We start from the raw sequence: 72089 nt of genomic DNA, 5'->3' as shown, positions 1-72089 counted from the left end.
AGTAACAGTATTTTAAAATCTATTCTATGACACACTGGCAACCAGAGTAAGGACCTATGAAGTGAATTGGAGTGATCATATTATGATCAGCTTTCTTAGTCTTTGTTAGAACTCTAGCAGCAGCATTCTGAATGAGCTGGAGTTGCCTAAGTTATTTTTTGGAGAGACCAGAGAAAAGGCTATTGCAGTAGTCTAACCTACTATAGATGAAGGCGTGAATTAGTTTTTCTAGATCCTGTCTGGACATGTAGCCCCTAATTCTTGCTATAATTTTAAGATGATAAAAAGCTGATTTTCTGATTGACTTAATGTGGGAGTTAAAGTTGAGTTCGGAATCAATAATAACGCCAAGATTTTTAACTTGATCCTTTGGCTTCAGGGATCGAGACTCAAGGCGTGCAGTGATTTTAAGCCTTTGTTCTTTGGGACCGAAGACGATCACCTCTGTTTTGTCTTTGTTTAGCTGTAGGAAATTCTGGCACATCCAGTTATTTATTTGGTCAATGCACTGGCACAGTGAGTCTATGGGGGCATAGTCACCTGAGGAAAGAGTTCGGTATATACAGCTGGGTGTCGTCTGCGTAGTTATGATAAGCTATTTTGTTTTTATGCATAATTAGGCCTAAAGGGAGCATATAAAGGTTGAATAGAACGGGCCCCATAATGGATCCTTGAGGCACCCCACATCATACTAGTTAGGTCAGATGTATAATTGCCAATGGAAACGAATTACTTCCTGTCTTGGAGATAGGACCTGAACCACTGGAGGACCGTACCCGATAGCCCAACCCAGTTTTCCAGCCTGTCCAATAATATTGAGTGGTCAACAGTGGCAAATGCAGCGCTAAGATCCAATAGCACTAGAATCTAATTTTGAGTGAGTTTGAATGAGTTCATTCTAATGTCGTTTATGACTTTAGTAAGCGCGGTTTCGGTGCTGTGATGGGGGCGGAAACCTGATTGGAGTTTATCTAGGAGATCATTTGAGGTTAGGAATCTATTGAGTTGTAGGTAAACAACCTTTTCAATTATTTTGCCTATAAAGGAGAGATTAGATATTGGTCTGTAGTTACTGATTACCGATGCATCAAGGCTACGCCTTTTTAGTAAGGGTTTAATAACTGCAGTTTTCAAGGACTCAGGAAAAGTGCCGGTCAGAAGGGAGCTATTAACTATTTGCAATAAGTCAGACGACAAGCAGTTATAAACACTTAAAAAAACTTGTTGGAAGGGTGTCGAGACAGCACGAAGATGGTTTAAGGCCTTGCACAGTTTCCTCTAAAATGTCGTGGTCAATAGTGCTGAACTGGGACAAATTTATCGAGTTAGGGTTCTGTGGGTAGGGTGATGTCATATAATTTCTTAGTTTGGTTTAGTTTAGCTTGCCTGATATTAATAATTTTGTCTGTAAAAAAAGGCAGCAAATTCATTACATTTGACAGTGGAGAGAAACTCAGGTGCTACCCGAAGTGGCGGGTTAGTCAGTCTATCAACTGTGGCAAATGGAATGCGTGCATTGTTCACATTTTTGTTAATGATATTGGAAAAGAACGATTGTCTCAACCTTTTCAGTTCGAGATTGTAGGAGTGAAGGCTTTCTTTGTATATATCATAGTGAATATGAAGATTAGTTTTCCGCCATTTACACTCAGCTTTCCTGCAATCTTTCTTTTTACGCCTAACGGACGAAGCATTCCTCCAGGGTGCTTTAATCTTGCCAGACAGCATTTTTAACCTAATAGGCACCACACTATCAATAACAGGATTGTTGAATTGAAGTTTTCGAGAATGTCATTGACAGAGGCTGATGTGGGAGGAGATAAGGAAAATGTCTCCATAAACAGCGCGCTGGTGCTTGCATTAATGTGTCGTCTTTTAACGGTTTGTGACCTAGTAATGATCTCAGGGGAGATTTCCATTTCAAAAAAGATGCAAAGATGGTCAGACAACGCAATATCAATAGTCATAACAAATGAGAACTTAAAGCCCCTGGTAATAACTAAATCCAGGGTATGGCCTTGGTTGTGGGTGGGCCCTGAGACATGCTGAGACAGGTCAAAAGTGTCAAATAAGATATTCAGTTCTTTGGCAGAATTATCATTGGGGTTATCAATATGGATATTGAAATCCCCAGCAATAGATTGCTGGGGATTGCAATTTAACAATCCCTGGACCTTTAATGAAGCTGTATGTCTTAGAAGATCCTGCTTTATGTAAACCGAGCAAATTTCATGCATTTAATTAAAGTGATGAAAAAAAGTTAACCCGTGTAACATGTATCCAAATGCATCATCCTTTTTATATTGCAATATTCAGCAAAACAGTTGCAGTGTGTTTTTTGTCAGTATGGAGCAGCAGCTCAGTGTCAGACTCACAGGTAGACGAGCAGCATAGCGCCGATCACCATGATGAAGCGGCTGAAGGAGGAGTAGAAGTAGATGATGCTGAGCAGGACGCCGGCGCGCGACACCGTGTACAGCCAGTCCAGCCAATCACGGTTCAGCTCGTCATCGTTCAGCACTGCCCCGCCCTGTGCATTCATCTGGATGTTGGGGTTGGCCGGCTGGTTCTCCGGTAAGGGGTTTGGGGCGGGGTTAGGACCCAGCGGCGGCGGCTGCACTGCTTCGTTGGGCTGGGCGGGCTGACGTGGCGAGGGGGAGGAGCTTGGAGGGGAGGGAGGGGCAGAGCTGGGAGGCTGAGATGCGGCCACTGCTGCTTGACTGACAGAAGAGGAGAGGGACAAAAGGAGGGAACAGAAGATCAAGGGTTAGGAGGTTAAATAGGAGTACAGTATAGTATAATGTTGTATTGAGGATATAGGGTTTCCTTAACTGATAGTTGAACACGTTAAACAATCAATGTGTTCCAAAATATTTGACTGGTACTCTAAGGCCTACAAAATAACCCTCCAACTGGAGGCGGAACTCGCCATCTTTCGGCTGCCTTTCCGCCGTGCAGCAATCTCTGACACAGGGAATGACAGTTGCCAAGAAACTAATTTTGAAGGAATGGAAGTCCTCCTGTCCACCTTCTTTTCAGCTGTGGCTGACAGACATGATCTCAGTTATATGTATGGAGAGACTCAGATTCCAGAGGACAAATTCTTTAAGGAAATTTTTTGTTGTTTGGGACCCGTTCCTGACCTATTTCGATCAGGCTAAAAGCGGTAATTGAGTTTCTTTTGGATCCTTTGCACAGTATTTATTTATTTTTATCGTTTTGTAAGCACATTTTCTATGACTGGTAGCACCATTTTCTAGCATTGTAATGTTGAATGTATGTATATATGTTTTTTCTTTTCTTTTTTCCTGTTCTTGTTTTATTTTCTTTATGTTCTGAAAAAGTATATATATATATATAAAAAAAAACAAAAAAGAGACACTGCAAAGTGTCTTGCTCAAGCAAATTCAGAATATTCAAATATGTTCTAAAGTTTTGCATTTGGATGAGCAAGCCACTTTGTAAAAACTTTCCAGGTTTTACACGACTTGACAGCAAACAAAAAAACAAAAAAAACAATGTGTTAATCATTAACAAACAAACAAAAAAGATTCTCAACGTGGCTAGTAATTGTACCTCTTTGAGCCTGGTCCGCAATGTAGTTCAGTAGCTCACGAAAATTCCTCACTGTTCACTAGGGATGGTACCCTACCAAGCACCGGTATTTACCGTAAATTCCAGACTATAAGCCGCGGCTTTTTCCCCGTTTTTTGGCCTTTTTTGCCCCCTGCGGCTTATATAACGGTGCGTCTTATCTATGGATTTTTCCAGCAAACGGCCACTCGGGAACCTCCAAAATCTATGGATGTTGGTATGAGGCAGAACGAGAGCAAGACAGACATTATGAGAGCGAGACCCTGATTGGATGATGTTGCAAAAAATGTGCCTCGCGACCTGATTGGAGCACTGTGCCACTACTCTCTCTCAGCCACTACGGTAAAACACCCTCCCTCCTCCCTCGCTCCGGGGGGAAAAAGGCAGCGATTGAGCTTGAAAGACAGTCTGAATGAAATTGAATGTAACATTCCCAATTCTATGTATTACATTCTAAAAAACTAACAGCAACATTTTGGAAGGCTAAGCCACACAACTAGCTCGTTGTAATCTAACATCATGCTTCAAAAGATGGAGAACTGGCTGTGTTACGACGATGGCGGCGATTGAGCCTGAAAGCCATGTCTGAGACAGTAGCGAGACAGGAACAACAACAGCAGCAGCAGCAAAGGATCATGCACAAACCCGAGACGAAAGGGACTGTCCGTCAGGGCGCGGACGACTGTGTCAGCAACTCCCTCCCGACTACCAGGAGAAAATTACAAACTTCGGCGAATTCACACAAAGAAAGATCAAGGAATATTCCATCGGACCGGAGCAGATCATAAATATGGATGAAGTGCCTTTGACGTTCGACCTGCCTCTCACTAGGACTGTTAACAAGAAAGGTGAATCGTCCATCACGTTGAGAACCACAGGTCACGAGAGAACGAATTTCACTTGTGTTCTTGGCTGCACAGCAGCTCCCGCCGATGGTGATTTTTAAGCATCTCACAATGTGTGATTTTGTCTGGGGATTAGTGACCTGACTTTTGTTTTGTTGAAATGTTAATAAATGGGAGCTTCCCCAAACAGCCATCTCTTTCCCGACAATCCCCTCTGTGCACGAAGCCTTACATATGGTAATTAAACATCAAAACACCCGCGGCTTATAGACCGGTGCGGCTTATAGAAGAAAAAAATAGTCACCTTTGAAGGTGCGGCTTATAGACCGGTGCGCCTTATAGTCCGGAATTTACAATTGGTCCCGGTTCCGGATTGGTCGGTACCAGGAGTAATGATAAGGTCCTGGACGTTCGGTGCTGCTATCGGTATTATATTTTTTCTTTTACCGTTCCCTGAAAATGACAAAGCGGCACCATGCGTTCTACTTTCATGATACGAGGCACCGCACTGTTGAATCACACAACAGCGTCTGACAGATCAAGCGAGCGACTGCCCTGTGATGATTGCGAGACAGACAGGCAGAAAACTCTGCCTCGCGTTGCAACAACAATCGTCACGGTGCTTTGCTGAACCGGACTTGTGACTCATTTCACATGTGACGTTCTTTTTTACAGCCCCGTGATTGGTCAGTCTAGTAGGGGCTAGTAGGGGCTGCCAAGTAGCCGGGTACAACGACGCTGGGCTCCGCGGGTCACGGGGCTGTAAAAAAAAGAATGTTACATACATGTGAGTGAGTCACATGATTTCAGATGGGTCAAAGTAATATTTCTGGTGTATCTTGCCCATTCTATGGCCAGACGAGTTGTAATATATGGTCATGTCATGGTGTTTTGGGGTCATTAATAAACGAGATTGATTGTGTTAGATTCTGTTTTTTTTCTATCATTTATTTTGGCGGTGCTATTTTACAATGAAGTCAACGGGGAGAGGCTTGTGTTTTCCCACTAAAAGGGGGCGGTGACATGTGCCACCTACAAAATGACGTATTGCCGATCTGATGTAGAATGTAACTGAATCCATCACACTGGTTTGTTTCATAATCATTTGAAAACAGGTGATTTATCCAGACTCGTCACTCGATGAAGAAAATGTTTTGTTTCCCCCCCCCCCCCCCCCCCCGATTTTTTATCCCATTTTTATCCCCCGTTTAGTGCTCATTTGAATTACTCAATCCTGGTTGCTACTCCATCCTCTGCCGATCTGGGGAGAGCCGAGACTGATTCCATGCATCCTCCGAGACATGGGCAGTCAAGTCAGCCGCTTCTTTTCACCTGCCCGAGGAAGCTTCACCGGTAGGACATAGCACGTGGGAGGTTCACGCTATTCCAACCAGTTCCCCTCCCTCTGAACAGGCGCCCTTAACGATCAGAGGAGGAACCATATAAGCAACCAGGATGTTGCATGTTTTTGTGAAGGGGGTTCCTATATGAAGGAGACCCCCGGGAGGCACGGGGAGAACATGCAAACTCCACACAGAAAGGCCATTTTGCCGACCCCACCCGGGTGGTGGGCACTCGAGGACATGCGGACGGGCACGCATTCCTTCAGTGTTCACATCGGCCCAGGTGGGGCCCGCGAACCCACGACCTTCGAGCTGTGAGGCGATAGTGCTTACCACTGCACCAACGTACCTCCCTGAAGAAAATGTTTTGTTAATGAAAATAAATACGCCTCAGTATTGAGATTTAATGCAGCCAACTTTGTCTTCTTGTCGAGTTTCTACTCAGTCAGTGATGTGCGCAATGCATTATGGGTGTTGTGGTATGATTCCTACTTAAGAGTAATGAGTAATAACAAAATAACTGTTGAATCTTTTCACATCTTTTCAGGTCATGTCATTATTTTTTGCACCAAGTTATGGAGAGTAGTATCGATAAGAGTATCGGTATTGATAAGCAGTACCGGTATAAAATCCAAACAATACCCATCCCTACCGTTCACCACATTTATTGGCATCATGTCCTTTTCCACCATAAAGCAAATCCTCTCAGTTATTGTCTCTGCACAGACATCACTACAGCTTCTTCTAGCTAACACGTTCACTTTTGCCTTGCACGCAGCACTGCAAGTCACCGTCAGCCCGACGATGAAAATCTTTTTCAGGTGGTACAACATTGATGATGTACTGCAGCTGTATTTGAGAATGGTATTGCAATATTCACATTTTGCATTATTCTCTTTTACTGTGTAAAAACCGTACACCACATACATTAAAGCGCCTATGCTAGACTAACGTTACTCTTTGACCACTTCATCTTGGCTCACCATTTCTTCTGCTGCACCAATAGTTTGGGTGAAGTAACTTTACGCCCTCTGCTGGCAAAAAGTTAATACACAGTAATGTATTTGAGCTCCGGAGAAATGATACACACCAGTTAATCAACTAATACATTTTCAACCGGTTAAATTCTTAACAGCAATTAACTGAATAACAGTTATAATCATTAACGTCCCTATGGGAAGACAAGCCTTTCTCCCTGTTTGAATGGCAAATGGTAAATGGCCTGCATATAGCGCTTTTATCCAAAGCGCTTTACAATCAGTAGGTACATTCACCCATTCACACACCGATGGCGGCAGGCTACCACGCAGGGTGCTGGCACACACCATTGGGAGCAATTTGGGGTTCAGTGTCTTGCCCAAGGACACTTAGACATGCAGACTGGAGGAGGCGGGAATCGAACCACCGACCTCTTTTATCCAAAGCGATTAGTGGACGACCCGCTCTACCTCCTGAGCTACAGCCGCGCTGGGAATGGTAACATGAAGACGTGATGTAGATCAGAGCGCCACCTGTTGACACATGGCTCTTACTCACTATTGCATGTAGTATTGGCGAGCGTACATCTGCTGCCACCACAGCATCTGCATGGACATGGACATGGGGTTGGGGGGCACATTGGCAGCCAGACCGCCTTGTAAAGGGACCTGGGCTCCATCCGGCCTGCGGGAGGACAAATACATTTGCTATCACATGCATGAATTAACACATACTGTGCACTCCAAAGCCATACAACGATGAGCACCCAAACAAGTTTCTATTATACATACCAAATATATTCTAGGTTAGTTTATGGATTTTCTTTGGTTTTGAAGTGTGGGCGAACTACCTAAAATGTGAATGTAAATGAGTGTCATTTCCCAGTCGGCGCCCTCGGTGGCTTACCACTGTGGGACCCCAGTGGGGGCAGGGTTGTGAGGGTTGTACTGGGGGAAGCCACTGCGATGCCTCGGCCCATCGTAACTTCCTGGAACAGAGGAAGAGGAGGCCGCCGGCTGACTGTCTTGATTTGGCGTGGTGGCGGCGGAGGTGGAGTCAGCACCGTCCGAACTCTTGAGGGACAAGATGTGAACACCAATCACAAGATGCCTGAGCACACTGCTGCACCAATCACAAGACACCCAAGCGAGCACACTGCTGCATTTCAAAATCAAAATGGCAAGCTTTCACACTGAGTCAAACATTTATTTCAACATAATGCTATATGTTGTGTGTGTTTTTCTTTACCCAAAAGGCTTTACAGTGCCATCCAAGAGTAGAGAGATGTTTAGCATGAGTAGTCCTTGTAGGAATAAAACCCAGCTTCGCAGTGTTGATTTTTCACCTTTAACTCATTCTCCACCATTGCCGTCTACCGACGTCTTTTAACAGTCAACACTTCCCCGCCATTGGCAATAAGTGTTTTCAGCGTCATGTGATAGATGGCTCTCTTACGCACCTTGTGAAATAGTACAGCACGTCTAAAGGTGTACAGGAACGACCACGATTGTCTAACAAAACCAGGAAGCAGAGAAAAGCAACAATCTCCCATCAGAAAAGGTCCATAGCACAGCTCCATGGCACTGCTCAAAGCGTGATCCAGCAGCTTTTATCTATACGGGTTCGCACTCCATTACAGCGGCGGGAGGGGTGGGGGGGGGGGGGGAGACAGCTTGTCACTCAAATGTGAAGGATTTTCTTTTCACCACGCTGCAGGCACTGACAACATGTCCACAAATCACTTGTCCTCAGGAATTAGTAATCCAGTTCCTAAACTCTTGACACCGTGTGTACATTTCAGCCGGTAGATTGCTCCTGACATACAGTACACAAACAACCAGTCGCCCCCCTGCGCAAGACGAACGCGCGACCCGGGCTTCCCTCTTTCAATAGCGGGGTGAATCTCTTTCTCACACCGGTGTTACAGTGAAAGCTGTGCCCACGGGCGAGTTTGACCGGAAGGGGAAACCAAATCATTATGGGGTTCATAGTTGAGTGCAACACCGCCAGTATCCGCTATCAAAGGCATTTATTCGGGTCAGGAGCCGTGAAGATGACTTAATTTACACAAAATGCCCTTTCCTCCGCTTTCTGGTCAGACTGGTGTTTTTGGTGAAAACGACCTACATTCAGGTGTCGATAACTAAAGAACGGATGAAGGTAGAATCAAACTTTTTATTTTCCTATGAAAGTCGAGGCTCTCTTCTTTCTTTTGGGATATACAGTCTTTATGTACCGTAAATTCCGGACTATAAGCCGCACCTTTTTTCCCGTTTTTTGGGCTTTTTTGGCCCCTGCGGCTTATATAACGGTGCGGCTTATCTATGGATTTTTTCAAAAAAAAAAAAAAATCTCTCTTTTTTAGCACTCTTTCTAACTATAAATCCTATATAACTATAATAAGTTTTAATTTCCTCTCTTGCCCTCTTTTCACCACACTGTATGACACTGTATGACACTGTGTGCACTGTAAAAAACAACACAGGTGGTGTTGTGTTATGTTGTTTTGTTGAAATGTTAATAAATGGGAGCTTCCTCTACAATCCCCTCTGTGCATGAACCCTTACATATGGTAATTAAACATTAAAACACAAAAAAAAAAAAAAAAACATTAAAACACCCGCGGCTTATAGTCCGCTGCGGCTTATATAAGAAAAAAATAGTCAACTTTGAAGGTGCGGCTTATACACCGGTGCGGCTTATAGTCCGGAATTTACGGTAGTCATAGAAGAAAATATTCTGTAGGTCTTGGAAAATTAATGAAAATGATCAAAAGCCCTGGTGGTGGCTAGTGACTTATTCTCTAAACCTCTGGCGAGGAATGAGTTAAAAGAGTGTACAAAACACTTTTTTCATCATACATAAAAACTATAAGACCAGCAAATAAACACTCACTGTAATTATAAACTACAACCAAACACCATAGAAGATGCATGCAGAAACCAACATTACTAGCCTATGGATGGGAAAGATCTTCTGGAAGCTCCTGAAAAGCCCCAGAGAGGCTCCATCAAGGCCCCAGAGAAGCCTAGGAGAATAACCTCTAGAGAAGCCCCATTGAATGCTGGGAGAAGCCCAGGAGAAACCCTGTCAAAACCCCAATGTAGCCGAGAAGAAGCCCCACAGAGGAGCAGATCATGAGTGTGGTGTGGTGGTGTGTACTCACGCTGGAGCCAGAGGCAGCAGGGTTAGCCGTGGAGGAGCTACGAGGCACGGGCGAGCCTGGGGGGCTCCGGGAGGCACACACCAGGTGCATCATGTGATACTCATCCTGCTGTGGGTCCACCAGGAGACGGTCAGGACGGGACCACAGCAAGCGATATGGGAGGAGGGAGAGAAGGAGGAAGTGCAGCGACAGAGCAGAGGGTGACAAAGCAAGAAAGAGAGAGAGATAGTAACTTACTGTGGAAAAGGCCAGAATTCAGACACAAAGGCCACCCACTGTTGCTAAACGGCATCAAAAAAGCTATTGTTACCCAGTCTCTTTCAGTTACCCCACAGACACACACACACACACACACACACACACACACAGAGAGAGAGACACACACACACACACACACACACACACACACACACACACACACACACACCTTACCGTACCTTTCTAAGCACATCTCTGAGCTGCAGGTGGTCTTGGAGCAGCTTTCCTGAGTACACCAGCCGCTGGTCTTTGGATAACTTGAAAGGAAACAAGAGTTACTGGCTCAGATTAAGAAGGTCCAAATTCAAAATATCGATAAAAAAAAAAGAATACACAATTGTGGCATAGCAGTAGCTTTCCAAGTAAAAACAATTCCATTGCAAATTTGCGATGAAAAGTTTAGCTACCTAACCCTAAAAGCTGCATTTCAAATATATGAGCAAACTTTTTCTACTAGGCCACAATGTCTTTGTTTTACAGCTATGGAGGCTAAGAATTTGTAGCTGGGTGGGAAATTATAGCGTAAAATGTAAAATAATAATAATAATATTCAGATTAGATTAGATTCCAGACTTTACTGAGAGAATGTCGAGCAATGTACAAGCACCTTCTCTGTGCTTCACGAAGACTTCAACTTCCTTCAACAGAGGTCTGTCATGTGATTTTGATGAGGGACTCTCCACACCATGGAAACTAACTGGGACACTCCTCCATGTCAGAGGAATGACAACATAACTGAGATTGTAACAGTTTCTCTTCCTCCTTGACAAAACAAAGACAATGTCTTGTCTTGTGGTTGTAGGACATTCAGATTATGCTGAAAATGGGGAAACAAGATACTTTTCTCCAAGCACAGCAGCACAATTTAAATAAAGCATTTCCTGAGTTTTGTCAGGGAGGAAGAGGCGACCAGCTTACAATTTCTATAAGCTAACCTTGAACTCACAACCTCAAATGTTTCAATTCAACTCAGCATTGTTTCTCAATTCATTATTTTGCACATGAAGAGAACATTCAGGGAATTTAAAATTGCACCTAAAATGTGAAGATTTAAGGTCCTTACACATCGGGAGCGTTTTTTTCGTGCGATTAATTCGCACGTCAATAATATTTTCCGAACCTACATCAGTCAATGCAACCGTGCATACCAACGGTGAAGTTTCGCCGAGCGTTATTGCGGCGTTTATTTTTTTGGTCCAAGGTCGACCTGTGATTGACAGGTGGGTCAAAATTCGCATCGCAATTTCGTGCTCTATATTCGCATCGCTCTTGGTGTGTAACAGCCCTTATACTTCAAATAAATTCCTACAATAACACAACTTTTACCTTTTCTAAATTAGAGATTTCTCAATAAGAGCAGACTTACTTTTTAGAGAATATTTTTTACCAAACCGTGTGGAAGTTTGATAGTGTCCAGGTGACGTGACGCTGCACCTGACTGACCTGAATTTGCTTATTGAAGGTGGAACTGGAACTGCAGGAAGAACAAGAATGTCCACAGTCCACAGTCACACCAAGGCTTAAGAGGGGAATCTAATACACAGAGCGCTCAGACGACAATAAACTAATGACAGTGTAAACTATAAAAAAAAGTATTTGTTCAACTTCTCGCCCCTTTTTGGCATTGCTCTTTTATGTCAACTCAGCAATCGATGCATTACCTTATTGAGAATTGGATATCGTATAAGCTCTGGTGCTGACATTCTCCTATATCCAATTGTGTGCAGGTTCCTCTCATCAGTTTATGGCAAACAAACATTTCCAGTATCACTGCGCTGTTACAGCACCCCCCCTGCTTCATACTGTTACAGCACCCCCCCTGCTTCATACTGTTACAGCACCCCCCCTGCTTCATACTGTTACAGCACCCCCCCTGCTTCATACTGTTACAGCACCCCCCTGCTTCATACTGTTACAGCACCCCCCCTGCTTCATACTGTTACAGCACCCCCCCTGCTTCATACTGTTACAGCACCCCCCTGCTTCATACTGTTACAGCACCCCCCTGCTTCATACTGTTACAGCACCCCCCCTGCTTCATACTGTTACAGCACCCCCCTGCTTCATACTGTTACAGCACCCCCCCTGCTTCATACTGTTACAGCACCCCCCCTGCTTCATACTGTTACAGCACCCCCCCTGCTTCATACTGTTACAGCACCCCCCCTGCTTCATACTGTTACAGCACCCCCCCTGCTTCATACTGTTACAGCACCCCCCCCCTGCTTCATACTGTTACAGCACCCCCCCTGCTTCATACTGTTACAGCACCCCCCCTGCTTCATACTGTTACAGCACCCCCCCTGCTTCATACTGTTACAGCACCCCCCCCCTGCTTCATACTGTTACAGCACCCCCCCTGCTTCATACTGTTACAGCACCCCCCCTGCTTCATACTGTTACAGCACCCCCCCTGCTTCATACTGTTACAGCACCCCCCCTGCTTCATACTGTTACAGCACCCCCCCTGCTTCATACTGTTACAGCACCCCCCCTGCTTCATACTGTTACAGCACCCCCCTGCTTCATACTGTTGTGCATATTTGCATCTACCTGGCAAATACCCAGCATTACCACCGGTGCAGCAATGGTGTACAAAACAACTAGTGCAAAAAATAGGTAGGGACACGCACATCCAAAAATAGGCCACACTGGGCCTGGGTGCTGGATCAATAGAGTACTTACAGTGAAAAAAGAAACAATCCGCACACCGAGGAGCTCCCGTTTAGGTTATTTTTATTTGCAGTGAAAAAAGAAACAATCTATGTACAAAACAACTATCCTGATGGTGGTGGTAGTTGAGTGAGCGACACACACGTTTGCCCAGCCAGGCTACCATTTAAACCGTCTTCACCTCCATCCTAACATCAAGTAATCACAGACCAAAGGCAGCAGACAACCCGACAGTTAGAGCCGAGCTACTCACCGGCTTGCTGGGATACACACTAGAGATGTGGCTCTTCAACCTCTCCACAGTCCAGTTGAGGAAGCAGTTGATGGTCTGGTCGTCGTACTTCTGGTTGGGGGCCTTGATGACCAAGGTGACAGGACTGTCAACTGCCCCAGAGTCCATGGCTCATATTACTACAGGGGTGGGCTCTGAAGAACCTGAGCCCAGCAGGGCTTCGTGTCACAGCTCAGGGCTCACCTGAGGAGAAGACTCCCTCAGATCCTCTCCATTCAGACCTCACTCCACTGAAACCAGTCCCTGCAATGGATGGGGGAGTACCCCCACTACAATACCAGTCTCATCGGTGGGTGAAGTTGCTCAGTGTGTCCAACCACAATATATTGCTCCCGTTGGTCACGTTTCTTGTGTTGCTGGTGAAAAGAGAGGAAATGATTTATTACAGGGCTTTGCCTCATACAGCCTAGCTACAGGTTACAGTGGGCACATAGGAAACCATTCTGATTTTCACAATACAAAGGAAAGATCAGACGGAGGCTCGTGGTTATATAGCAATGTGCTGGTAATCTTAACTACACACAAAAAAATGACCAGTAGCTGGCTGGTAACTGGTGTTGTTACTAACATGTTTATATATCAGCATTGTCGAGCAAGACTGTGTGGTGAGAAGAGACTTTCAGATTACATTTATTTCTTCATGGTACAACACAAACACAAAACGTACTTTAACCAACACATTGTATGATGTATTGTGGTGATTAGCTGGGGAAACCGTACAAACATCTTAAATAAACGACCCAACATTAGGGTGGGTGTGAGTTTACACTTCCTGACACGACACCTGCCGTGTTGCGTCATCTTTACAGACAACTGTCACAACAACTATCAAGCTAACCCAGGGCAGGGCAAATGTCAGCTAGCCCTAACGTTCATGTTACCAACAGAAGCCTCGGTTTCACAAATTAACGATTGACAAATAAACTCACGTTTATAAGCACCTAAACCAAGCAGCGATTTTATTTTGAGCCTGGTAAGGTTAATGCTAGCTTGTTGGCTATAACGTTAGCTTCGTGTCTAGGATTTCTGATAAGACTAGCACCCCGTGGCAACAGCGTGCTAAATGATCTTTATACAGTTTCTTACATTGTGCGGATCGTAATGGTACTGAGATGTGTTCAGTACCTGGTGAGTTGACTGTTTAGCGTTTCCTCCTCGATCAGCAGCAGCCTGTTGTTGTTGGTTGTTGTCCAGTTTAATGTCGGTGAGAGGCGAGCGGAAACCACGTCATCTAGTGTACATAACAGCTGATAAGAATGCTGCATTCATGTTTGTCGGAAGAATCGGAAAAAATTGTGTGTATATATATATATATATATATATATATATATATATATATATATATATATATATATATAAATGCTGTAAATGTGTAATGTTTTTATTGTGTATGTGTCTTGTAAACCCATGGGGGTTGGGCACCTTGAGTGCATGACACTTAAATCAATCAATCAATCATTATATACGTAGGGTCACTCTGGAGTTATCATGCGTTCAGGTGCTATCGGAGTCATCGGAAAAACGTGTTTCCGAGAGGGAAAATTCCATTAATTCACGTGGCCGCTCAAGTCGGAACAAGTCGGCAACTCTGTGAGAATTTTGGTACACGAGTTGCCATATGCGGGGAAGGCAGGGAATCTACTGCTACACCGCGGACGCCTAGCGTCAATGTTAACATTATGTGACTTTAAAAGCTCATGAACACACCAAAGTCGGAAGAACGTTGACTTCACAACTCGGGAAAAAGGACCATCCGTGGAGCACGTGAATGCAGCAGTGCCAGGCAGATTGATGACGAAAACAGACCAGAAGCGCCAGCGGTGAGCGTTGCTGCTGAGAATATGGCGACTTTAGCTCTGCGGTGTGAGCTAACATACAGAGACGGACTTAAAAAGAAGATTGGCGTTAACACCGAAAATAATTTGACTTCCATGGTGGCGGGAATCAAGAAGTTAAAGGCGGAAGTGTCGCAGCTTCTGACCGAACTGGTGGCGCGCGAGAAACTCTGCGGCGGAGACACATTATGCGACGAGGAGGAAGAGGGGGAAGACAGCGATGATGAAGAGGAGGAAAGTGACAAACCAAAAAGCTCCAGCAGAGCTCCTGCAGCTCCAGAGCCGCCTGTGAAGAGGTCCAGAGCCACGAAGACCTGAGGAGCACGTGGACTGTGGACAATAAAACACGCTGGACACAAACAGATTGTCGGCACAGCAGATGATCAATTCAAATGTTTTGGACATTTCTCTGCAGATGTATCGGTGCAGCGGCAGACCAGAGGAGTCAGAGGTCAGCAGGTGTTTCTGCTGATCAAAATATCCTGAACAAAAATATAAATGCAACACTTGTTTTGATTACCATTTACCCCCACAAGTTGAAATAAAATACCTTTTCTATGCATACAAAAGGCAAATTTTGTTCAGTTTTGTTTGAATCTGTCAGTGCAGCACTTCTCCTTTGCCAAGATAATCCATCATCCGCCGCACAGGTGTGGTAGGTATATCACAAGATAAAGTTCACTCTTAAATGTGCAGTTTTGTCTTGAAAAAATACATTTATTGGGCATGACTAGCTACAGCTATGCATTTTATGAAGACCGGTCACCAGCATCTGGTGATAAAGCTGAAATAAATGAATGAAATAAAATGTCCTTTGTCAAATAGACCCTTCTCACGGGGGCCATTTTGTGTCGAGAAGCCAGGGTAAACACAGGTGCAAGCAAAACACTAATGAGGGTTTCCAACTTCCATGATTGGGATTTGGAAACCCTCATTAGTGTTTTGCTTGCACCTGTGTTTACCCTGGCTTCTCGACACAAAATGGCCCCCGTGAGAAGGGTCTATTGTAAAACATTAACCAAGTGATTTAGTGGTGAACCACATCACAGAAAGTCTTTAAATTATGCAGTGTCCCTTCAAAACACCCCATCTTCATATCACTTTGTCCTACATCAGTGTACTATAGGCTATTTACTATGAAGAGTATATGTCCGTAACACTGGAGTCAGCGATGTGAAAGCACTTTTCCAGAAAGAGTTGTGTGTAAACTGAAATTAGGCTAGTTTAGCTCCATATACCGATTTTTTTAAACTCCCATCAGTCAAGCAAATTATATTTGATCTCAGTTTACAACATAAACCTATAGTACCATGAAAATGTTAAATATGAGTTATGAAAGGCAACTTTGACATTCATTAATGAAAATGTATGGGTGTGTAAAGGGAGATAAGTTCACATAGACCCAGCATTTATATTCAGGGTTACTCTTTTGTAATAGATTTCAAGCACTTTTCAAGGGCATTGTTCTCTCTCCAAAATTACGGGCCAATAATTCACAGAGATGTTCACATAATACCAGTCTCGTAAGTCCTCTAATGCAAATGTGTTTCCATTCCTCCCTTACACATCGGAAAATCCTTAACACTTAACATAAACTCAAAGCAATCTTAACCAGCAATGACAGCGCAGAGCGGAGTGATAGGAAGAAAGTGCATCAAGTTTGGACCAGCAATTTTGAGATGACGGAGACTGAGTGCACGAGGCTCACACTCAGAGATTCCAGTAGGCTAAATCCAAGCACTTTTAAAGACCTCTTCATAAATCCAAGCACTTTCAAGTACTTTTTTTTATTTATTTTTTATTTGTTAAATTCAAGCACTTTCCAGACCTGTGGCAACCCTGTAGGCTATATTCAAAAAGGTTTTTCCTGACCAGAAAGCTGCAGGACATTCAAGAGCCAAAACATGCCTGAGCAGATTGTTTCTTTTCCTTGTATTCATCCAGAAAAAGTCTGATAAGCATGCCTACCGCTTCTCAGCAATGCCCTGTCACAGTTGGTGTGGAGTAAAAGGAGAATAAGTCTGATTCATTTGTCCAGTTTCAACTTCCTCAGTACTTCTTTGGTCAGCTGCTTGCTGTAGCGGTTGATCTTCCAATGTCCCGGCATCCATCCCAGCAGGAAACGATGGAAGTCCGTCCAGGCGAACGCAAACATATCCCTCCACTCCGTCTCCAGAGAAGCAAAATCCACCTCTTTCTTCACGGACGACTTCAGTTCAGCGAAATAGAAGTCCAGTAAGGTCGGCACCCTCTTCTCACACTCCATCTCCTCCATGCAGCTTCCTAAGAAATAAATAACATCTTTCATTCCGCAGCCACCACCCACGTACTGGAAGTCCACGGCTGCCACGTCCTGCCCGCTCTGGGAGAAGCAGAAGTTGGCTAACTTGGCGTCTCCATGCACTATGGTCTGGAAGCGGCATTCGTTCAGTGTCCTGTCGATGTCGCCAGCGGCCGCTTTGAGCCGGGCATCGTCCATGGCCTCCAGCTCATCCGGCCGGGTCTCTAAGTGCCAGTAGGTGCCGACGGGCCACAGGCCGTCCGGCGCCGTGCCCAAGAAGAGGGCATGGAAGTGGGCAAGCCAGCTGAGGCAAGCCCGTATCTCTCTGTCCTTCACACTGGTCCTGCAAAGATAAACAAATAGCTTTATTTATCTGGCAGCCAGCTCGACGCCTTAACACCTAGAGAACATGGAGTAAAAACATTTACGCAGTCTGGCCAGTAGCAGGTTTTCAATCATTTTCAATTCAGTTAATGCAAGGGCTGTAAGATGCATTATATCTACCAAAAAAATCTAGTGTTTTCACTGTCTGCCCTAGGGTGTATTCACACCTCTAGGTCGTTTGCTTTGTTTTCCGATTCAGGGGCTTAATTGATACAATTGTTGCATTTGTGCCTTGGTTCATTTGCGTTCACACAGCCACAAATCAAACGGTCCAAATAGTATTGCCAAGCCTCCTGGATTGGCCAGGAGACACTCCGGTAGGTTAATAGCCTCTCTGGATGGAAAAAATAACAGAGTGTCTATTCGTACGTTAGATCGCTCTTATTCTCGTGCTCTCTATGATATAATAAGCATATGAGGCATTTCACATGCCCCGTTTTCCTTATTTTCAGGTTGCAGTTCAAAACCGATTATCGTTTCTGCTGATGCTAATCAAACCGAAGTTGGTGACTTAAAAATCATATTTAAGCTGGAAATAAGGTCCAGGCTGTAAAAAACAGAAATTCTCCTTTAAGACTGAAAATGACAATCTACTTTTTTTTTTTAAACAAATGTACTCTGTGCATTTACCTTCTCTGGTCAAAGCCAACAGCATCCAGGTCCTCCAGTACGATCACCATCTCGTCTCCATATGAGCGTGCGGCCAGGCAGGCCGGCGTGCGGCAGCTCTGATTGGTGGAGTAGTTCTGGTACCAGTGTGTCTCCACCTGGTAGGACCGGACTTTGCGCCTGTGGGAGTGGTCTGTGTTCCAGCCTCCAGGATGCTTCTTCTCCTCTGGAAACCTGACGTGTTTGAGGACCACGGAGGGCCGGTCTCCGCCCTCCAGATGCAGCCGGATGATCTCCCCGTATCCACTCCACAGAGCCTGGATCTGGGCACCGACATGGAGGGAAGATGCTCCGCACGCCTGCAGGACCAGCTCCTGGTACTCCGGCTTCATTTCTGATGTCATCAATTCTAATTCAGCTGAATTTAAAAAAAACCTACAGGAAGCAGGATTGTAGTTAAATATCCTAAAAATGTTAAAGGTTCCTTTCATATGTATTTAATGCAACATTATTAGGCTATTATTTTATTTATAGCACTTTTCAAAATAATATTGCAAAGTGATTCACAACATGAGATAAAAACAAAATTGTCAAACATAAAAGTTGAAGTAAGAAGCATGCAAATAAGAGAATTAGACAGGGATAAAAGGAGAAATAAAATAAAAACAAGATGTAAAATAGTAAAAGAGGAATAAGAACGATGCCAATGAAATATCTTTATAACACACATTATGGCTGAATGTTTCTTTATTTGTTTTGCTGTCTTTTAACAGTCTTAGAAGTGGAATTTAATGTTTCCTGTAATTCCTGCACATGCTCAATTCACGTTCTGTTTCCTCAGAGCTGGGAAACTTTCACATTCACACTGCACTGCAGGAACTACCGTGCATTCTCAGAATGGCCTCAGGCAGTCCTGGATCATATGTTTAAAAGCAGGGAAATGAAGTCATCCATCCATGGCACTTTCATTATTCTCTACCACGATCTTTCACACAGAGACATTCCAAGGACTTAATGACAAACAAGATTTAGGCCAATAAAAGAAAAGACTTCAAACAGAAAGCATGTACTGTTAGCTACCTTTTGAGTCCCAGAGATGCACAGAGATGTGAAATCCGACTAAAAGGCAACAGGAAGTTTTCATGTGTGTGTGCACTGTGCAAGTTCATCTGTGGTGTTTACAGCATACACAGCAGCCACAGGCATGACATACTGGAGCAGCGCTGCCCCCTGCTGGACTGGAGGGCACACAGAGTTTTGGATTCAGCTGCTCTCTCTTAACACTATGCTACAATTTCAATTAATAGTTTGCATGATGTACTACTAATGCATGTAATCCAGTTTAATGACAGTTAATTTACTGTAGCAGTGTAGCTGGGGGTCTGTCATCGCCATGGTCATCATCGCACACATGGACTTTAGACTTCCGTGGAACACTGGAACTGAAAGATCAGGGGGTGACGATCCGTTGTTATTCTGCAATTGCGATCATTTTAATATATATATTATAATGTATTTCATTATAATGTATTTATTGTAAATTATATTTTTGTATTGTTTACATTGTAAATGGTTAAACAGATTCGAGCTGACGGTATTATTAGTTTAAGTCTTTTGGCTATAACTCAGTGGCCCCTCTTAACTGTTCGTGGTGGTTCAGTCCGACTGACAGGCAAGCCTTCATGCTCAAGGCAGAGACAGTCAGATTTCCAAAACAAAAAAAAAACGTTTCATGAGTTAACTAACGCTAACTACATGTTAGATGTGTTGTTAACGTTATAGTCTGCCTTCACCATATCACCCACCCAACACAGACATGTCTGCTCCAAAGAAGGGTGACCAGTCCTCCACCGAAAAGGAGTTGTTTCAGGTTATCACTGCAGGTAAGCCTCTTCGGCTAATCCCGGAGATGCAGCTAGCTGAGGTTTGATGTGTTAGCAGCGTTTTGACTAAGTTATAAGACTATAAAAGTAGTAGTCTATAAAAGTAACGTTATCAACTTGAAGGTTAACGATAGTGTGTTTGCAAGGAGAGCTAAAACATGGCTAAATATTGTAGCGTCCGAGGAGTATTATGTACGTTAGCATTTCTGATTATTATGCTATTTTTTGAACACCTGCCCACCTCACCTAACGTTAAGATATAGTCACGCATGAAATGTTCTCTTGTGTTTCACTAAGCAGTAGTTTACAGAATGTGTCGAGTGTAGTGTAAATAGTGCAGTTTATTCATTCATACTGTAAAGATGAGTGTGTGGTGTGGTGGGACGTTATAGTGGTCGAAGGTGGGCTAATATAATCTACTACGTGTTTTTTTTTTTTAACTCATAGTCATAGATCATCTTACACTATAGTGCTGACATTGCCTGAATACAATAATATGTTTTATACTCTTAGGAAATGTTCAAGAGGCGTCAAGACTCCTGGGTTGTAAAGATGTTCGAGTCAACTGTTTGGATGAGGTAACACATCATTATTGACTAGAAGAACAGAGTAATAAACCATTATTTTTTCTCTCCTTGTGTAATCCACATTTCAGGATGCGTTCTAGCATTTCCAGTTAGTCTTATCATGTCTTGTTTGGTGGATTCCATGAATCCAGAATGTTAATTTTGTAACAGGAATAACATGCAAGGATTTGCCAATATGCTTCTCCCTTTGATCCATAACATATGTGTGGGACAAGCAGGGGCTTGGTAGTCAAGACTGAAGTGCTTTATGTGCAGTCGTGTCAGTCCATTGTGCCCACCTGTCACAATCAGGTGTGCGAAAAGCATGTGGATATAGCATATGGTTTTGTTGTGCCTCCGCTGGGATAGAAACAATAGTTTAAGTCATTAATTGAGGCTATGTCTTTTCAATACCTTATAACTTCAACATGTTCTGTTCTCTCTCTCCCTCTTTGTATGAGGGAGAGCATCACATCAAACGATGGTGACAGTTAACATAGCTAGCTAATGCTTGCAGATTTTCCACGTTAAGCAGCCAAAGTCGGCCGAAAGTTCTGCTTTCGCCACAGCTGTGTCTGTTTCTGTTGTGCATGACTGACAACAGCGTTAGCCAATCAGCGCCCGTGACTAGATTTCCAACTGGAGAAAAGGCGTTTGCACATGGCGATGCCAGACCAAGAAGAGCCAAATCCACAACTGTGGAGTGGGCGTGGCTTTCAAGGTCTGGAGCCAAAGCAAAAATGAGAGGGGGGGGGGGGGTGGATAGACATAATTAATTTTGAAAAATCTTCTCGTGCCCCCCCATTACATTGCGACCCTAAGGTTGAGAATCACTGCCTAGACAACTGTGTGAGCTTTGAATTGTGTCGCTCATATCTTCAGTAATCTTCAGCTTGTGCATTTTGCTTGAATAGAAATGCAGTGGTCCACGTGAAGTGTACAGTCTGTAAATGCAGTGGTCCACGTGAAGTGTACAGTCTGTAAATGCAGTGGTCCACGTGAAGTGTACAGTCTGTCAAACTCTTTGTCTCCTGCACAGTATGGGATGACTCCTCTCATGCACGCTGCATACAAGGGAAAGGCAGACATGTGCAAACTGCTCCTGCAACACGGAGCAGATGTGAACTGCAATGAACATGAGCACGGATACACAGCACTGATGTTTGCCGGCTTATCAGGTACAGTGTTCGTCCGACAGGTGAAATGTTCATACTGATGGTAATTGTGAGATAATAGAAACCCTCCTCATTGTGAACAGTCCATGTGTTGTGACTCCTCTCCCCTCTGTGCCTGTAGGGAAGACTGAGATCACGTGGATGATGTTGGATGCGGGGGCAGAGACGGACGTGGTAAACTCTGTTGGGAGGACGGCCGCTCAGATGGCTGCTTTTGTAGGTAGGTAGGTATGTAAGTAATGTGCACACGTCCAGTGCACTTCAGTGTAGTTCAGATTTAAAGACCCCCTAAAGTCATGTTTCAAGATGTGTATAATATACTCTACTTTGAATAATAATTTGTGTCTGATGGTTTTTCCCCACAAAAAAGGTTAAATTATCTTGTTAAAATCCTTAAAATGGACTACATTTATATAGCGCTTTTATCCAAAGCGCTTTACAATGTGCCTACATTCACCCATTCACACACCGAAGGCGGCAAGCTGCTGTGCTGGCCCAGCCATCGGGAGCAATTTGGGGTTCAGTGTCTTGCCCAAGGACACTTCGACATGCGTACTGGAGGAGCCGGGGATCGAACCACTGACCTTATGGTTGGTGGATGACACGATCTACCTCCTGAGCCACAGCCGCCCCCTTAAAATGACTTTCCCTCCTTCTCCCTCATTTAAAAATCCAAAGCAACCAATCAGGGTCATTGAGAACATAACTAGCCAATCACACCATGCAACACGGGCTTTCAACACATTCTCACTAGTGATAAAGTGACGACAAGTGTTCCTGACCGATCTGCAGTATATGATTCAAGATTCAAGATTTTTATTGTCACTCCGTAGTACAAGTATCACATGTGAAATTCTTGTGCTGTGGACTCCGTTTACAACATAGTACAAAATATAACAGGGCATATGAGTGCAGGAAAACAACAAGAGACACAACAAGCAATAAGGCAGTAGAGTGATAAGACAAGTCAGAGACAGTGGCATATTCACTGCACATAGGTGCACATGGCATGTGCATACTTTAGACATACTTAAACATAGTCGACGTTCTGTTTGCACAGGTGCAAATAGCATATACCCAGTCCCCATTACAGCCAGTCTCTTTTTGAGGCCAATGCGGAAGTTGCCATACTCTCAAATGGCCAGTGGGGGGCGCAGCTTGTGTAACATCATCCCTGAACGTCCATTCAACTCTATGTGAAACGAGCCAACTTCTCTCTCGGTCTCTGTCTTAAATAAACACTTTACAAATGAGTTTATGGTCTGAAAAAACAATTTCAAGTATTTTTCATGCTCTCAAGGCCCCAGTTTTTTTAATTATAGCCCCATTCCGAGGAAAATAGGCGATATACTTTGGATATTGGGAAACAGTAATACTTCCGCCCGTTAGAGGCAGCAATGTGCCGCAAAGGCATCTAGTCTGCGGAAAGTACACGAATAAGAAAACCTAGCAAAACAAGGCTAGTATGGCTAGCAGATAGCAAGTCATACTTTAGCAAATTATCAGAAAATAGCGCTACTTTATATTTTAATAATGTTAGTAGACACACGTAACTGTATAGATGGCATACATGTAACGTGACGCTCATAACATGGCGGACCATTTAACGTTATCTAACGGTATGTAAAGTAGCCTAACGTTAAATGGTCTGTCCATGTTATACAGTAAGCGTCATAAGGTTATATGTCAACGTGACATAACATCACAAGTTTTTGCAGACATGAATGCTGTTGGTCGTTTGTTCAATTTGCTTTTCTGTATGGTATTGGACATTTAAAAATGATACATACTTGTCTTGAGGCATCCGCCAAGCTCAGCAATTTGTTATCCTTATTTTAAAACATACTTTATCAGATCGATAGAACTCAACATAGCCTAAGGTCTTGCACTAATATGTCTACTGGTAAATTAGGCATATATAGATAATCTACCAAGCAACACTTGATACAAATATAGGTAACCATTTCACAGCAGTACAGCCTACCATGGTGGAAAATTAACCATTCTTTAAGTTTGAATGATATCAAAATATATGTTGCATGGTGTAGCCTTTGTTTATGTCGAATTGTTACAGCTAACCATATTTCAATAAATATAAATCATTCGTTGATTTGAAGCAGTCGGTTGGTTCTCCATCTTCATTCTTCTTCCTGGTCATTTGGTCGAAGCTGGTTCACTCGACATCAAATATCTTTATATCACATCTTATTAACAACCTGCCTGCTCTGACCAGACAACTATAATGGGCTTGTTCTATGAGATTTGCGGTACATTCGGGTACATGATTTAATTAGCACATAGCCTACACAACAAGGTTCTTTGTTGGCAATGTTTATTGACAAAAACACACTGGCAGATACATACCAAATGGTTCAAAGTAAATATATCAAAAGTCTCAAATCTGTCAGCATTTAGCTTATGTTATTGCAATATCTTAGGTTGAACAACTGATGATCAGCAATATTCTCACAGTAATATGCACATGGGAATCAAAACGTAGCATTCATTTTCACAAATAATTTGACCAAGGGACAATGTGCCTCTGTTCTGTTGTGCTGTTCCTGCTCCACCATGGTACTCCGACGGCCATCCCTTGAAGAAACAAACGACACCGTGTTATATTAATCGCTATAACATAACGCCACCAAATTTCAGTTAAAGTAGGCTATAACGGTGCTCACACGTTAGCACACGATGCTAATCGAGCTAGCGTTAGCTTACAAACATGAGCATCACTCAAACAGTCCAACGAGTCCAACATAGCAGAGCACCAAGTGCGCGACCAAATCCACCTCAGTTATACATTTTAGAGTTTGCCCAGAGATAAGTATAATAGCAGTTTACCTTGTGGAGGCTTAGCAGCAGCTAGCAGGCTGGAGACTCACACCAGGCACAATGCACCAGGATCACACCACAGCATGGTCTCTTGGCCAGGCCCCGGACAAGACGGTGGTCGGCTGGCTGGACTCCTACTCGCCCATACCTTCGGACTAAAAGTTATTATATTTGTTGTCCTGGACCATTTCACCACTGCAACCAGCCAGCCAGCGAGCAAGCTAGCAAACAGAAGCGAACAACAAGATGGCAGTCGTTCAAGCCTGTGAGACAAATTCGGAAACTCCCCCGGCAGCCGCTAGGGGCAGCCGCCCCCTCCTCCTTCTTCTTCTTCTACTAGTGTTTAACAGCCCTCTCTCCCCGTACTTCCGTGTAAAGTTAATCCATTCAACCAATCAACGATGAGCAGGAAGCGGGAGATTCAAGCCTCATTTTCTGCTATCAAAACCCAATGGGTGACGTCACGCTGACATTATCCAGTTCTATTATACAATCTATGCATATACCTAATTAAACATACAATTAAACATTAGACATACGTAGGTAATGGTAGCATCTACAGTACGGTACAGTATAGCTACTACACTATTTGTGTATGTTAAGGAGTCGTGGCCTGCGGGAAGAAACTGTCCCTCAAGCGATTTGTGCGTGCTTTTGGGACCCTGTATCTCCTCCCTGAGGGTAGCAGGGAGAACAGGCTGTTGTGGGGATGGTTTGCGTCTTTGATGATCTTCAGGGACCTCCTGAGGCACCGCTGATTATACAGTTCCTGCAGTTCTGGCAGCTCACATCCTGTTACGTGCTGGGCCGCGCGTCTCACTCTTCTTAGCGGAATTCGTAGGAATTTCCACGTTCAGCAGACAATTGTGGAAACAGCCGTCTAGTGTCAAACTCTGCACATCATTTTGCACAGTGAAGCTCAGACATCCAACTGAAGGAACATGAAGAAAAACTGATTTTTGACTTTAGGGCAGGGGTACTCAACTTGCTTTGCCCGGGGGCCACTTTCGTGAAATGATAGAAGGCCAGGGGCCAGTTAATAAACAAACAATATACCGTAATTTCCGGACTATAAGGCGCACCGGAGTATAAGCCGCAGCAGCAAAATTGCCTGTTTGTTACATATATAAGCCGCACCGGACTATAAGCCGCGGGTGTTTAATGTTTTTTTTTTTTTATTATTATTTTTTTTTTTATATTGTGTTTTAATGTTTAATTACCATATGTAAGGGTTCGTGCACAGAGGGGATTGTCGGGAAAGAGATGGCTGTTTGAGGAAGCTCCCATTTATTAACATTTCAACAAAACAACATAACACAACACCACCTGTGTTTTTTTTTTTTTACAGTGCACACAGTGTCCGCGGTGTGGTGAAAAGAGGGCAAGAGAGGAAATTAAAACAGAAGTGGATTTATAGTTAGAAAGAGTGCTAAAGAAGAGAGAATTCCGTTTTTTATTTTTTTATTTTAGTTACTCACAGTACTATTGACCAGTCCAACTCAAAAGATATTCGGCAGTTTCACTTTGAGCTCTTGTTCCGCCGCTGTCCATCAATGGTTATGACGAGTCTCGCTGGGTACAGTACGCCAAAGCGATATCCATTGACTTTAACCTTTTCGATGATGCTGTTGTATGTTGCGCGTTTCTGTTGCACCAACGCGGAGAGGTCCTGCCGGACGAAAAAGCGCGTACCCTTCTGGGTACGCGCTCATCCCTGGAGGATGAGTTGACGGTCGGGCCAGCGGAGTAGGCGGATGAAGATGGCCCTCGGTGTCAGGCCGGGGTCTGGACGTGGCCGAGGCGCCCGGTGTGCCCTGTCCACTGTGGTTTCTCGCCTTCCTTCAGGTCCAGGATGTAACACAGGATTTTGCCAAGGAAAGCGTCCATGTCACCAATCTCAGCTCCTCTTTTACATTGATCAGGCGAATGTTATTTCTTTTACTCCTGCTGATTAAGTCATCAACCTGCGTGTGCAGGGTTTCGATTTGTTTTTGCATTTTATCCATTTTCGGACTCACTGTGTTGTTTTTGTCCTCCAGTGCGCTGATGCGCTTTTCCGCATTAGAAACTCTGTTCACGGTTGCCTTATTTTCTTTAGTGAGTGAGTGGATGGACTTCTGCACGTTTTCAAACTTGTTTTCAAGCTGCTCAAAACCTCTGAGCGATGTCGGACTTAATCGATAGTGTTTCACGGAGTAAAAGTTAAGCCCAAGCCGTGTATCTCCAGCCTCCAGCAGGTGAGTCATTTCCTCATTCATGGCGGTGATTGCTTCGTCTCTTTTCTTTCTGCTTACTGGTTTTCAGTCTTGTGCTTCTTCCAGCAGACATTCGCCCCACTCTTTAAAGTTATTCAGTTGGTTCTGGTCACCTTATTCATTTTAGATCAGATCGCTAAAACATATTGTTTGGTCTGGTGTAGCAGCTGTCTAGCTGAGCGCCATGTTCACCGTGATGCCGGTTGATTTCCGCCAAATGATGTCAAGTCAAGTCAAGTCAAATTTTATTTATATAGCACCTTTCATACACAAAGGCAATTCAAGGTGCTTTACAAAAAAATAATCGAAAAAACAAGCAGCAAAGCAATGCACATAAAATGTGCAGATGAAGCTGTGTAACCTGTAAAATCCATCGATTTTGGAGGTCACCGAGTGGCCGTTTGCTGAAAAAATCCATAGATAAGCCGCACCGTTATATAAGCCGCAGGGGCCAAAAAACGGGGAAAAAGCCGCGGCTTATAGTCCGAAATTTACGGTACATTTTTCTGTAGTGGATTGTAAGTTTTTGGGTGTCAGCCGGAGTTTAGTCTGACAATGTTGTGCACACCGGATAGTTAGTTAGTATGGCTGTCAGCGTTAACGCGTTAATCACAATGCGATTAAAGTCGAGCTGAACCCAAAAATGACTTTTCTTTTCTTTTAGTTCAAATACCTGGGTATGCAGTTATGCAGTGCACCTATTTAATAATGTATGCAAACAAAATCACAACAATCTAATTTCTTTAGTTTTTCACACTTTTTCACATCAAAAGTTAGTTTTTCAAGATTTCATTGATAACAGTAATGTACAGTTTGCTGACGTCACCTAGTACTATCAAATTTCTACCCCATTTCAACCAATCATATCACGACATGCAGCTGTCAATCAAATCTTCATTTCTGGATAATTTTCTCTTCCAAATGAAGTAGAAAATGGCGCCTAGTGCCTGTCATCTGGCAGAATTCCTATCCCATAAACTAACTACTAACTTGGCCAATTGTTAGAAACATGAACAAAAAACAAAAACTATAATCTCTAAGGATGCAAAGAAATGTAACTGGCTCGTTAACTCATTCAGGGCCAGTTTAGGACTGCCAATATTTAGCACAGGCCAAAGATTTTCATAATTGTTGGTCATCTTTCAAGACCCACAGTAAATTATCTATTAGCACCAGAGTGATTTGCAATACCTCAAAATGAAGATGTACGTCTCTGGGTTCACCAGGAAAAAAAAAGTGAGCTTTTAGCATGTTCTGTACTCTACTTATAGCCATTTATATACACCCTGTTTTCACCCAAAAAGTCTCTGTGATAAAAGAAATTGCAGAAAATGGCATTTATGTACACAGCACACAATATCAGGCAGAACTCGCTCTCAATTCTTTTATTTTGAACTGTATTGACATCAGACATGTAAATATTATTCATTATGACACAAATGACAAAAAAAAAAAAAAAAAAAATATATATATATATATATATATATATATATATGAAGTGCTTTTTTTACATTCAACAATACAGTTTGCTCAGTGTGAGTGAGTGTACAGACAGACAGACAGACAGACACACCGACAGACAGACAGACAGACAGACAGACACACACACACACACACACACACACACACACACACACACACACGACCCCCCTTTTAGATTTCTAACCCCACTTAGGATAAGCAATAACCACGCCCTGTGGCGCTGGGATTGGCCAGGAGCAACACTGGAGGGCACGCAGCCCTCTGTGTGAAAGCCATTTATGTGGCGAGGCTGTGTGGAGGAGGAGAACAGCTTCTCCTCCTCGAACAGCTTCTCCTCCTCCACACAGTTGTGACTCCGTCTCGTCTCTTTCGGGCTGGCACATAGGAACGGGGTCCAGGGACCAGGATCGATCATGTTGGTCACGGGTTTGACTACTGCGGTTTCGATGTCCGCTGCTCTGAAGCAAGTCGATCAGCTCTGCAGCGCGGCGAGGGGGCATTTCAATGGCGTTTCTCCTCTGCAACAAGGAAGCGCGTTTCCTTTCCACCTTCTTCCTAATTTCAAACAACAGCTGCGGTATGTGTTTGATCGCGTGTTGTCGGTTGTCTTTGAGGTTTTAGGGACCTGATACCATGTGACAGGCTGGGGAAGTGTTTTAACTATGCGCTGCACGAATAAAAACAAAAACACGTCAAACACGTCATTGGCCCTCTGGGCTATTCCTGATAACACGTCAAAGACGTCATTGGCCCTGAATGAGTTAAAACGCGCATTCCAGGGATATCATAGCGATAATGGCGCGCGCATCCGAGAGCTTGGTTGTCAGGGGTCGCACTTCGGAGATTCCAGGCCGATGTGCTGCACTCTCCGCTCGGCAACACGAAGGCAGCTGGCAGCCTGCGGCTCGCTGAGCTCCACTCCTCCCATCAAAAGGCTCTTCCCGAGGGGAGCGCCACAACACACTGAATCCCACTCGATTTGGAGGCGGAACACGCCAGGATTGTCAAATAAAATCATCGACATGATACTATGACCCGCCTCTCAACCTATCATCTTAGACAAACTATGTTTTCAGTCTGAAACGGACTCATTATGCACGTGACGAACAGGTTCAGTTCGACTTTAAGGGCCGCCCATAACGTATATATATATTTTTAATCGCGTTAATCGCATGCCGCTATTTTGTCCCTTCGTCGCACCCATACTTGTAGTCAAGCCGTTCGCAGCCGTTTCCTGTCTCCTGCCTGTGGAGGCATGGAAGACAAAGACAGCAATGCGCTTCTAAATGGCTCGTTTTACTTTAAATAACTCCCAAATGGCACAGTGGACAAGTCAAGAGCAGTAGTTTGCACCTTGTGTAAAACGGAATTAAAATATCACCGAAGTACATCGAGTTTGAGCTATCACCTAAAAGCTAAGCATACCAGAGCAGCTAGCGGCCAGCTAGCAGCCAGCTAGCTAGCGCGAGACTCATCACTCATTCTTCCTTCAGAGTCTCGGATGCGCGGGTCCTCTAACCACTGGGAGGTCGGCTCCAATGGCTTCACGCGATATACACGTTATCAATACACAGTTTCCAATACCGAGCCATTATTCACATGGAAGTGCCAAAGTTTTTAGCTCAGATACAGCCTTCTTCGGCTGTGTCATTTTGGGTTTCGACTGCTCCACAGCGCCGCCGCCGGAAGTATCGGTTCTGGAGCGTTCTAGAGTGTTTACAATTATTGTGCATTTATTTTCTATTCAAGATGCATTTTGTAGACATTTTGTGACCTCCTGTCTACATTGCACTTCTATTGAATTGAAAATAAATCTAAAATCCAACATCACAAAGTACATTTATTTGCATTAATTTGATTCCCAATCACGACACACTCTAATAATTATTAATATCTAATTAAAAATGCTTTACAATGCAAAATAATGGCATTTTAAACATGCGATACAAAGATGCGATTAATCGCGATTAACTATAATGAATCGCACGATTAATCGCGATTAAGAAAATTAATCGTTTGACAGCCCTATTAGTTAGGTTAAGTTAGTTATGTTAAGTACATACATAAGTGCCTGGGTAGCAAGCAGACGGCGGTATTTGACAATTTAGCAGCTAAATCATAGATTATTGAAAGGTATTCCCTATTCCAGACTGAAATGCTATAACAGAGGTGGAGTATTGGCCAGACTGACATGAACATTTGGACACTTATTCAGCGGGTATCTTGCATGTTGCGTTCAGGTGCACTGTAATTCTTTTTATTTATTTATTTTTTATTTTTCTTTTGCAATTCCATCGTGGGCCACACAGGAGGCGCCGGGCCGCAAGTTGAGTATCACTGCTTTAGGGGGTCTTTAAATATGAGTAACCTCTGGTTTTGGATGTAAACCTGTTCCTGATCCAATACTTCCATTGTATGGCATGAAATTACATAAAATATGATAGATTAAAACACTTAACTGTCCAGTTGAAATTTTGTTTGTACAATTTATCTTCAACATGCAGGTTGCACAATTAACATTCTCTTTTCCCTCCTCAGGACAACATGACTGTGTAACAGTGATCAACAACTTCTTCTCCCGGTCCAGACTGGACTACTACACCAAGCCCCAGGGTTTGGAGAAGGAGTCCAAGCTGCCTAGCAAACTGGCTGGCCCGCTCCACAAGGTCATCATGAGCACCAACCTCAACCCTGTCAAGGTAGGCCGCCTACTGCCGTCCTGCTTGTGGGGGGAGGGCGAAGCAATCAGCTGATGTAGTGATTGGTGGGATTGAAAGTCTGCATGCTCTTGTGTCTTGATGGCACATGGTTGAGCATCACTGCTCTGAGAAGTCTGACATGCATGGTGGTGCAAAACAGCAACATGCACAGTTTGTACCTCTACTAAACAGCACCATGCACACTTTTATACCTCTACTAAACAGCAACATGCACACTTTTATACCTCTACTAAACAGCAACATGCACACTTTTATACCTCTACTAAACAGCAACATGCACACTTTTATACCTCTACTAAACAGCAACATGCACACTTTTATACCTCTACTAAACAGCAACATGCACACTTTTATACCTCTACTAAACAGCAACATGCACACTTTTATACCTCTACTAAACAGCAACATGCACACTTTTATACCTCTACTAAACAGCAACATGCACACTTTTATACCTCTACTAAACAGCAACATGCACACTTTTATACCTCTACTAAACAGCAACATGCACACTTTGTACCTCTACTAAACAGCAACATGCACACTTTTATACCTCTACTAAACAGCAACATGCACACTTTGTACCTCTACTAAACAGCAACATGCACACTTTTATACCTCTACTAAACAGCAACATGCACACTTTTATACCTCTACTAAACAGCAACATGCACACTTTGTACCTCTACTAAACAGCAACATGCACACTTTTATACCTCTACTAAACAGCAACATGCACACTTTTATACCTCTACTAAACAGCAACATGCACACTTTGTACCTCTACTAAACAGCAACATGCACACTTTTATACCTCTACTAAACAGCAACATGCACACTTTTATACCTCTACTAAACAGCAACATGCACACTTTTATACCTCTACTAAACAGCAACATGCACACTTTGTACCTCTACTAAACAGCAACATGCACACTTTTATACCTCTACTAAACAGCAACATGCACACTTTTATACCTCTACTAAACAGCAACATGCACACTTTTATACCTCTACTAAACAGCAACATGCACACTTTGTACCTCTACTAAACAGCAACATGCACACTTTTATACCTCTACTAAACAGCAACATGCACACTTTTATACCTCTACTAAACAGCAACATGCACACTTTTATACCTCTACTAAACAGCAACATGCACACTTTGTACCTCTACTAAACAGCAACATGCACACTTTTATACCTCTACTAAACAGCAACATGCACACTTTTATACCTCTACTAAACAGCAACATGCACACTTTGTACCTCTACTAAACAGCAACATGCACACTTTTATACCTCTACTAAACAGCAACATGCACAGTTGTACCTCTACTAAACAGCAACATGCACACTTTGTACCTCTACTAAACAGCAACATGCACACTTTGTACCTCTACTAAACAGCAACATGCACAGTTGTACCTCTACTAAACAGCAACATGCACACTTTGTACCTCTACTAAACAGCAACATGCACACTTTGTACCTCTACTAAACAGCAACATGCACAGTTGTACCTCTACTAAACAGCAACATGCACACTTTGTACCTCTACTAAACAGCAACATGCACACTTTGTACCTCTACTAAACAGCAACATGCACACTTTGTACCTCTACTAAACAGCAACATGCACACTTTGTACCTCTACTAAACAGCAACATGCACAGTTTGTACCTCTACTAAACAGCAACATGCACAGTTTGTACCTCTACTAAACAGCAACATGCACACTTTGTACCTCTACTAAACAGCAACATGCACAGTTTGTACCTCTACTAAACAGCAACATGCACACTTTGTACCTCTACTAAACAGCAACATGCACACTTTGTACCTCTACTAAACAGCAACATGCACAGTTGTACCTCTACTAAACAGCAACATGCACACTTTGTACCTCTACTAAACAGCAACATGCACACTTTTATACCTCTACTAAACAGCAACATGCACACTTTTATACCTCTACTAAACAGCAACATGCACACTTTTATACCTCTACTAAACAGCAACATGCACACTTTGTACCTCTACTAAACAGCAACATGCACACTTTTATACCTCTACTAAACAGCAACATGCACACTTTTATACCTCTACTAAACAGCAACATGCACACTTTTATACCTCTACTAAACAGCAACATGCACACTTTGTACCTCTACTAAACAGCAACATGCACACTTTTATACCTCTACTAAACAGCAACATGCACACTTTTATACCTCTACTAAACAGCAACATGCACACTTTTATACCTCTACTAAACAGCAACATGCACACTTTGTACCTCTACTAAACAGCAACATGCACACTTTTATACCTCTACTAAACAGCAACATGCACACTTTTATACCTCTACTAAACAGCAACATGCACACTTTGTACCTCTACTAAACAGCAACATGCACACTTTTATACCTCTACTAAACAGCAACATGCACAGTTGTACCTCTACTAAACAGCAACATGCACACTTTGTACCTCTACTAAACAGCAACATGCACACTTTGTACCTCTACTAAACAGCAACATGCACAGTTGTACCTCTACTAAACAGCAACATGCACACTTTGTACCTCTACTAAACAGCAACATGCACACTTTGTACCTCTACTAAACAGCAACATGCACAGTTGTACCTCTACTAAACAGCAACATGCACACTTTGTACCTCTACTAAACAGCAACATGCACACTTTGTACCTCTACTAAACAGCAACATGCACACTTTGTACCTCTACTAAACAGCAACATGCACACTTTGTACCTCTACTAAACAGCAACATGCACAGTTTGTACCTCTACTAAACAGCAACATGCACAGTTTGTACCTCTACTAAACAGCAACATGCACACTTTGTACCTCTACTAAACAGCAACATGCACAGTTTGTACCTCTACTAAACAGCAACATGCACACTTTGTACCTCTACTAAACAGCAACATGCACACTTTGTACCTCTACTAAACAGCAACATGCACAGTTGTACCTCTACTAAACAGCAACATGCACACTTTGTACCTCTACTAAACAGCAACATGCACACTTTGTACCTCTACTAAACAGCAACATGCACACTTTGTACCTCTACTAAACAGCAACATGCACACTTTGTACCTCTACTAAACAGCAACATGCACACTTTGTACCTCTACTAAACAGCAACATGCACACTTTGTACCTCTACTAAACAGCAACATGCACACTTTGTACCTCTACTAAACAGCAACATGCACACTTTGTACCTCTACTAAACAGCAACATGCACAGTTGTACCTCTACTAAACAGCAACATGCACAGTTGTACCTCTACTAAACAGCAACATGCACAGTTGTACCTCTACTAAACAGCAACATGCACAGTTGTACCTCTACTAAACAGCAACATGCACACTTTGTACCTCTACTAAACAGCAACATGCACACTTTGTACCTCTACTAAACAGCAACATGCACACTTTGTACCTCTACTAAACAGCAACATGCACAGTTGTACCTCTACTAAACAGCAACATGCACAGTTGTACCTCTACTAAACAGCAACATGCACACTTTGTACCTCTACTAAACAGCAACATGCACAGTTGTACCTCTACTAAACAGCAACATGCACACTTTGTACCTCTACTAAACAGCAACATGCACACTTTGTACCTCTACTAAACAGCAACATGCACACTTTTATACCTCTACTAAACAGCAACATGCACAGTTGTACCTCTACTAAACAGCAACATGCACACTTTGTACCTCTACTAAACAGCAACATGCACACTTTTATACCTCTACTAAACAGCAACATGCACACTTTGTACCTCTACTAAACAGCAACATGCACACTTTGTACCTCTACTAAACAGCAACATGCACACTTTGTACCTCTACTAAACAGCAACATGCACACTTTGTACCTCTACTAAACAGCAACATGCACACTTTTATACCTCTACTAAACAGCAACATGCACAGTTTGTACCTCTACTAAACAGCACCATGCACACTTTTATACCTCTACTAAACAGCAACATGCACACTTTTATACCTCTACTAAACAGCAACATGCACACTTTTATACCTCTACTAAACAGCAACATGCACACTTTTATACCTCTACTAAACAGCAACATGCACACTTTTATACCTCTACTAAACAGCAACATGCACACTTTTATACCTCTACTAAACAGCAACATGCACACTTTTATACCTCTACTAAACAGCAACATGCACACTTTTATACCTCTACTAAACAGCAACATGCACACTTTTATACCTCTACTAAACAGCAACATGCACACTTTTATACCTCTACTAAACAGCAACATGCACACTTTGTACCTCTACTAAACAGCAACATGCACACTTTTATACCTCTACTAAACAGCAACATGCACACTTTGTACCTCTACTAAACAGCAACATGCACACTTTTATACCTCTACTAAACAGCAACATGCACACTTTTATACCTCTACTAAACAGCAACATGCACACTTTGTACCTCTACTAAACAGCAACATGCACACTTTTATACCTCTACTAAACAGCAACATGCACACTTTTATACCTCTACTAAACAGCAACATGCACACTTTGTACCTCTACTAAACAGCAACATGCACACTTTTATACCTCTACTAAACAGCAACATGCACACTTTTATACCTCTACTAAACAGCAACATGCACACTTTTATACCTCTACTAAACAGCAACATGCACACTTTGTACCTCTACTAAACAGCAACATGCACACTTTTATACCTCTACTAAACAGCAACATGCACACTTTTATACCTCTACTAAACAGCAACATGCACACTTTTATACCTCTACTAAACAGCAACATGCACACTTTGTACCTCTACTAAACAGCAACATGCACACTTTTATACCTCTACTAAACAGCAACATGCACACTTTTATACCTCTACTAAACAGCAACATGCACACTTTTATACCTCTACTAAACAGCAACATGCACACTTTGTACCTCTACTAAACAGCAACATGCACACTTTTATACCTCTACTAAACAGCAACATGCACACTTTTATACCTCTACTAAACAGCAACATGCACACTTTGTACCTCTACTAAACAGCAACATGCACACTTTTATACCTCTACTAAACAGCAACATGCACAGTTGTACCTCTACTAAACAGCAACATGCACACTTTGTACCTCTACTAAACAGCAACATGCACACTTTGTACCTCTACTAAACAGCAACATGCACAGTTGTACCTCTACTAAACAGCAACATGCACACTTTGTACCTCTACTAAACAGCAACATGCACACTTTGTACCTCTACTAAACAGCAACATGCACAGTTGTACCTCTACTAAACAGCAACATGCACACTTTGTACCTCTACTAAACAGCAACATGCACACTTTGTACCTCTACTAAACAGCAACATGCACACTTTGTACCTCTACTAAACAGCAACATGCACACTTTGTACCTCTACTAAACAGCAACATGCACAGTTTGTACCTCTACTAAACAGCAACATGCACAGTTTGTACCTCTACTAAACAGCAACATGCACACTTTGTACCTCTACTAAACAGCAACATGCACAGTTTGTACCTCTACTAAACAGCAACATGCACACTTTGTACCTCTACTAAACAGCAACATGCACACTTTGTACCTCTACTAAACAGCAACATGCACAGTTGTACCTCTACTAAACAGCAACATGCACACTTTGTACCTCTACTAAACAGCAACATGCACACTTTTATACCTCTACTAAACAGCAACATGCACACTTTTATACCTCTACTAAACAGCAACATGCACACTTTTATACCTCTACTAAACAGCAACATGCACACTTTGTACCTCTACTAAACAGCAACATGCACACTTTTATACCTCTACTAAACAGCAACATGCACACTTTTATACCTCTACTAAACAGCAACATGCACACTTTTATACCTCTACTAAACAGCAACATGCACACTTTGTACCTCTACTAAACAGCAACATGCACACTTTTATACCTCTACTAAACAGCAACATGCACACTTTTATACCTCTACTAAACAGCAACATGCACACTTTTATACCTCTACTAAACAGCAACATGCACACTTTGTACCTCTACTAAACAGCAACATGCACACTTTTATACCTCTACTAAACAGCAACATGCACACTTTTATACCTCTACTAAACAGCAACATGCACACTTTGTACCTCTACTAAACAGCAACATGCACACTTTTATACCTCTACTAAACAGCAACATGCACAGTTGTACCTCTACTAAACAGCAACATGCACACTTTGTACCTCTACTAAACAGCAACATGCACACTTTGTACCTCTACTAAACAGCAACATGCACAGTTGTACCTCTACTAAACAGCAACATGCACACTTTGTACCTCTACTAAACAGCAACATGCACACTTTGTACCTCTACTAAACAGCAACATGCACAGTTGTACCTCTACTAAACAGCAACATGCACACTTTGTACCTCTACTAAACAGCAACATGCACACTTTGTACCTCTACTAAACAGCAACATGCACACTTTGTACCTCTACTAAACAGCAACATGCACACTTTGTACCTCTACTAAACAGCAACATGCACAGTTTGTACCTCTACTAAACAGCAACATGCACAGTTTGTACCTCTACTAAACAGCAACATGCACACTTTGTACCTCTACTAAACAGCAACATGCACAGTTTGTACCTCTACTAAACAGCAACATGCACACTTTGTACCTCTACTAAACAGCAACATGCACACTTTGTACCTCTACTAAACAGCAACATGCACAGTTGTACCTCTACTAAACAGCAACATGCACACTTTGTACCTCTACTAAACAGCAACATGCACACTTTGTACCTCTACTAAACAGCAACATGCACACTTTGTACCTCTACTAAACAGCAACATGCACACTTTGTACCTCTACTAAACAGCAACATGCACACTTTGTACCTCTACTAAACAGCAACATGCACACTTTGTACCTCTACTAAACAGCAACATGCACACTTTGTACCTCTACTAAACAGCAACATGCACACTTTGTACCTCTACTAAACAGCAACATGCACAGTTGTACCTCTACTAAACAGCAACATGCACAGTTGTACCTCTACTAAACAGCAACATGCACAGTTGTACCTCTACTAAACAGCAACATGCACAGTTGTACCTCTACTAAACAGCAACATGCACACTTTGTACCTCTACTAAACAGCAACATGCACACTTTGTACCTCTACTAAACAGCAACATGCACACTTTGTACCTCTACTAAACAGCAACATGCACAGTTGTACCTCTACTAAACAGCAACATGCACAGTTGTACCTCTACTAAACAGCAACATGCACACTTTGTACCTCTACTAAACAGCAACATGCACAGTTGTACCTCTACTAAACAGCAACATGCACACTTTGTACCTCTACTAAACAGCAACATGCACACTTTGTACCTCTACTAAACAGCAACATGCACACTTTTATACCTCTACTAAACAGCAACATGCACAGTTGTACCTCTACTAAACAGCAACATGCACACTTTGTACCTCTACTAAACAGCAACATGCACACTTTTATACCTCTACTAAACAGCAACATGCACACTTTGTACCTCTACTAAACAGCAACATGCACACTTTGTACCTCTACTAAACAGCAACATGCACACTTTGTACCTCTACTAAACAGCAACATGCACACTTTGTACCTCTACTAAACAGCAACATGCACACTTTTATACCTCTACTAAACAGCAACATGCACAGTTGTACCTCTACTAAACAGCAACATGCACAGTTGTACCTCTACTAAACAGCAACATGCACAGTTGTACCTCTACTAAACAGCAACATGCACAGTTGTACCTCTACTAAACAGCAACATGCACAGTTGTACCTCTACTAAACAGCAACATGCACACTTTTATACCTCTACTAAACAGCAACATGCACACTTTGTACCTCTACTAAACAGCAACATGCACACTTTGTACCTCTACTAAACAGCAACATGCACACTTTGTACCTCTACTAAACAGCAACATGCACACTTTGTACCTCTACTAAACAGCAACATGCACACTTTGTACCTCTACTAAACAGCAACATGCACACTTTTATACCTCTACTAAACAGCAACATGCACACTTTGTACCTCTACTAAACAGCAACATGCACACTTTGTACCTCTACTAAACAGCAACATGCACACTTTGTACCTCTACTAAACAGCAACATGCACACTTTGTACCTCTACTAAACAGCAACATGCACACTTTGTACCTCTACTAAACAGCAACATGCACACTTTGTACCTCTACTAAACAGCAACATGCACACTTTGTACCTCTACTAAACAGCAACATGCACACTTTTATACCTCTACTAAACAGCAACATGCACAGTTGTACCTCTACTAAACAGCAACATGCACACTTTGTACCTCTACTAAACAGCAACATGCACACTTTTATACCTCTACTAAACAGCAACATGCACAGTTGTACCTCTACTAAACAGCAACATGCACACTTTGTACCTCTACTAAACAGCAGCATGCACACTTTGTACCTCTACTAAACAGCAACATGCACACTTTGTACCTCTACTAAACAGCAACATGCCCACTTTTATACCTCTACTAAACAGCACCATGCACACTTTGTACCTCTACTAAACAGCAACATGCCCACTTTTATACCTCTACTAAACAGCACCATGCACACTTTTATACCTCTACTAAACAGCACCATGCACACTTTGTACCTCTACTAAACAGCAACATGCACACTTTGTACCTCTACTAAACAGCAACATGCACACTTTGTACCTCTACTAAACAGCAACATGCACACTTTGTACCTCTACTAAACAGCAACATGCACACTTTGTACCTCTACTAAACAGCAACATGCACACTTTGTACCTCTACTAAACAGCAACATGCACACTTTTATACCTCTACTAAACAGCAACATGCACAGTTGTACCTCTACTAAACAGCAACATGCACACTTTGTACCTCTACTAAACAGCAACATGCACACTTTTATACCTCTACTAAACAGCAACATGCACAGTTGTACCTCTACTAAACAGCAACATGCACACTTTGTACCTCTACTAAACAGCAGCATGCACACTTTGTACCTCTACTAAACAGCAACATGCACACTTTGTACCTCTACTAAACAGCAACATGCCCACTTTTATACCTCTACTAAACAGCACCATGCACACTTTGTACCTCTACTAAACAGCAACATGCCCACTTTTATACCTCTACTAAACAGCACCATGCACACTTTTATACCTCTACTAAACAGCAACATGCACACTTTTATACCTCTACTAAACAGCACCATGCACACTTTGTACCTCTACTAAACAGCAACATGCCCACTTTTATACCTCTACTAAACAGCACCATGCACACTTTTATACCTCTACTAAACAGCACCATGCACACTTTGTACCTCTACTAAACAGCAACATGCCCACTTTTATACCTCTACTAAACAGCACTAGTACTACAACATAGAACAAGACAACAGGACAACAGCACAATACAGACAGCGATGACGGACATGGTTCTGGACCTCCTGTGCCGAGGCAGAAATGAGCCTGTTGCTAAACGTGCTCTTCTGCCTGGACAGAGTGTCATGGAGTGGATGAGAGGCTACCACTCACAGGGTCCAGGCTGGTCCCCAGCATAGACCCGCCCTCCTCAGCAGCTTGTCTAGTCTGTTAGTGTCTGTAGATCTTGTAAGCATTGATATGCTAACTTGCTAGCAGCACTCTGCTACCTGCTAACCTTTGCTGGGTAACATTAGCTGGATAGTTATCAGACTTTGGTCCTGCTCTATACCAGTCTTTGGAGAGAGAGCATGTCCAACTCTGGTAATAGGAGGGGGGGGGGATTCCCAGATTCCCACTTTAATTGTACTTTATGATTTAAGTAAGTGCCTTGCCTCTCCCAGATGGTGCTGCTGGTGAAGGAGCACCCCCTGCTGGCGGAGGCAGAGGCTCTGGTTCAGTGCCGCCGGGTGATGGAGCTGATCTGTGAGAAGTGCGTGAAGCAGCAGGACATGAACGAGGTGCTGGCCATGAAGATGCACTACATCAGCTGCGTGCTGGGGAAGTGTGCCTCCTTCCTCAAGGAGCGCCAGGACAAGCTGGACGGCCTCATCAAGAGGTGTGTGCATGTACATGTGTGTACTTAGGGAAATCTCTATACTTGTAAAAATGTGATCTTTAATATCTGACAACAATAGGATAAAATCCTTGAATTAAACATATATGCTGTTAGTCTTCATTCTTTGACTTGATATTAAAGGTGCTATGTGTAGCATTTTAACATCAATAAATCATTACCTGATTAACTTTGATAAACAAACGAGAAGACTGTCAGCCTTTACACTGCCTTTTACACTGTGAGCTACCTGGTCGGATTTAGAGGGAAATCTGTTGGATTGTTTTCCGGCACAAAACAGAAAGAGGGTGTTCACATTGGCTTATCTTGTCAACATGTACATGTGCCTTTATCAAACACTACTGTCACTACTTGATCTGAGTCGCGCATTGTCGCTGCCAGATCTATCAGAGTCTCATTTTACGACATGTTAGCTGCTAGCCTAGCTAGCTTTGGTGAACATATTGGAAAATAAGTACTATCCAGTCATGGAATTATAATCAACGTAGTACTATCCAGTCATGGAATATGGCAGCATAGAGCTGCCACAGTGGAGAAACAAATCTGCTCAGTATCTCGTTATTGTTAGACACTCATGACACGTCTGGTCAGGTTGGATACCCAGTCTAGACTGAGACGAGCTTTATTCTTCCTCTCCCAAAACCTCTCCATCACACAGCTCCAGAACTACTGCAGTGCCCCCTATGGGAGCACTCAATATACAACATCTTACATGTGCATAACTGTATAACCGGCTGAGGAGGAGCTATTACTACAGTTATAATCAGAAACCTTTCTCGTTTTAACGAGATCTTTTTCTCGTTACAACAAGATATTTTCACGTTATAATCACATATTTTCCCTTTATTATGACATACCAACTTATCTCATTATAACAAGAAACATTTCTCATCTAATTGACATTTGTATATGTATTACATGAATACAGTTACATATAAAGTAAATGAATGTTATTGAATTTTTAAATCCATACAGTAAGTTAGGCCTCCAGCTGTTTCAAAACACAGCGGTCTCGCATAGACAGAGACGCCACCATCTCTCCACTGATAGAGATGCCGCGATCTCTCCATATACAGACAGACATGCACAGAGTATCGCTGTATCTCATTTGCTCATTTTTGGCAGTTTGTAAGTAAAAGAATAATAAAATTACTGTAGTTTAAAAAAAAAATCCATTGTTCTCAGGTGGGACAATGCCCAAAATGATCACTGTAAGCGGAGTATTGATCACTGTAAGCGAATTATTTTAGCAGCATGTGTATAGGAATGATTCGGGACCAAGCTTTTTGATCAATATAAGCGGCTGATCACTATAACCGTGATCACTATAAGTGGGTTCCACTGTATTATGGCATAACTTATCTCACCATAACGAGAAACCAACTAACGAGAAGAATTTCTCCTTATAATGAGATAAGATGGTATGTCGTAATAATGAGAAAATATGTCATTATACCATGAAATGATCTCGTTATAACGAGAAAAGTTTCTCATAACGAGATACTGAGTAGATTTTTCCCCTCCACTGCGGCAGTTCTACACTGCCGCAGTGGAATAATATCCATCATCACTTTATCCACTTTTATTATTACTTCATCACCACTCTGGGTTGTTTTGCTAACATAATGGGTTTGTTTGCGACATCAGTTAGCTAGCCAACTTGCTAACGTTAGCGATTAATATAAAATGGCCATGGCAACCTAAAAGCTGTAGCTGCCTTATGTGTCCGCATCAACCTTGCTATTCAAGTGTGAAATAATCAATGTTTCTTCTTTCCAATTGAAGACCCACATGTGGCAGTGAGCTAATGGCTAATAGCTAAATGGAGGTCTGTGCCGTATTCTTATCTACAGCTCGGGCAGCAGCGTCAGTGTGCTTACGTGACTCAGATCAAGTAGTGACAGCTACTACTGGCTCTCTTCTTCTTGCTTTTCAAAACAAGCGCAACAACGCCAGGGAGGTGGATGAGGGACAAGTACAGTAGCAACGTCTTCTTTGTCACAGGAAGCAAGTGGTTTGTGGGAAATGTGGTGTTAATTTAGAGAAACACTAGCTCTAACAACAATAAGAGCACGGGAGAACCCTGAACCCTTTGCCTCCCTGTTCCCTCTCCTGCAGTTTGCTAAAGGGCCGGGAGAGCGACGGCTTCCCGGTTTACCAGGAGAAGTTTGTGAGAGAGTGCATCCGCAAGTTCCCCTACTGCGACGCCACACTGCTGCAGCAGCTGGTCCGCAGCATCGCCCCCGTGGAGATAGTGAGTCTGGACCTCTCCTGGACAAGATTATATTGAACTATGATACCATACATATCATCATCGTCCGGCTTTTTAATCCTACTCATGATCACACCCCTGTCCATTTGAAAAATCAAGGATTTCACTTGAGCCCTATCGTGCTCCATATCTCTGGAACCAGCTTCCCAGATCAGTTAGGGAGGCTGGCTCCATCGATATTTTCAAAACCAGACTTAAAACATATTTATTCTCACAAGTATATGATATTATTTGATAATGCACTTTATTTTATTTTACTAGCATTTCTCTCATTGTGATTGGTTTATTACCTGTGTTTTAACACCCTTCCCTTTCATTTTAAATGATTGTTCTTACTGTAGCTCTCATACTGTCTGCTTTTACTGTACTTGACTTCTTTTGAACCTGATCATGCACTGTATCATGTATTATTGTACTGTTTTATGATGTTTTCTTTAACTGTAAAGTGTTTTGGGACCATGTCTCATGGTGATTTTACACTATGAATAAAACTGAATTGAATTGAATAGAATTTTATCATACACAATCAGTCCAGGGTCATTAGGAATATTGTTCAGTGTTGTTGTGAGGTCACAGTTGCTGTATCCCTTGCACTCTCACACAGTGATCTAGGAAGTAATGAATGCCTTGTTTCACATTATGCTCTTTGTGCCCTCCTGTCATTTAGGGAAATGACCCAACAGCCATCTCGGTCCTGACACAGGCCATCACAGGTCAGGTCGGCTTCATGGACTCGGAGTTCTGCACCACTTGTGGAGAGAAGGGAGCGGAAAAGAGATGCTCTATCTGTAAAATGGTAGGACTCCACTCAACAGTGGTGTATCATTTGTGCATGTAATGATGGTGTGCCTGTATTTAAAAAAAAAAGTATTCTACATTAATGTGTTTTATCATTATTTATGTTTTTTCAACTGGCAGTGGAATTTACTCATGTTTGTTTGTAAGGTGTATGATGCAGCTATGTCTTATGTGTTCTGTTCTCAAACCAAAGTCTGTGAAAGAGCTGTTGCACACCTTAAAAACTTTAAATCAGGTGCGTAGGATGGAACAATAAACTAGGAGTAGAGAAAATCCCGCAAAACACTGACCTTACTAGTAAACTCTTTATTAGAAGACAAATAAGGAAACAATGTGTCGGTGCTAGACCTTTATCAGGTTTTAAAAGACTGACTCATGTCAGTGAGGTATATATATATTATATATATTATATTGATTAGGGAACAGTGAGTGGGTGTGGCTAGATGAAACATTATAGCCTACATACAGCCAACAACAACAACAATAATTAACAATAAATAGATAACCTTTTCAGAGTATACATGTAGAAAATATTCCATCAATACATATCGCATGAATAAAATTCCAAATTGGATGTAACATTATAGCCTATAGCCAACAACAACAATAATTCACAATAAGTAGAGTACATATCACTCAGGGAAAGTTGCAAGGTCAATCCACAGATTACAACATCACATTGAGTAACATCTCATCATTAAGACCCTTAACCCATTGATACCTGCGCGCGTTCTCTAGAGTGGCACTCTAAACCTACTGCACGTTCTCTAGAGTGGCACTCTAAACCTACTGCACGTTTGTAAACAGCCCCTGTAAACCTGACGACCTGTAGTTCAGCTTGGGAAAACTGTCCACACCGTCGAGGCAAAAATACAAATAAAAAACTACAAAACCCACAATGCATTTCACCTCCGCCACATCTATTTCAGCAAATCATGATGCATTTCATCGGTCACATGTCTTGAAACAACGATATACACGTACTACGCGTCTGTGTTGCAGCCGGCATGAAAGGTAAAAGGACACGCCCGTTGCCGTCGGTGTCAAAGGGATATACACGCAAATGCTGCATCCGGTATCAATGGGTTAAAGCCACAACAGACTCGTCCGTCCGCCTCGAATTGGAGCCGTCTCGCCGTCTGCCGGCGCCAGCGAGCCCTACATGCTAGGACGTCAGTCAGCACGTTGGTTGCAGTAAATAATGTAATGTTGAGTCATTTGAATCACACAACACAGGCCTTGTTTACATGCTGGGCAAGTGAGTGGTGCAGCACAAACCCAATCTGCACTGCGGTTAATCAATACAATAAAAGATAGCCCTGATAACAATAGTGATATATTTTAGTATAGTGATTAACTAGTACAATAGTATTGTTAGCTAAAAATATGATTGTATGTAGGAAGGAAGAAAGAAACACAGAAGCTATTTAGAATCGACGCAGTAGGGAGAGGTTGGCACACAAAGGAAAATCATTCGGATTTGCTACTAACCTCTTTATCGTCTTTATCGTCGTCATAATTTGACTCCGTGTCCCGGTGTCCATGTCACGTATGCGGCCCAAGGCAACGGCCAATCACAACTCTTGTGCAGCTGACGTCACGCACGTATCGTCGCCGCTGAGTTACATTTTGGAGGAGCCCCCGTCAGCCGACGGCGTCCCCTCCCCGCATGACGTCCACCCGCCGTCATACGGGGAGGGCGGGGCGAGGCTCTGACGGACGAGTCTGTAAACACCTTAAGGAGTTAAAGTCTGCAAAGTAAAAATCCAATAAACCTCTCTTCTTTTCAAAAGCAGATCCATGTCACCACCTCTAGGTGGCACCCTTAGGTTTTCTAGACCATAGAAACGAAGTGTAGATATGTCATGTCTCTGTTTTTAAACCAAACACAAACCAGCTAAACAATTACAAATTGAGCACAAAATGAATGTGTATAGATTGTTTGCACCAGCAAATGGCTTTCAGTATGCTATTTTCTTAGTTACCTTGATTCTTAGTCTTACCTCCTTCAACTCTTATATTTTCTTCTCTCCTTTCTTTTACAGTTTTTTGTCATTTGTGCCAGCAAATAAATTAAACATGAATTTTGTCCCCAGGTGATCTACTGTAACCAAGCCTGCCAGAAGATGCACTGGTTTACCCACAAGAAAGTTTGCAAGAACCTTCAAGAGCAGAGAGAGAAGCAAGAGGAGGAGTCAGAGATGCTGAGGAAGCAGCACAGCAAAGGTACTGCAAATATCTTCTCACCACCAGACTGAATATGGTCATCAGAATGTGGAACTCAGCACGACGCTTACTGCAACAGGGGACTCACTCTTCCCACACTTGCAGATCCCTGTCCAAGTAATGCTAAATGAGTAGAATGCATCACTTCGCCCCATTTCGTTTTTTCAATTTAAAACCATTGAAAATGGGTTATACTTGGGCACCCTGACATGGTCTATTTATAAAAAAAAAATAAAAAAAAATGAATTAATGTTTAATACTAATGTTATGTTAAATTATCTCGGTCTTAACCTGTTGGCACAGGAAAAGAAAATTTGATAACATACAGAAATACCCATTGTAATAGGTGAGCGCATCAATAAACTGTCATATATTTATTTAGGTAGAAATTCAATTTTTGATGGCACAAGGGTTTTCTGGTCCAATTGTTTTGCCGCGAAAACTGCCGCGCTTAATATTGTTTGGCCCGCGACTCCTTATATTTTTCTGTATGCGGCCCACAACCAAAAAAGTTTGGCCACCCCTGCCCTAGACAGTAAAAGAGTTGGACATAGTGTGTGTGACATCACCTACGTTTTGAAGCCCCTTCGTTTGGCGTTTTGGGGACTGCCGTCTTGGTTTTCACGCAGCTCGCATGAGACGGCGTGAGACTGGGCGTTTCCCACATCGCTGTAGCGCTGCCTGCTACTGGTCCGTGATCGCCGACCTGCGCGATCACTGGACAGGCGACCTTTTCTTTGAACTTTTCTGTCACCTATTTTACTCTAAAACGGGTAAGTTATATAAAATGTCATCCCCCCATACAGTTAATTGTACTTGCTATAACATTTCTTTATGCTGTCAAGACGGGCATTTTAACATGGAAGTGACTGGGGATTGACTCGCTCTTGCAGCCAGCCTCATCAAGTGGCCATATGAAGAATTAGTTTTTGCGAGCGCTGCATTGTCGTCACTGCAGAAGTAGAACGGTGCCCCCTGGTGATCACCAATGTTAATTGGCATAAAGAGAGGCTGGTAGCATCGCTGTGAGATCAAATCTATTCCAGGTACCCCTCAAGCACCTGGAATAGCTGTGTTGACTTACGGCCAAAACACACAGGACGCGTAAGTGCAGCGCCGTGGTGCCCAGCCAGTTTTCATTCGGTGCGAGAGAGAGAGAGACTATAGACCTACCTACACAACAACGTTGTTAACAAACACTCTTTGTCCTACTGTGGTCATTCATCACTGTTTACCCCAATCCCAAGACATGGACATGCCATGAACAGTTGTCATGAACACATGACGTTATACATGAGGTGATAAACTCATGATCAAAATGAGGTAGTATGTGAAAACAAAAGATGAAGACCAGCGAGTCGCTGATGCCCCGCGTGGAGAAATGCGCTCCTTGTGTGGACAGCCAGGCGCCTGCTCTCCTTGTGTGGACAGCCAGGCAGGCGCCTGCTCGTGAAGAAAATGCGCTTCGCTTCTGCGCTTCCGCCCCCTGTGTGTCCACAGCATGAGAATCAGTGCCCTCAAGGCTGCTGGCACATACTGCAAGAAGCTTTTCTCATCCTTTCAGCTTGTTGACCATCCACATTTTTCTCAGGTCACTCCCAGGGCACTTTGTCTCTCCCTTCATCACAGTTACAGTCTGTTAAGGCTTTGACACACTGTGCCATTTTTGGCTGTCCCAGACGAAAGATGACCAATGTGAAAGAAATGTGGAGATATCTTTGGTCGTGGCTACAATTGTATTGGCTTGTATTTCTGTTTTCTTTTCTATTTTTATTTTTAGTCCTACCATGAGGACCACCTGACTCTGTCATTTAATTATTCATTGCCTTTTTCCTTGTGAAAAACAAAATTTGATAACAAAAAAAGTATATAGACTAATTAGCTAGTAGAGGAGGCTAATAAATAGTTGACGTTACCTCAAGCTCTCTCGCAAAATTGGCATCCCGTGTTGCCTCTGTTCCCTATAACCACGAGCGGGTCCACATTCTCCTCCTCCTCCGATGTTTTTTCATACACATACATTTCACTTTGCAGGGCTCCATTCTTAAAGCTTTGTTGACATCTCTACCACAGACAACTGTGGAGCACATAGATTGAGGCGTAGCGGCGGCGCACGCTGCTGTTTGATTCTTGCGTGTGTATTGACCGCTGATTGACAAGTATTGATGGAGAGACATGCGTCGTAATCGTACAATCTGCACACATCAAACCTGACGTTGTACCCAAGTTTATTAGATCCAACGTCGCACAGTGTGGCCACCAATAAACTTATAAAACTGCTAAAATCTCACCATCTGTAGGCGGCATTAGGATTAGTCTGTAAGGATACTTTGTATCTCCCTTCATCACAGTTACAGTCTGTTAGGATTAGTCTGTAAGGATACTTTGTATCTCCCTTCAACACAGTTACAGTCTGTTAGGATTAGTCTGTAAGGATACTTTGTATCTCCCTTCAACACAGTTACAGTCTGTTAGGATTAGTCTGTAAGGATACTTTGTATCTCCCTTCAACACAGTTACAGTCTGTTAGGATTAGTCTGTAAGGATACTTTGTATCTCCCTTCAACACAGTTACAGTCTGTTAGGATTAGTCTGTAAGGATACTTTATATCTCCCTTCATCACAGTTAGTCTGTTAGGATTAGTCTGTAAGGATACTTTGTATCTCCCTTCAACACAGTTACAGTCTGTTAGGATTAGTCTGTAAGGATACTTAGTATCTCCCTTCAACACAGTTACAGTCTGTTAGGATTAGTCTGTAAGGATACTTTGTATCTCCCTTCAACACAGTTACAGTCTGTTAGGATTAGTCTGCAAGGATACTTTGTATCTCCCTTCAACACAGTTAGTCTGTTAGGATTAGTCTGTTAGGATACTTTGTATCTCCCTTCAACACAGTTACAGTCTGTTAGGATTAGTCTGTAAGGATACTTTGTATCTCCCTTCAACACAGTTACAGTCTGTTAGGATTAGTCTGTTAGGATACTTTGTATCTCCCTTCAACACAGTTACAGTCTGTTAGGATTAGTCTGTTAGGATACTTTGTATCTCCCTTCAACACAGTTACAGTCTGTTAGGATTAGTCTGTTAGGATACTTTGTATCTCCCTTCATCACAGTTACAGTCTGTTAGGATTAGTCTGTTAGGATACTTTGTATCTCCCTTCATCACAGTTACAGTCTGTTAGGATTAGTCTGTTAGGATACTTTGTATCTCCCTTCAACACAGTTACAGTCTGTTAGGATTAGTCTGTAAGGATACTTTGTATCTCCCTTCAACACAGTTACAGTCTGTTAGGGTTAGTCTGTAAGGATACTTTGTATCTCCCTTCAACACAGTTACAGTCTGTTAGGATTAGTCTGTTAGGATACTTTGTATCTCCCTTCAACACAGTTACAGTCTGTTAGGATTAGTCTGCAAGGATACTTTGTATCTCCCTTCAACACAGTTAGTCTGTTAGGATTAGTCTGTAAGGATACTTTGTATCTCCCTTCATCACAGTTAGTCTGTTAGGATTAGTCTGTAAGGATACTTTGTATCTCCCTTCAATGCAGTTAGTTTGTTAGGATTAGGCTGTAAGGATACTTTGTATCTCCCTTCAACACAGTCTGTTAGGATTAGTCTGTTAGGATACTTTGTATCTCCCTTCATCACAGTTACAGTCTGTTAGGATTAGTCTGTGAGGATACTTTGTATCTCCCTTCAACACAGTTACAGTCTGTTAGGATTAGTCTGTAAGGATACTTTGTATCTCCCTTCAACACAGTTACAGTCTGTTAGGATTAGTCTGTTAGGATACTTTGTATCTCCCTTCAACACAGTTACAGTCTGTTAGGATTAGTCTGTAAGGATACTTTGTATCTCCCTTCATCACAGTTACAGTCTGTTAGGATTAGTCTGTTAGGATACTTTGTATCTCCCTTCAACACAGTTACAGTCTGTTAGGATTAGTCTGCAAGGATACTTTGTATCTCCCTTCAACACAGTTAGTCTGTTAGGATTAGTCTGTAAGGATACTTTGTATCTCCCTTCATCACAGTTAGTCTGTTAGGATTAGTCTGTAAGGATACTTTGTATCTCCCTTCAATGCAGTTAGTTTGTTAGGATTAGGCTGTAAGGATACTTTGTATCTCCCTTCAACACAGTCTGTTAGGATTAGTCTGTTAGGATACTTTGTATCTCCCTTCATCACAGTTACAGTCTGTTAGGATTAGTCTGTGAGGATACTTTGTATCTCCCTTCAACACAGTTACAGTCTGTTAGGATTAGTCTGTGAGGATACTTTGGATCTCCCTTCATCACAGTTAGTCTGTTAGGATTAGTCTGTAAGGATACTTTGTATCTCCCTTCATCACAGTTACAGTCTGTTAGGATTAGTCTGTAAGGATACTTTGTATCTCCCTTCATCACAGTTACAGTCTGTTAGGATTAGTCTGTAAGGATACTTTGGATCTCCCTTCAACACAGTTACAGTCTGTTAGGATTAGTCTGTTAGGATACTTTGTATCTCCCTTCAACACAGTTACAGTCTGTTAGGATTAGTCTGTAAGGATACTTTGGATCTCCCTTCAACACAGTTACAGTCTCAAAAGGGCTTCACAAAGCTCACATTATGAAATGACACATGAGAAACACTCCCTGACCTTGGGCCCCACATGCTGTGTGTGTGTGTGTGTGTGTGTGTGTGTGTGTGTGTGTTTCAGAGGAGAGTAATGAGGTGCAGGGGGCCACAGACTCCATCCAGAACCTGTCAGTGGAGCCCAACAGTAACGCCCCTCCCCCGGACCCCCCGGCAGAAAACAAAAGGCCCATCTCAGCTGCTGACAACTAGGGCTGAGTGAGGAAGACGTCAAAGCAGACACAATGCCTATACCCAGCTATCTCCAACCGCAGACTACAAACACCGCAAACGTAAGACTGAGAGCTGCACTGAGCTTCAGCGTGAAGAGAGAACAACACCTGAGCTTCTGAACCACACCGGGCCAGCAGGACATGGAGAGTCCTTAACCTGTCAATCACCTGAGACTGACACTAATGCACACGCGGAAGGGTCTGGGCTATAGTGGTCAACATGTGTTTTGTCCCATTTGTCTTTTTCTTTTCTCAATTTTTCACGTTTCATATGTGAGCGTGAAAAGTGCGTAGGCTGATATGTTTGTGCTAGAGGTGACTCGGAGGCGTTTCAGGGAAAGTGTGAAAACGTGAAGAGGAGGTTCACATCCTTAACGAAACATAATTCTGCCTTAAGAAACTTGTAGCATTCTTTGTGTCAAATAAATGTGTGTAGCCAATTGGCAAATAAGCTCCTTTCAGATGTGCAGTGAAATATATTTAAGGCTTCATTTGCCACAGAATTATTGTGACGGTTTTTTATATTGACAATCTCATCATGGAGTGTGAATGGGCAGTAGGGTTTCACAATATTAATGAATGAATCATGTCAAACTAGAAAAGTGCACTCAGTAGTGTGCAGAGCTCTCCCAGGTGCCACTACGCCTAACCACCTGCCTTTTTCACAGCACCCATTTTGTGTCTAAAGGCAGGATGTAACACAGGTGCAAGCAAAACATTAATGAGGGCCCCAGCACTGGAGCACCTAAGCCCAAAACGCACAGGGAGCGTCAGACGCTCGCGTTTTGAAGTCCACCCATTGTTTTAAACGGCCGAACACGCACCAAGAGCGTTCTGACGCGCGTCAAACTGCCTTGACGCTCGTACTCCCAACCTGTTTCCATTTTGGAGCGTCAAATGAGGTTACAGCAGCGACCAAAGCGCTCTGAGCTCCCCCCCTCCCTCTCTGCCCACTTCCATCCCCGTCTGTTTCGATATGCTCCTCAAACAAATAGGGCAGTTTAAATACAGCAAGCATTAATATGCTACACTATAGCAAGACTACAAAGTGAGAATAATGTTCTAAACGCATCGGCTATTAAAATATAGCCTATCGCTGGATGTCATATCCCCCAAAATAGTGATGGTTCTGTCATTCTGTGGTGTATACATTTCAGATCTGATGCTTGCAGTGCGCTATAGGGGCAGAAATTGCCACATCAAGTTTGGGTCCCTGTGCGTTTCGGGGCTGGGCTCTAGACCCAATGTCAAACCAGCCACTCCCACTTCACTAAGTGTCACTCCAAATGAAGTTTACACTCCGCAGCTGCGGAGGGCGCTCTAATCAGGCGGGAGGGTATAAAACAGATCGGGATGCCCTCGCCACTCTAATGGAACAAGGAAGGAGCCGTCACCATGGCAACGGATAGACGCTGCTCTCGCGGCTGTTGCCATTTCAAATTTTACGAGAGGCAACTTAAGTCAAGACAGGTGGAACTAAACATTTGTCTGGTGTTTCCTCCAGCATCCTGTTGCAGGGGCACCTCCTGCTAGCTGATGTGTGGCCCAATCTCAATGTCGCCACCCTAAGGACTGAGCCCTCACAGACTTAATTGACATCAGCTGGTAAGTGATTGAGTGGGAGAGGCTGCAAGGGCTCAAAATGGTATAAAGAGGAATGGGACAGTACGCTCACGTTACCCTGACAACACCAACAACAAGTGCAGCCATGTTTCTCAGCTTTGTGGGGTTGGCATTTGTTCTCTTACATTTACTTTTCTTTTTACAATATTGTTTAAGTTTGCAAATGATTGTAACAGTGACAGTATAATAGATTATTTTGCAAACAAGTATATATACCCGCTCCAGCCACCTTCCATATTTGAGGCAAATAAGATGAAATTCCGTCAAGGCATTCCTGAGATCTCACATTAACGAGCATGAAACGAGCGGTCGTGATGTCACAGTAACCTTGAACTTTGACCAGCAAAACCATATCAGTTCATCCTTAAGTTCAAGTGGACGTTTGAGGCAAATTGGAAGAAATTCCGTTAAGGCGTTCTTAAGATATCGCTTTAACAAGCTTGAAAATGGCATTCGTGAGGTCACAGTGACCTTAACCTTTGTCCTTTGACCACCAAAATCTAATTAGTTGATGCTTGAGTCCAAGTCGACGTTTGAGCCAAATTGGAAGAAATTCCGTCAAGGCGTTCCTGAGATATTGCGTTAAAGAGCTTGGAAATGGGGTTATTGAGGTCACAATGACCTTGAACTTTGACCTTTAACCACCTAAATCTAATCGGTTCATCCTTGAGTCCAAGTGGACGTTTGAGGAAAATTGGATGAAATTCCGTGAAGGCATTCCTGAGATATCGCGTTAACCAGCATGAAATGAGCGGTTGGAAGGTCAGTGACCTTGAACTTTGACCTTTGACCACCAAAATCTAATCAACTCATCCTTGAGTCCAAGTGGACTTTGAGGCAAATTCAAAGAAATTCCATCAAGACATTCCTTAGATATCGCGTTAACGAGCTTGAAAATGGCATTCGAGAGGTCACAGTGACCTTGACCTTTGATCACCAAAATCTAATCAGTTCATCCTTGCGTCCAAGTCGACGTTTGAGCCAAATTGGAAGAAATTCCATCAAGCCGTTCTTGAGATATCACGTTAACGAACTTGGGAATGGCGTTCATGAAGTCACAGTGACCTTGAACTTTGACCTTTGATCACCAAAATCTAACCAGTTCCTCCTTGCGTCCAAGTCGACGTTTGAGCCAAATTGGAAGAAATTCCATCAAGCCGTTCTTGAGATATCGCGTTAACAAACTTGGGAATGGCGTTCATGAGGTCACAGTGACCTTGAACTTTGACCTTCGACCACCAAAATCTAATCAGTTCATCCTTGAGTCTAAGTCGACGTTTGAGGCAAATTTGATGAAATTCCGTTAAGGCATTCTTCAGATATCACGTTAACTCATTCACCGCCAATGACGTCTTTGACGTGTTATCAGAAATAGCCCTCCCCGCCAATGACGTGTTTGACGTGTTTTTGTTTTTATGAGTGCAGCGCATAGTTGAAACACTTACCCAGCCTGTGACATAGTTTCGGGTCCCTAACCTCAAAGTCAAGCCGACAGCACGTTATCAAACACATACCGCAGCTGTTGTTTGAAATTAGGAAGAAGGTGGAAAGGAGGAGAAACGCGCTTCCTTGTTGCAGAGGAGAAACGCCATTGAAATGCCCCCTCGCCGCGCTGCAGAGCTGATCGACTTGCTGCAGAGCAGCGGACATCGAAACCGTAGTAGTACCGGTAGTCAAACCCGTGAACATGATCGATCCTGGTCCCTGGACCCCGTTCCTATGTGCCAGCCTTGCTGCAGGGCGAACCTGGATTGCCTAGTCAAACTCGTGACGAACATGATCGATCCGGTTCCAGCAGCGCCTGTTCAAAGCCAAGCCGCGGACCCGTTCCTGTGTGTGTCGCAGCATTCGTCCCAGCGAGAGGAGGGAAACGAGCAGCAGAGGAGGCAAAACGCTGATGGGGAAGGAGGGGGAAGGAGGTGCGATCTAGCAGCAGCTGTGGAGAGAACTCTCTCTCTCTGTGTGTGTGTGTGTGTGTGTGTGTGTGTGTGTGTGTGTGTGTGTGTGTGTGTGTGTGTGTGCGTGCGTGCGTGTGTGTGTCTGTCTGTGTGTGTCTGTCTGTCTGTCTGTCTGTGTGTCTGTCTGTACACTCACTCACACTGAGCAAACTGTATTGTTGAATGTAAAAAAAGCACTTAATATATATATATATATATATATTTTTTTTGTCATTTGTGTCATAATGAATAATATTTACATGTCTGATGTCAATACAGTTCAAAATAAAAGAATTGAGAGCGAGTTCTGCCTGATATTGTGTGCTGTGTACATAAATGCCATTTTCTGCAATTTCTTTTCTCAGAGAGACATTTTGGGTGAAAACAGGGTGTATATAAATGGCTATAAGTAGAGTACAGAACATGCTAAAAGCTCACTTTTTTTTTCCTGGTGAACCCAGAGACGTACATCTTCATTTTGAGGTATTGCAAATCGCTCTGGTGCTAATAGATAATTTACTGTGGGTCTTGAAAGATGACCAACAATTATGAAAATCTTTGGCCTGTGCTAAATATTGGCAGTCCTAAACTGGCCCTGAATGAGTTAATGAACATCGTACGTACGTACGGACAACCCGAATCCATAATAGTAGAGCGGATGAGCACAATAATTGTACACTTTTTGAGAAAAACGTGAAATTTCACACATAGGGAATACCATAAAATTTATTTTAAGATTGGGAGGGAAGTCAGATTTGACCAAAATCACAAGATGGCCGCCATTTTCCCGCATCTAATGTACAAATGTGCTTATAACAATTGTGCACTTCTTCAAAAAAGCACAAAATTTCTCACATAGTGAGTGAATACCATAAGGTTTATTTTAAGATTGGGTGGGAAGTCAGATTTGACCTCAAATCCAAGATGGCCACCATTTCCCCGAGTCCAATGTACAAATGTGCTTGTAAAAATGTTGCACCTTTTCAGAGAAGCATGAAATGTCTCATATAGTGAGTGAATACCATAAGGTTTATTGTCAGATGTGGAGGGAAGTCAGATTTGGCCTCAAATCCAAGATGGCCACCATTCCTCCCTAGTCTAATGTTAAAGTGTGCTCATACCATGATAAAAGTTTCACAAATCTGAAAGTATTTCTTGGTGAGAGTGTAGGGTCCCCTTGGTAATCTAGAACAAATTTGAAAGCTATAAGTGTAATGGTCTTTGAACTAGACCTGGTTTTATGCGGTCTAGATGGGGCAAAAACAATTAAATCTTCCATTTTCACAGATAGGATAAAGGTTTCACAAATCTCAAAGTGTTTCTTGGTGAGAGTCTAGGGTCCCCTTGGTAATCTAGCCCAGATTTGAAATGTGTCAATGTAATGGTCTTTTAACTGGACCTGGTTTTATGCGGTCTAGATGCGAAAAAAACAATGACATCTCAGTGAAAATGGTGACCATCTTGGATTTGAGGTCAAATCTGAAAATAAACCGTATGGTATTCACTCACTATCTTATTTGTGAAACATTTATCCCATTTGTGAAAACTAAAATAATGGATGATTTCACTGAGATTTCATTGTTTTTTTCGCATCTAGACCGCATACAATCAGGTCCAGTTCAAAGACCATATATATATATATAAATCAACTTGACTTGACTTGTTTTGGTCATAGTTTCACTGTTATCTATCTACCTACAAAAATGCAGATAATAAAAAGCATAATATGTGCCTGTGGCTCTAATGTGGACTAACGTAGAGGTCCTTGATATGGAAAGGAAAAGGTTGAGAAAGATTGCTAATTACTTTCCTATTCAACTTTTTTTAGAGCAGAAATTAAGTTGCATCTGCATGTCATCTGCAGAGATGGTAAGTATCCACCAGAGGGCAACATTTTACTAGAATTGACAGGCAGGTCCAGTTAGTCAAGTTTATTCATCCTGTAAAGACTAGACTACCATGTTCTGTGGAGGCTCAAGAGTCTGGCTTTCCAACCAAACACTATAGCAGCTGATTTCAGTGATCAACACAGAGAGAACAAATCAGTGAAATGTACCACTGTGGTCTGATGCATGCACTCTGAATATACCCAGTTCACAGTGTATAAGCCACTGACAGACAGGCAGATAGATAGGTAGATAAATAGATAGATAGAGATAGGTATGTAGATATATAGATAGAATATTATATTAGGCATATTTGCCTAAATTAGATTAGATGGGCCAGATTAGCCTAATGATTGGCTGACAAGAAACTGATATGCATTTGGTGTTTGGTGGATATTGTTAGACTATACAAACATCTTATAGTACCTGACAGAGAATGTATGGTTTTAAATATACTTTCATAAGACACCTTTATAATGCGGATGAGGAATGGTGAAATTCCATTCTCTAACAGTACCTTAAATGTACTTTTTTCTTACAAAACAATATGTTCTTCTAGTATATTCTAAAGTAGGCCTACTATATAGTGCTTTATAAGTATCATGGCATTATCGCACCAAACTACACCTACATGCGCACCCCTACATGCATTGTCTGATCCAATGAGTTTTCCTTCGGGGTCCATCGTTTCCAAACTCTGTGCCATGTGACCTTTCTTTCTCTCAGGCTGTGTTCCCCCCCCCCCCCCCACACACACACACACACATGTCAAATCGTGCGTTCCTTTATTGAAAAATAACTGGGATGTGGGCTTTGTTAGCGTTCCCATTTGCAGAAAACTTGAGCTGGGAAGTTCACTGTTCACTGGTCAGATCCAGTCGCTAGCCAGGCTAGCCATTGTTAGCAATAACAGTTGATAACAAGGCATCTCGCAGCATTTTGGGCATACAAACCCACTGCAGCCTCATGTCCACACAGATAGAAGTTGGGCAGTGCTGTGTGTGTACAGCTGATTTAACGAGACACAAACAAGACAGAAGTGCTAATAAACAACATTTACTACGATCATAACTACTGTTGTTGCGCGGTGCAGCCATCTTGGATTTTTAGGTCAGGGCTGCTGAGGCTCCTATGAGTTTGGAATGGGAAATACCAGCTCTGGTGACGTCACCGTCCCAGCTCATGACCTTTGAACCGTAAGATTACCAGTTCCCAGTTATAAAGGAATGCACGATTACTGCATGTGCGTGCTTCCTGATGGACACCCTCCGGCCATGCTGCTTGTCAATACGATATTAGTCTCGCTGGCCAGCCTCCTCTCCCTTCCGTCCGAGGAGTTTGGCGGCGCAGGTCTCCATAGTGGGATTGCGATGGGCGGCGCTTAGCGGCAGTGCCCTTGGAAAATAGTTTCAAACAATCCAACTTGCCGAGCAACTTGCCGAGTGAGCTAGCGTGTAGGTTTCTGTCGTTAGCTTGCTAGCTAGTTAGCGTTGTTGTTTTCACTGAGGCGACAGGGCACTATTTACAGCGACACACAGGGAGGAGGGAGCGGAAGCCGCTCTGATTGACATGGTCGGAGCCAATGACGAGTTTGTAATAAGCCGGGAGCGGACATCCGGCTGCCACCGAAACAGTCGCTCCAATGGGAGAGCAGAGTAGAGCAGGGGAGGGTTTATCCCAGTTATGGAGACCTGCGGCGTCAGACTCCTCGGACGGAAGGGAGAGGAGGCTGGCCAGCGAGACTAATACGATATTAACCCAGGCACCTTCCACCTCCCATAAGGGGTCCATCCATTCCAACCTGCTCCTGAGTTTCACTGCCCCTCAGAATCAGTGGACACAACAAGGGGAGACAGCACAGCATCCTGTTTCTTTACACAGTGGGAAACACAAAAGTGGGGCCTATCATATTCACTTTGCACCATTCATTTAACCCAGCGCCATAAGAGGCTCGCAGAGGCGTTGTGTGTAAATAGACTTGTGAGAAGCACTGGCCATATTTTCTTTTCTTCTCCCTCGGAAGTGAGGTGAAAGAGCCTCTGCCATCCCTCTTTGAGCAAAACCGCTGCACAAAAGACAGAGGAGACAATAACAGCAACTATAGGCAGTGGTAGAAGAAGTACTCTGATCCTTTACTTAAAGGTCCCATTTCATGTCAAACAAGATTCCCAGCTTCTTTGATGATAAAGGACTTGGGTGTGCTATAATAAACATCATGGAAGTCTCAAAACAGGATCCCATATAAAGCCACGTCCAGCCATGTAATAAAAAAAATGCTTCCAAACAAGCTGTTTTGACTTCCGTGACATTGTGACATCACAACGTAACACACATTTAATTTGTCCACTTCCAGCGCCGCCCCTGCCACCTGAATGTGGAAGGCAAAGCTTGTTTTCTGCATAGCTGATCAACTACACCGAAGATGGATCTATCCCAACAGATCATCTCATGCCCCCTTCACAACGTGGGGTACGGTGGCGCAGTCGGTAGCGCTGTCGCCTCACAGCTAGAAGGTCCTGAGTTCGATTCTCGCCTGGAACGCTGTGGGCGGTGGAGTTGTGACCCCCCCATATCTTCAGTGCCTACTGCCCAGGTGGGCTATCTCGTCGAAAGGGCCTTTCTGTGTGGAGTTTGCATGTTCTCCCCGTACCCCCCAGGGAGTTCCTCCGTACATAACCCCCCACTAAAAACATGCAGAAGATCGTCATCCGACCAGTGACGACAACATCTGAAGTTGGTCCAATGATGGTCCCCGGGCGCTGGAAAGAAATAGCGACCACTGCTCCTGGCCTGCCCCCACACACACACTCAGCATGAGTGTGTGTTGTGGCCGCATGCATGTGTTGTAGTGTGTTCGTGTGACAATAAAGACGGGCTTCCGTCTGAAATCGTGTTTTTTTAAAACAACACATATGAGGGGAGAGACAGGGCATTTAGAGAAGTCCCACAGAGGCTGGATTTGAGGTTTATTTTTTGCAACAGAATTCATACCCTTGTTTAAAAAACCCATGAGATGTTTTAAACACTTAAAGATTAAATGGGACCTAAGTAAATGTACCAATACAGCAAAACATTACAAGTAGGTTAAAAGTCCTGCATTCAAAATCCTGAGGACCATATTAGCAGCAAAATGTAGGCTAAAGTTAACCTGACACAGCCAGATGGGGGCGGTATTGTTTTCACATACCAAACTGCACATCAGAGAATTGGATCTTGCGAGAGAATCCAGCTTGCTTGCCAGGTTAGGCTAAAGTTGGCTATTAGTGTAAAGTCAAATTAGTGGTGTTGTCCCCCACAGTGCGCTCAAGGTACATTTCACTGAGCCTCAGTCAGCTTGCATAGACAAGAGCAGTATGAGGAATGGCATGGATTAATTGTCCTGAGAAAGGAATCTATCAATCAACATCATCATTGGTAAGAAGCAAATAGGGCTAGGGTTCCAAAAATCAGAACTATCCCTTTAATGGAAATACTCAAGTAACTAAAGTACAAATGTAAAAAATGTAGGCTACTTAAAGGGATACACCACTTTTTTGAAAGTTTAGCTCATTTGCCACATCCCCCCCACATAACCAAGATACACCATGCCTTACCGGCACTGTCCGCTCAGTTTACAGTGAGCTACAGTCGTGAAGTTAGTAATTATCGCCATAGAATGGAGGCTAATGGTACAGCTGTTAAAAATCTGACAAAACACACATCTCACGGCGCCAAAATACATGTTGTGCTTCGGGTACTCAACACACGATGAAATATTAATCCAAAATGCACATAATTGGTCTTTTTGGAAGGAAAAGAGTTAGCCGGCACTACTTTCCAAACATGGCCGCCGACCTCTTTACCTTCCAAAAATACAGATTATGTGCATTTTGGATTAACATTTCATTGTGTGGTGACTACCCAAAGCACTGTAAACTGAGCGGACAGTGCCGGTAAGGCATGGTGTATCCTGGTTATGTGGGGGGGGGGGGGGGGGGGATGTGGCAAATGAGCTCAACTTCCCAAAAAGTGGTGTATCCCTTTAAGTGCAGTACCCTACTACATGAGTAAATGTAGGCTACTTCATTACTTTCCACCAGTGACTATAGGTGAAAATGATTTCACTATGCAAGGAGATTCAGAAGGATCCAGCTTTTCATTTGGGGAAAAGAAAGACACCTCCTTGCATTGCCTTGGGCATGCACTCTTCTGTCTTCGTCGTGGACGGGGAGTGCAGTCTGAGAAGCGTTGTGTGATAATGGGCAGAGCAGAACTGAGCAGGCGAGCGATCTGCGTAGGCTATCAGATGTCATTCACATGAGCAACAATTAGTGTCTGTGCGCGACGCCTCTTTTCAAATCAGTAAGACGAGCCTGGATTGAATGTTCCCCACAAAAGTAATTATATCTCTCCTTGTTTTGTGCGGAGGACACACAAAGACTCCAGTTAGTCTAGGCACTCAGATGATCAGACGGCTAACTGACAGGGATTGAGAGGCAGAAGAGAGGGAGGGTGACAGAGACAGACAGCAAATTATACACAGGCCGGATCAGCTTTCATTCTTGAATTAATGCGAGTGGCTGGGAGAGGCAAGTCAGAACGTGAGGAATATGAAATGAGAGAATACTCGGAGCCGTCCTGATGGTGAAACATGACTTGGTATCATAAGCCATCAGCTATACACAATGTAAGATGAATGCTGCATCACTGTCAGTGAGAAATGAACAGCTGTGGATGAAAAACTGGGTCAAAAAGTGTTGCAAAATAGTTTGATTTGTTTTATCACTCTTTAGTGACAAGGTAGGAATTTGCCACAGAGGAAAACACATACATTGTGTGCCAGAAATTGCAGCAAGCTGAAATTTTGTATACTATTCTGTGATTGATAACTCACTCACCTGACAATATCTGAATTCTCCCAGTGTGGTAAAACTCCACCCATCTGGTACCCCGATCAAGTTAAAACAACAACCGGAATTGTTTGCAATGTGCAATGTTTTCAATAGTTTGGCCCAGCGAGCATTTTTAGGTTGAAAAGACGTTTAAAAAACGTTTAGGGTCAACATTGAAAAAACGTGCAAGAAAGGTTCAAAAGTGAAAGTTTTTTCACCCACTATTTGCAGACGTTGATTAAACGTTCACATTTAGACCATATTTCACCAGGATCTTAAATAAAAAATGCAGTGCCTCACACGGGATTCAACCCACCAATCTTACACAAGCTCACACAGTGAGCTATCCATTTACTGAAAACATGTAGGGCGCCAGGCACATATTAGGCCTATACTCTATCTCTATCTCGTACACAACTTGTACACGATTGTACGTTGCCACAGGCTAAACGATCATGGGACAGGTATTTTATATCATGTGTACCAGACTATTATACTGTATTATGTAACAGACTAAAATTATGTTGACTGTGTGTGTGTGTCTATGTAGTCTGTAGGCTGTATGGCTTCAGAGGTTAATTTCATTTAACACCAGCAACTCAGGGGGTACACAGAGCCTCGTATACAGTCTGTTACAATAACATACAGTAGTGTGCCCAGAGCACCTCGCTCCACACTTATTAGACCGGTACAGACTTGCTTTGGTCTAGTCAGTCACAGCTAGCGACTACTAAGTACTTGCGCATGCGCGTTACTGCAGGAACTTAATTCATTATTTTATAGTATTGGACTAAATTATTAACCATATTTGTGTCCTGGAAGCTTTTTGCTGGCAGCACATATAATAGCCTAGTCCCATATTTATGATATTTCATATGTGACATAAAATGCGTTGAAATGTAGTGTTTGTGTAGACCAGATTTCAATTCTCAGTTACACAATAAATCGGACAAATGCCAATTCACACACTATCAATATTGTCTCTATTTCAAGCTACAACAAACGTTTGAACAATTATGATCAACCAAATTGTGTTTTTTGACACGTTGACGTTATAACCGGATTTTAGCCGGTTGAAAAGAGGGTGAAATGAGGTCTTAGGCCTTCAAACCCAATAGAGAGCCACAGGAATGAGTCCGGAAAACATCGATGCTACTGTAACACTCCCGGTTCTTCACTGTTTTCGCCTATGGGATTTTTGAATGGGTTTTTGGCGCGATGCTTCAAATAAAGTCTCTGGGCAACGCAAGCTTAATCAAACGCGAACCAGTGTTCAGCAGGATAATCTTCACACATGAGGACCACTTTTATGAGTTTTTAAGCTCAGCTAGCTAGCAAACGGCTAAATGAGACTACACTGTTGAGTCGACGTGGATATTATACGTCAATAACGTCATCACTTCAAAGGACGAACACGGAAATTCTCTTTCCCTCACCTGGTTCAGCCCGGGGTAATCAGTGCACAGCAGCACACACATCAACAACACTCCAGGTTGAGTGGTGACGTGACGTGAAAGCCTATGCGACACTGTGTGTAGTTCTGGATTAGCTTAGCACGAGCTTTTTACTTCTAGGGCTCGCATTTACGCTTCAAAACTCATGAAAGTGGTCCTCATGTGTGAAGATTATCCCGCTGAACACTGGTTCACGTTTGATTAAGCTTGCGTTTCCCAGAGACCTTATTTGAAGCATCGCACCAAAAACCCATTCAAAAATCCCATATAGGCAGAAACAGTGAAGAACCATGAAGTCCAGGACTTCCGCGTTCCGACTACAAAAATACGTCATCCCTGCGGCTCTCTATATCACCCAGATTTCAACAAAAAAATCTACGTTGAAAAAAACCTTTTGTGCTCGCTGGGAAGGCACAATTAGCCTTCTATCAACAATATTGGACAATGTGGGAAGGTCCTTAGATAATATTCCACAATTTCCATACAAAACCATGTTACAGAAAGAATTATTGAAATAATAACTCTTCTATCTTCAAAGGGTTCATAAGACTCAGTGTTCAACTTCGACTGTATGTGTCCATGTGCATGTGTCTGTATGCGTTATAAACCATGTACTGTAAGGTGTTATAAACCATGTACTGTAAGGTGTTATAAACCATGTACTGTAAGGTGTTATAAACCATGTACTGTGTTATAAACCATGTACTGTAAGGTGTTATAAACCATGTGCTGTAAGGTGTTATAAACCATGTACTGTAAGGTGTTATAAACCATGTACTGTGTTATAAACCATGTGCTGTAAGGTGTTATAAACCATGTACTGTAAGTTGTTATAAACCATGTACTGTAAGGTGTTATAAACCATGTACTGTAAGGTGTTATAAACCATGTGCTGTAAGGTGTTATAAACCATGTGCTGTAAGTTGTTATAAACCATGTGCTGTAAGGTGTTATAAACCATGTGCTGTAAGTTGTTATAAACCATGTGCTGTGTTATAAACCATGTACTGTAAGTTGTTATAAACCATGTGCTGTAAGTTGTTATAAACCATGTGCTGTAAGGTGTTATAAACCATGTGCTGTAAGGTGTTATAAACCATGTACTGTAATGTGTTATAAACCATGTACTGTAAGTTGTTATAAACCATGTACTGTAAGGTGTTATAAACCATGTACTGTAAGGTGTTATAAACCATGTGCTGTAAGTTGTTATAAACCATGTGCTGTAAGTTGTTATAAACCATGTGCTGTAAGGTGTTATAAACCATGTACTGTAAGGTGTTATAAACCATGTACTGTAAGGTGTTATAAACCATGTGCTGTAAGTTGTTATAAACCATGTGCTGTAAGGTGTTATAAACCATGTGCTGTAAGGTGTTATAAACCATGTGCTGTAAGTTGTTATAAACCATGTACTGTAATGTGTTATAAACCATGTACTGCGTTATAAACCATGTACTGTAATGTGTTATAAACCATGTACTGCGTTATAAACCATGTACTGTAATGTGTTATAAACCATGTACTGCGTTATAAACCATGTACTGTAATGTGTTATAAACCATGTACTGCGTTATAAACCATGTACTGTAATGTGTTATAAACCATGTACTGCGTTATAAACCATGTACTGTAATGTGTTATAAACCATGTACTGCGTTATAAACCATGTACTGTAATGTGTTATAAACCATGTACTGCGTTATAAACCATGTACTGTAAGGTGCTATAAACCATGTACTGCGTTATAAACCATGTACTGTGTTATAAACCATGTACTGTAAGGTGTTATAAACCATGTACTGTAATGTGTTATAAACCATGTACTGTGTTATAAACCATGTACTGTAAGGTGTTATAAACCATGTACTGTAATGTGTTATAAACCATGTACTGCGTTATAAACCATGTACTGTAAGGTGCTATAAACCATGTACTGCGTTATAAACCATGTACTGTGTTATAAACCATGTACTGTAAGGTGTTATAAACCATGTACTGTAAGGTGTTATAAACCATGTACTGCGTTATAAACCATGTACTGTAAGGTGCTATAAACCATGTACTGCGTTATAAACCATGTACTGTAATGTGTTATAAACCATGTACTGCGTTATAAACCATGTACTGTAATGTGTTATAAACCATGTACTGTAATGTGTTATAAACCATGTACTGTGTTATAAACCATGTACTGTAAGGTGTTATAAACCATGTACTGTAATGTGTTATAAACCGTGTACTGCGTTATAAACCATGTACTGTAATGTGTTATAAACCATGTACTGTAAGGTGTTATAAACCATGTACTGCGTTATAAACCATGTACTGTAAGGTGCTATAAACCATGTACTGCGTTATAAACCATGTACTGTAATGTGTTATAAACCATGTACTGCGTTATAAACCATGTACTGTAATGTGTTATAAACCATGTACTGTAATGTGTTATAAACCATGTACTGTGTTATAAACCATGTACTGTAAGGTGTCATAAACCATGTACGGTAATGTGTTATAAACCGTGTACTGCGTTATAAACCATGTGCATGTAAGGTGAGCAATTTTTGTGATCACAAGAAAATTCTCTCAGCATAAAGCTGCACCAGGAAACAAATGTTTCTCTGTTACATTTGTTGAGTAGGTAGAATCTAGCCTACTGTGCCTTCAGATCAAATTTCAGCCACATACCTCAATCTAGCCTACTGAGTAGAAGATTGTGATGAAGTTGGAAATTATGACATTACAAGTCAAAACAACAAAATCATCATCCATTGCCACAGAAGCAAATAGAACAAGAATTTTAACAAGTATTTTCTATGGTGCTGCAAGAGCTATAACTAAGGAACAAAAGTGATGATGCTGGCACTGAAACAAACTGAGATTAAACCCTGACTAGGAGTTGTTTTATTCACCAGGGACAGTGGACTGACCATGCAACCTCTTTTCTTAGCCCTTCTGCCTTGCTTCACACACATGGTAGCTGCCCAGTATACAGCCATAATCTCCCACTGGTGCACTGCTCATCTCCACTGGAGCTATTTGGAGTGCCTCGTCTAAGGGAACATTGTGTAACAGTGGTTACTCAAGTTGTTTATTATTATTATTATTAGTGGCCGGGCCAGCGAAGCGACTTATTGTATTTGCCTGTATTCTTCTTCTTCTCCCGGGAAGTTGGACTTCCCATGCATGAAAATAAACAAAACTTTGCACAAAGGTCCAGTCCCATGCCAAACTTCGTTGATGCAAATTTGGCACCAATAGTCCTGATGGTGGTGCTACAGCGACCGTCTAAAGTTTCAAACTTTGAAAATTCATACAAAATCAGGCATACGTGCTACGGCTTTGCATCTTTCGCCCAAATGTGGACCCAAGTGAGGAACTTTTGGACACTGCAACCTATGGCCAATTATGAAGTCTAAAGACCACAAAACTGCAAAAACTGTAAAACTAATTAAACCATACTCCTCCCACATTTTTTCTTCAAACGACACCAAACTTCAGCATCTACATCGTTAGACTGTCCTACACAAAGAATGCAGACACATTTTCGATTGATAAAAAATTGAACCCACAGTGCATCAAAATGTTTTACTGTAAACGGTACTTTAAACAGCTACTGCAAATTCTGGCAAAATAAAGCTTGAATCTTCATGGAAAAAATTTACAAGAATTTGCTGTCACAGTAGTTGAAGTGTGCAAAATCTCAGAATTGTATCTCAAAAATAGAATTTTTGACAGTATTTTCAATTCTGCCCACATGTAGCCTAAAGAGCATCGTAATTGCCCTAATTACCTAATGATGTGATGTCACATCAGTGATGTTCATCAGTGATTATGTCATCAATAATGTCATCCTTCCTGGCTGAGCAGACTTGGTGGGTGATGTCATAGTTGTTGCTATGATGTCATTGGTGATGTCATACTTGCCAAAGTATAATAAGCAATATTTCAGTCTATCTCTCTCTCTGCCCACTAGCTCCACTGTCCTACTATCTCTCTCTCCGCTTCTCTGTTCAACTGCTATGTACTTAACCTGCTGCCTTACTTCTGCGCCAGCCCTGTCCCGAATGGTAGTGTTCTAAGCAGACTGGATTGCATCCAGCAGATGATAGAACGCTTATCCATAAGAGACTTGACTTGGACTTGTGACTAAAGACTTGAGACTTGACTTGGACTATAGCTAAAATACTTGAGACTTGACTTGGAGTCTAGTTCAAAGACTTGAGACTTGCACAAATTATGTGAGCATCTCTGTCAGTGCCCGGCCACGACCCATTGCTGGACAGCAGCTATAATTATTATTATTATTTACCAAATAAACATAGTCTCCAAGTTGTAAAAACGAATGACAAATTCCCATTATTATTATTATTATTATTATTATTATTATTATTATTATTATTATTATTATTATTATTATTATTATTATTAATAATAATACTATTAATACTACAATACTAATATCACTATATCAAATATAATACCATAATAATAATAATAATTTGATTTTGATTTGATTTATTAGGATCCCAATTAGCTTATGCAAAGCATAATTATAATATAATGATATGATAATAGTCATATGAGGCAGAAAACACAACCAAATCCCAGCATTTGTGAAGCAAATGATGAATGACTGAGGTGATTAATCGATTATCAAGATTCTACTCCTGGATTCTCCAAAACTTTAGGATGCACAGAGAGAAGCATTGCAAGCAGAATGCTGGACCACAGCCTCTGGAGGATGAGAAAGAGACCAGCCAGACTCTGAGTCTGCAGTCATCAAAACATTAAACTAAACACTCATACAGTCCAAGAACAGTAGGAGTCACTAAAGACTAGGCTTTCATCACACGGCTAGATCTGCACTTCAAATCAAAGTGATCACAGCAGCTTAGCTCTAGCAGAAAGCCAGTACTGTACTGTAGTATAAGTGCTTTTCCTCAAGTTGTAAAGCGGACTCATATCTGGCCTTTCCAGCTGCATAGATCGGATTTAGGACGATTTTGGTAGTCTGCACATTTTGATCCAGAAACAAAACATAGGCTATCCTCCAGCCAGGAAATATTTTTATAGGCTACAAGGCCCTTGTTTTATTCTGGACAAAGCAAGCCACGATTTTTATTTGGATTTAGATGACCGCAAAAGTCCACTTGTGTCTTATTAAAAAGTTACCTCCTGTCTACAGTTACAAATCACTGCAGCTGTAGCATGAACTTTAGGTATTACGCTTTGTACCTGAATTTAAGATGGAAAACTGCCAAATATTGATTCCTCTGTAAATATTTTAAAATACTTTATTTTCCCTTTGTTTTTCTCTCCTGTCTTCTCTGTTTGTTCGCTTTTACTTTATCTGCTGTCGTTTATTTTCAATTGTAACAGACTTTGTTTGGGAAGAAAATACAAGGCTGTAGAAATAAATTTGCTCAAAATGTTTTCAATATTTGGCATAGATTCTCTCTTACATTTCACATTCAAGACATTCTGAAATTATTAGAATAAGTTGATGCTGAATTATGCTCTCCACCACCACCACCGCACCGCCACCACCACCATCATCATCATCATCGCAGAGATTTTGACTTGAACTTGAGACTTGGACTCGAGTCACACTTACAGTAAGTCGCACTTGTGACTTGAGACTTGACTTGAGACTCATCCTCAAAAGACTTGATCTGTATTATTATTGTGCATTAACATTAAGTAAATGTCTACTAATATGAATGTCAACTAATCAATGCTGATACTGTATGATAATAGCAATAGGTAAAGGAGTGAGGATACAATACATGCTTTGAATTCCTTCGTTTTAGCTATGCAGTGTTCTAAGCAGACTGGATAGCATGCAGCAGATGATAGAACGCTCATCCATAAGAGACTTGAGACTTGACTTGGACTTGTGATGAAAGGCTTGAGACTTGACTTGTGAGCATCTCTGCATCATCATCATCCTCATGTGCTCCAACATCCATCATGGGGTTCAGGGGTGGGTGGGTAGCAACAAGTTACAAGTAACACACAAGTCAAAACAAAACAAAAACAATAATAAGTAGTAGTTTTGGTAAGGGAACAAGTAATTTTCATTTTCCTTATTTTAAACTGTAGACTTCTACTCTCTACTCGAGTATATATTTGAGCCAGTAATCTACTTTGTATGGCTCCGGTGGTGATAGCCAGGCTGGAGGCATTATGGATTCGGGTTGTCCGTACGTCCGTCCGTACGTCCATCCGATGTTTGTTAACGCGATATCTGCGGAATGCCTTGACACAATGTCATGCAATTTGCTTCAAACGTCGACTTGGACTCAAGAATGAACCGATTAGATTTTGGTGGTCATAGGTCAAAGTTCAAGGTCACTGTGACCTCACGAACGCCATTCCCAAGTTTGTTAACGCCATATCTCAGGAACGGTTTCACAGAATTTCTTCCAATTTGGCTCAAACGTCGACTTGGACGCAAGGATGAACTGATTAGATTTTGGTGATCAAAGGTCAAAGGTCAAGGTCACTGTGACCTCTCAAACACCAATTTCAAGCTCGTTAACGCGATATCTCAGGAATTCCGTAATGGAATTTCTTCGAATTTGCCTCAAAGATCCACTTGGACTCAAGGATGAACTGATTAGATTTTGGTGGTCAAAGGTCAAAGTTCAAGGTCACTGTGACCTCACGACCACTCATTTCATGCTTGTTAACGCGATTTCTCAGGAACGCCTTGACGGAATTTCACCCAATTTTTCTCAAACATCCACTTGGACTCAAGGATGAACTGATTCGATGTTGGTGCTTAAAGGTCAAAGTTCAAGGTCACGGTGACCTCACAAACCCCATTTCCAAGCTCTTTAACACGATATCTCAGGAACGCCTTGACGGAATTTCTTCCAATTTGGCTCAAACGTCGACTTGAACTCAATTATGAACTCATTCGATTTTGGTGATCAAAAGACAAAGGTTAAGGTCACTGTGACCTCACGAATGCCATTTTCAAGCTTGTTAACACGATATCTCAAGAACGCCTTGACGGAATTTCTTCCAATTTGCTTCAAAACGTCCACTTGGACTCAAGGATGAACTGATTAGATTTTGGTGGTCAAAGTTCAAGATTACTGTGACATCACGCCCGCTCGTTTCATGCTCGTTAACGTGATATCTCAGGAACGCCTTGAGGGAATTTCATCTAATTTGCCTCAAACGTCCACTTGGATTCAAGGATGAACAGGTTACGCTTTGGTGGTCAAAGGTCAAGGTCACTGTGACCTCACGAACACCATTTTCAGCTCGGTAACGCCATATCTCAGTAACACCTTGACGAAATTTCTTCTCATTTGGCTCAAACGTCAAAGTCTGGACAGACATGCATGTCGACTGCTCACTTGTTGGCGCCGCGGAGGCATATATCCGCAGTGTGGTCGTTCTAGTTACTTCATGACATGTGCCCACTCTGGGACAGAGGGGAATGGAGAAAGATAAGGTAAGTGATGAAGAGAGGGTCATGAGGAAGAGATAGAGAGAGTGGGACATTCTTCATATCCCAAAAGTATAGGTCAGTGGTTGTCAAACCTTTTCACCTCAAGGACCCTAAAATGACACAAATTAGCCCACAGACCCCCAGTTAACAAGATTTTGTCCCAGCAGGGTCCCCCATCTGATGTGATTTTTGCTTTTAGATGTTTTATTAAAGAAAGTGTGAAAACGAAATCAGTCATGGTATAGACTTATGGATGCTATAGCCCCTGGAACCCCCACGTTTAGAACCACTGGATATAGGCTATTCTTGTTTGATTAGCCTACCTTCATAAAAAAAAAATGCAGTTGTTATGCCTCTGCCAGCGATAGCCATGGCCGGAGGCATTATGTTTTCGGGTTGTCCATCTGTCCGTACATCCTACTGTAAGTACATACATGTCCATCCATCCGATGCTCGTTAACGTGATATCTCAGGAACACATTGACGGAATTTCTTTGGCTCAAACGTCCACTTGGACTCAACGATGAACTGAGTAGATTTTGGTGGTTAAAGGTCAAAGTTCAAGGTCACTGTGACCTCACAACTGCCTGTTTCATGCTTGTTAATGCAATACCTCAGGAACGCCTTGACGGAATTTCTTCAAATTTGGCTCAAACATCCACTTGGACTCAAGGATGCACTGATTAGATTTTGGTGGTCAAAGCTCAAAGTTGTAACCAGATGTCCATCCGTTCCATCAAGGAAGGAGGCGGGGGGGGGGGGGCCATAGATAGAGGTCGTAGAGAGATGGGTTTCGAGGGGTGGGGTTCTAGAGGTGGTTAGAGGAACTGGCTACGGGGATGTGGGTGGTGGGAGGGGACGTGATCAGTAAGGGGGCTGGGCTAGGGAAAATAAGCCATAGCTAGGCATAGGAAGGTCGTAGAGAGTCGGGGTTCTAGGGGTGGTGGAAGGGGGTTGGGGTTTAGGAGAAAGGGGGCGTACCTAGGGAGAGCAAAATAGAGAGTCAGGGATAGAGGGGTGGGTAGAGCGAGTGGCTGGGGTGTGTGTGTGGGTGGTTTAGGGGTAGGACCATTTTCCATGTTGAAAACGATTATCCGTTGAGGGACCCCCCAAACATTGCCTAAAGTGCCATAAGGCTGAATGTCCACACCACTGTGCTGTGGGCCTCAAGGTATTTGTGCTTGTATGAGTCTGGACTCTGGACAGACATGGTTGGAGACTGCAACTTGACTTGGCTATACAACTGTGAAGCGGTTATTTTT

General features: G+C 42.4%; 3 protein-coding genes across 3 annotated transcripts in view; 1 reads left to right on the top strand and 2 right to left on the bottom strand.

Annotated features, from left to right (window-relative positions):
- Positions 1-14358, bottom strand: part of herpud2 (HERPUD family member 2) — a 23923-nt gene extending 9565 nt beyond the window's left edge. Inside the window, exons 1-7 of the mRNA XM_083641157.1 lie at positions 14275-14358; positions 13111-13505; positions 10364-10441; positions 9927-10034; positions 7667-7833; positions 7319-7444; positions 2376-2720 (exon numbers count right to left, since the gene is read on the bottom strand). Of these exons, the coding sequence (XP_083497283.1) occupies positions 2376-2720; positions 7319-7444; positions 7667-7833; positions 9927-10034; positions 10364-10441; positions 13111-13257 (971 nt within the window). The 5' untranslated portion in view covers positions 13258-13505; positions 14275-14358. The remainder of the gene's footprint in view (positions 1-2375; positions 2721-7318; positions 7445-7666; positions 7834-9926; positions 10035-10363; positions 10442-13110; positions 13506-14274) is intronic.
- A 2652-nt stretch (positions 14359-17010) lies between these two features.
- pkdc (protein kinase-like domain containing) lies at positions 17011-18650 on the bottom strand (the record flags this gene model as incomplete). Its single annotated transcript, XM_083632537.1, has 2 exons — positions 17011-17608; positions 18280-18650. 2 exons carry the CDS (start codon positions 18648-18650, stop codon positions 17011-17013), a joined length of 969 nt encoding a protein of 322 aa, XP_083488663.1.
- A 1331-nt stretch (positions 18651-19981) lies between these two features.
- ankmy2a (ankyrin repeat and MYND domain containing 2a) lies at positions 19982-52047 on the top strand. Its single transcript, XM_083635617.1, has 10 exons — positions 19982-20141; positions 20655-20719; positions 21747-21885; positions 22004-22102; positions 30993-31153; positions 41207-41421; positions 43558-43693; positions 44379-44507; positions 46606-46735; positions 51438-52047. The coding sequence occupies exons 1-10, from the start codon at positions 20075-20077 to the stop codon at positions 51563-51565; spliced, it is 1269 nt and encodes a 422-aa protein (XP_083491743.1). The 5' UTR covers positions 19982-20074; the 3' UTR covers positions 51566-52047.
- Positions 52048-72089: the final 20042 nt, after the last annotated feature.

The sequence above is a fragment of the Poromitra crassiceps genome (genome assembly GCF_964638095.1).
Source record: "Poromitra crassiceps genome assembly, chromosome: 1".
In the NCBI taxonomy this organism is placed as follows: domain Eukaryota; kingdom Metazoa; phylum Chordata; class Actinopteri; order Beryciformes; family Melamphaidae; genus Poromitra; species Poromitra crassiceps.
Note: the sequence above shows the minus strand (reverse complement) of the source record. Positions and strands in the feature narration are given on the sequence as shown.

Excerpts from the sequence above, each read along its gene's own strand:
- ankmy2a (XM_083635617.1), top strand. The coding sequence starts at position 20,075 with ATGTCTGCTCCAAAGAAGGGTGACCAGTCCTCCACCGAAAAGGAGTTG. Across the intron at positions 20,142-20,654 it reads GTTTCAGGTTATCACTGCAG|GAAATGTTCAAGAGGCGTCA; the intron begins GTAAGCCTCTTC and ends TTATACTCTTAG. Across the intron at positions 31,154-41,206 it reads CCAACCTCAACCCTGTCAAG|ATGGTGCTGCTGGTGAAGGA; the intron begins GTAGGCCGCCTA and ends TGCCTCTCCCAG.